This window comes from Cupressus sempervirens, chromosome 2 (assembly GCF_028749045.1).
Source record: "Cupressus sempervirens isolate cs-2001-9-10 chromosome 2, ASM2874904v1, whole genome shotgun sequence".
NCBI lineage: Eukaryota > Viridiplantae > Streptophyta > Pinopsida > Cupressales > Cupressaceae > Cupressus > Cupressus sempervirens.
The window spans coordinates 692,943,222-693,015,310 of record NC_143119.1 but is presented as its reverse complement, the minus strand read 5'-3'; the positions used below and the strand labels follow the sequence as shown (position 1 = coordinate 693,015,310).

The 72,089-nt window shown below is 34.8% G+C and overlaps 1 protein-coding gene across 4 annotated transcripts; it reads right to left on the bottom strand.

Moving 5' to 3' along the window:
• Positions 1–46,018: 46,018 nt before the first annotated feature.
• POD1 (POLLEN DEFECTIVE IN GUIDANCE-like protein) lies at positions 46,019–70,739 on the bottom strand. 4 transcript variants are annotated; one of them, XM_089815058.1, is made up of 10 exons: positions 69,712–70,739; positions 57,809–57,912; positions 50,190–50,278; positions 49,858–49,931; positions 49,569–49,719; positions 49,277–49,444; positions 47,341–47,438; positions 47,006–47,128; positions 46,704–46,769; positions 46,019–46,492 (listed from the first exon to the last, which is right to left on the bottom strand). In XM_089815058.1, exons 1-10 carry the CDS (start codon positions 70,618–70,620, stop codon positions 46,286–46,288), a joined length of 1,989 nt encoding a protein of 662 aa, XP_089671184.1. In that variant the 5' UTR covers positions 70,621–70,739; the 3' UTR covers positions 46,019–46,285. The 4 variants fall into 4 exon arrangements, with proteins under 4 accessions (XP_089671184.1, XP_089671185.1, XP_089671186.1 ...); XM_089815059.1 differs by having other exon boundaries at positions 49,853–49,896; XM_089815060.1 differs by lacking the exon at positions 57,809–57,912 and having other exon boundaries at positions 50,190–50,274.
• Between the last annotated feature and the right edge of the window lie 1,350 nt (positions 70,740–72,089).

Below are 72,089 nucleotides of genomic sequence, written 5' to 3'. Positions count from 1 at the left end.
TGCTCACCAAAATCATCAAGGCCCTCAGTTGTGATATGGACATCTCCAACTCGTACGCTCGAGTCACCTGTAGAGTGTCGTGAGTCTGGTGTTGAATGCTGTGAGCTATGCACAGGTGTATCATCTGTCACTAGTGTGGCGGCCTGTGTCTGTGGAACTGTGTCAGGGATCTGATGCTGTCTAACAACATCCATCACCGCGTGTACTGGAATCCTCTGTGTATCAAAAATATAGCTAATAAAGTGCAACATATCCTCCAAAAAATACAGTGACATATCCATATGTGCCTGCTTTCCTGAAAGACCACGAATATCGCCTGGCAGTGGTAGCCCAGCAGCTCTATATGCATCATCAGAGGAGGCACTTGAAGTGCTACTAGATGCCTATGAAGATGGTTGACCAAGTGGATGAGGACGTCGACTATGAAGATAATGACCAATAGAATCTAATGTGATACTAGCTGCCACAGATGCAATGTGCCCAATAGTGTCAATTGCCTCCCTTTGGGAAGCAATGACAACTCTATCTGCAATAGGCGCATGTGTAGGAATCACAGGAAGCATCCTCGGTCCAACAAACTATCTAAGATCTGCAGGTGGCAGATGATCTACACTGTGGTACTGGTCACGATCTGCCACCCGACCACGCCCCTATTCGTAATAATCAAGAATATCCAAGTAGTTGACATTGAGCCCTATACGGAACTCAGTGTACAACTGCTGTGCAAAATAAAGGGGTATTTGGTCATTATTAGGATAACAACCATATGAAGCTAAAAATCGTGGATAGATCATGCTAGCAATAATAGGGTCTCTGCATCGTGTGACTCTGTAGCCTCTCACCCTACCCTGTGTCCCCTCATAAGCTAGAAATAAGTCTCTTTGGATGACGTCTTTGGGGGCTACCCTCTTGACGTCATCAAATGATGCATCTCCTGAAACCTCAGCCCTAAGCTCCCTAGATATGGAAGCTAATATGGCAAGAGTAAATGAATGGTGACCTCTAAACCTAACTGTCAAATCCTGTAAACTCCTACATATCGTAGTACATATGTCTCTATAAATACCATCATCAGAGCTCAATATAGAGTGTTGCAGTCTAGCAACCTCATGCTCTGAAAATGCAAATAATGCATCAATATCGATGCATGGAGGTGGTGCAGTAGGACCTCCAGCAAGAGCTGCAGGTGCAGCCTAACCTGGAACATGAGCCGCACCAGGAGCTGGAACATGAGCTGCACGACGAGCCCTATGTCGAGGTACACAAGGAGCCCCACCAGAAGCTGTAGCACAAGCCCCACCACAAGCTGCACGAGGAGCCATATCGAGATCTACATCAAGTGCTACAACAGGAACCGCATTAACCTGTGTCGTAGTAGGAGCCGCAGTAGGAACTACATCAGGTGTCGCACCAGAAGCCGCATCAAGCATATCGTGTGAAGCCATATCTGTAAAAATGTATGAAGAGCTAAACTATCTGTTGTACATACTTTTTTATTTTTAACATTAAAAATTATACACATGTAATTAAACATACATCACACATCATGGACCTAGATAATCTGTAACACATCCAGACCTAGATTAATTTGCATATAAGTATAAGATAACTTTAAAGTTGAGAGTTTGGTTATGGTTAGAGTTAATTTGTTATTCTAATATTTTATTATATTTTGGAGGGTATTATTAGAGAATTCAATTAAAGGGTACCTAATAAATTATTTATATTACTTTTAAATGATAATGTTTCGAGGTTTGAAATTCTTGATTGATATTATTAGTAGAGTGAGTCACTGGACTCATAGGTGGCTCTCATCTGCTGGGAGGGTTACCCTGCTCAAGACTGTGATTCAGGCTCTTCCTATTTACAGGTGTTTAGTGCAAACACCTCCCATGGGAGTTTTGAAAGATTTTGATGCTTTGTCACGACAATTCCTTTGGTCGGGCAATCTCCAATCCTCTAAATGGAGCTTAGTCAACTGGGACACGATTTGTTTGCCTAAGTTTACTCGGGGGTCTAGGCCTTAAATGTATGGCTCAGTGTCAAAGCTCTTGCTGCAAAGTTATACTAGAGATGGTGCAAGAATCAAGATTAGGATTGGGCCAAGATTCTGACCCATAAGTATTTCTTAGGAGTGGAGGTCCAGGATATTCCTAGGCTTGAGCTTAATGGTAAGGGGTCCTTTATTTGGGACACCCTTAAAAGGGGTGCTCCTCTTATCAAGGATGGCTTTTTTTGGATCTGTAATGAGGGGTCAAGTGTGTTATTCTGGCAGGACTCTTGGGATGGCCACCTTCCTATTCTCTCCAGTTTTCCCCACCTTTTGCCTCTGTTTCAGGTTTTTTCTTCTGCAGGTTGGACCACAATAGCTCACTTCAAGACTGTTCAGAGGTGTGGATTGATGGAGGTGGCTAGTTGGAAGGATCCACAAATTTGGCCCACAGGGGGCTCCTCAGAGATTCAGGCTGAACTGGCGCATCTTCTCTCTGCTAGGCTTTACAGCTCTTCTAAAGACAAAGACATCCTGGCTTGGGGTCCTTGCCCAAAAGGTAAGTTTAGTGTGGCCCAGGGATATGCTCGGCTGGATAGCCAATGTAATGTAGTTCAGGTGGTTCCCTAGTGGAGGAAGGTCTGGAATAAATTTTCTTGGCCGAAACGTAATTTTTTTCTATGGTTGGTTGCGCAAAATAAGTGTCTTACTTGGGATAATCTCCAGCGAAGAGGGTTTCAGGGACCCTCTTTCTGTCCCCTATGTATGTTGGATGGGGAAGATGTTTCTCATGTTTTCTTCTTATGTCCTCTCTCTAGAAAGATTTGGCATAAGTGGTGGGAGGCGTGGTGCCATAGTCGTATTCATGCTGAATCTCTTATTAAATTTTGGGACAGCCTTGGCAGACCCCCTACGAAAACTTAATTCCTTCAGGTGGCCTGGGCTATTGGACCTTCTTTCATTCTGTGGAATCTTTGGTTGGAGCGTAACTGTCAGATCTTCTATAATTCCAACTGGGGAGCCACTAAACTATGGCAGTTGATCCTAACCAGGCTTCAAGAGACTATCTCTGCTAAATGTGATATGTCAGAGCCGGTAGATCCTGGTGATTCTCGTATTATCAAGAATTTAGGATTAGTGGATAAAGGATTTGGAACTAGTAGCAGTAAGAGATCTCAGCCATGAAAGAGGAAGGTTTGTAGAGTGGGGAGATGGATTCTTCCTCCTGATGCAGTCCTAAAGATTGACACTGATGGCTCCTCCCGTGAGAATCCTGGACTGGCTGGAGTGGGGGGGATTGGGAGAGATGCAGATGACAATGTTATTTTCATATTCTCTATTCAGAACGGAGTTCAATCCAATAACATGATGGAGGCTTTGGCCATTAAGGTGGCTATGGAGCGAGCTTGTTCTCTCGGTTGGAGGAGAATGGTGTGTGAGTCTGACTCTCAGATTGTTGTGATATGATAAATAACCGGAGAGTGGATGAATCTAGCTGGAAAATTGCCTCTATTGTTAGAGAGATTCTCCACTTGAGTAGCTTTGTGGATGGGATCTCTTTCTGTCATATTCCTAGGGAATGGAATGGAGTGGCTGATGTCTTGGCAAAATGGGCATCAGAGAAAGGTGCTAGTTGGGATATTTCTATTAGGGATGATCTTCCTGCTGATCTTGCTGGGACTTTCGAGCAATTAGTGGAAAAGGACAGAATGTAATTGGTTTTGGGTTGGTGTTTTGGTTGGTTGGGTCTGAGGCCTTCTGTAATTTGGTTTTATTTGAATAAATTTTTACCCCTTTTTTTTTTTTTTTTAAATAATGTTTCGAGGTTTAGGTTTCAAGTTGGGTTACATATATATCATTTAAAACAAGGGTCATACTTCATGTATGTGCATGTATCTCAAATGTAATTTTTAACAATTTAGGATTAGGGTCAACTTGTTTTAATTTTATGTAAGTTAGGCTTCAATTAGGTTTTCAAATAGGGTTTTAGTGTAATTAGGCTCAATTTTAGGGTAAGATTTAAGACCTTATGACACTGTCAGGGTTTACACGAACTTACATAATTTCTAGCATTAAATTTAAGGGTTAATATTAAAGTCCATGGTTAAGAATTTAGGATAAGGGAACTTAGCATATGAAGTTTATGATTTGGTTCAAGATTATGATTTAGGGTATTTATTATCATTTATAATATTGGGTTTAGAAATTAAATTTTAAGGTCAAGGTTAGGGTTTGGATAATGGTTAGGGTTAGGGTTTGGTTTGGTTAGGGTTAGGGTTTGGATGTACATGTATGTTATATTCATACAGGTAGAAATGCAAATTAATCTACATTCTTAGAAATGTATAATTTAGGATCTCCCCTTAAGACATGTCATTGAATTATATAGTTAATTATATACTTCTAATTGTTAAGACATTAAAAATAATAACATATGTACATTTAAACATGAATATTGAAAACATATGTATGTACATCTATATCTACCACATGAACATATTTACATGTACATTTATGAAATAAAATATACATTTTAATCTACATTCTTATGTATAATTTAGGATCTCCCCTTAAGACATGTGTTATTAAATATAGTTAATTACACTTAGTTATAAGATAAATTAAGATCAATAGTTAACATATACAAAAATTATACATATAAAAATGTGAATTTATTAAAAATATGTACATACATTTACTTTTAACCATGAACAAATATACATGTACATCTATGTTCAAAATAAAAAATTATACATTTTAATCTATATTTTTACATGTACAATTCAGGATCTAGACCCTTAAGATATGTCATTTAATTAAACTTCTAAGATTAAGACATTAAAGTGAATTTGACATATTTACATTTAACATTAACACACACACACACACATATATATATACAAATATTTTTTAAAATTTGACTTCTAAAATTTTGTAATGTTTTTCTAATTTTTTTAAAAATATTTTTTCTAATGTTTTTCTAAATTTATTTTCAAAATATTTGAAAACTATAAATTTTCTAATATTTTTTTAAATTTTTTTTCTAAAATTTATATTATTATAAATTTTCTAACGTTTTTCTTATTTTTTTCTAAATTTTTTTTTAAAAATTTAGATTAAATTATAAATTTTCTAATGTTTTTGTAATGCTTTTTCTAAGTTTATTTTCTAAATTTTATATTAAATTCTAAATTTTCTAATGTTTTTGCAATTTTTTTTAAAAAATTGTTTTCTAAATTTTATATTAAATTATAAATTTTCTAATATTTTTTCTAATTTTTTTAAAATTTATTTTTTAATAAATTTTAAAAAATTTATATTAAATTATAAATTCTCTAATATTTTTGTAATTTTTTTTCTAAATTTTGTAATGTTTTTGCAATATTTTTTTCTAAATTTTCTAATTTTTTTTAATGTTTTTTCTAAATTTTCAATTTTTTTTTAATATTTTTAAAAATTTTTCTAATTTTTAACTATTTGTTTCCTAAATTTTATATTAAATTATAAATTTTCTAATATTTTTGTAATATTTTTTTATAAATTTTTTGTAAATTTTATATTAAATTATAAATTCTCTAATGTTTTCGTAATTTTTTTTTAAATTTGTTTTCTAATGTTTTTCCTAAATTTTATATTACATATTTTTTACTATTTTTTCTAATGTTTTCTAATGTTTTCTACATAATATTTTTCTGTTTTCTAAATTAATATAAATAAACAATAAAAAATATTAAATTAACATTTAGATATGTTTTATAAACTATCAAAAACATAAATAACATTCAAATATATTTTCTAAACTATTAAAAACTATATAACATTCAAATATGTTTTAAAAACACAAAAAGAATGCATTGAAAACATTAAAATTTATTTTGATAATATAAAAAAAATACTTTAAAAATGTTGAAAACATTAAATTAATATTATTTTGACATACCCGATAATGAAAATGAGAACGAAAATGAGAAGATGATGTCGACGAAAGTTGCTCAAGTCACACGTTCGCCCGAATGCTCAATGAACAGTGCTCGCCGTAAAAATGAATTTGGAAAAGTGAAGAAGACGTTTTAAGCCACCAGAAATTTTGTCAATATATGTTCGCGCGAACATGTGCTGCGTACTTGTTCGCACGAACATGGCACGATATGTTCGTGCAAACACTTGACGGAAACATGTTCGTGCGAACATGTCTAGGGTGTTCGCGCGAACGTACAAGAAATGGAGATGCAAAAATTTGTCATTTTTTTGAAGTTTCTTCCTCCCACAAAAGTGGTATCTAGTATTGTGGGTTCACCCACTTGTGCAGTGAAAAATATTAACACATGCATATCTGACTTTGTTGAATCATTTTATCTCGTCTAGAGGCTCTTAGAGTGATGTACATTTTTCAAAATTAAATAAATATTAACATTAATATGAATATTATTGCAGGTAATATTTGTGCATGTTATGCCATTTTTGAGTAAGTAGGTTCTGTAAATGAGCAATGTTAGTATGCTAATAGAAACCAAATTTAAATAAAACTTCTACAAACTAAACAAAATTCATAAACTTCAAGATAGACTAAGATGAACTCTCAATTGAGAATATGAGCCATTAATGGACTCTCTCAATGAGAAGCTCTCTTTTTGAGTGGCTTTGTCTAAATAGATAGGATGTATGCTCAAACTTATGCTTCAAAAAGGGCTTCAAATGGAGTTGGAATTTGGGTGTGAGTGTATGGTTTTGATGTAAAATGGCTTCTCAAAATGGCATTATGACTTTACTTCATGGATTGTGTTATTTTGCAAAGGGGAAGGATCCAATTTATAGGCAAGAGGCTTGAGGGATTGAGGGCTAAGATGCAAGGATGGGAAAAAGCTCATGGAGGGCTCAGATTGCATAGAGGAGAGCACATGGATTGTGCTTCTTTACAGCCAATCACGGAGTGACACATGTCACAAGGTGAGAGGATGGAGGAAAGGGGAAGGATGAGTCAACAAAGGAGGCTCAAGGGATAAAATCTTCATAAAGACCCTCATAATGGCTTGTAAGAGCAATAAAAGGGCTTTGGAAGAGTCATTTAGGGCCTAGTGGGCTTCATAAAGTTCTATGGTTGGGATATTTTGAGGGAGATGAGAGGAATTTCGACTTGGGCTTGATTAGGAAGGTTTTAAGCTTTCTTAGGCTTGTGCAAATGATTAGAGGATGGATTAGGATGGTTTAGGATTAGCTTAGGGATAGGCAAGTGGATGGCATTTAATGAGGGTGGGTGAAGGAGGAGATATTTGTTAAGTTTGGCTTGGGTTAGTAAGTTTTAACCCATGTTTAGGGAATGTGACAAGGTTAGGAGGGGATTAGGATTAGGTTTAAAGACATCTTCTAGAAGAGTCTAGACTTTGGATGAGGATAAAGACTTTCTAGAATAGTCTAGAATTTCCTAGGATGAGGATGAAGACTTTCTAGAAGAGTCTAGAACTTCTTAGGATGAGGATAAATTAGATTTTTAGGAAATAAATAAATTTTTATTTATTTCAAGGGTTTGGGTTGAGGAGATATTTATTAAAACTTTTTTAATAAACATGAGGATTAATATTTAATCTTAATTAAATATTTTGAGTTGGGATTAGGGGTAGGAAATGATGGGATTAGCCTTTAATCAAAATTAAAGAAGGATTAGAAGATTTTGGAAGAGGTTAGTGGTCTTAAGGAAATTGGCCAAGTTTTGGGCAAAAAATAAATTTTTTATTTATTTTGGGTTTTTGGGTCAATTTATTAATTAAATAATTAATAAATAAGGAAATAATGTTTAAATAAGATTTAAACATTTTTGGGAGGGATTCCTTAATTAAATATTTCTAATTAAGATAAAGGGATTTAATGGCATAAAAATAAATTAATTAATTAAATAATTAATTAATTAATTAATGATGATGTCATCAAGAATTTTTCAGAAAATAAAAATACTTTATTTTCTAAAGGTTTTTAGGTGTCTATAGGTTCAGCTTGCAATGTGGAGAATGAGAGATTGGTAGAACAAAAAAAGGCTAATCCTGTAGGCATTATTGTTATCTTCTGCAATGATGTAATATCATTTATAGGGGAAAGGACCTTGAATGCATTTCAATGGTTGTGATAGCAGTTATTGATTTGATACCCACACTTATTGATTTAATATCCACACTTATTGACTTGATGTCCATTTTTTTTGCACATTACACCAATGGTTGTGAGCTTAAAGTTGTTAGTACAATGATGACTACCCATAATTGAATGAAATGTACCCTTAGTTATAATAGCAACCAATGATGTGATGCCAAATCGTACAAGTATGGGTACCCTTCTTGCATAACCATTGATCGCACTTTTTATTTAGGTTATTTTTGACAACTTGGCAAAAAGCATGTTCATCTGGCATCATAACGGATGATGTGGACTTGAAACCTTAGTTATAGGTGGAAGACTTGCCAATTTGGGAGTGATTTGAAATTTCTATATAAGATTTTGATAAGCATGAGGGTGTTCAAGTATTGGGGTCTCTCACATAATTTCCTAATTTTGCAGATCAGTTGGGGAAACTTCCTATGATTGTCATTAGAAAAGACAAATTGCATACAAAAGATTTTGGTGGGAATAGTACCACTCAAAAGATTGTGGATTAATTTATATTAGATATGATGGAGAAATGTGTGATGAATTAACTTTGTAGTTATTAAGTGTGAAGATGTCTTCAGTACAAGTGAAAAGGTGAATCCAAGCTAAAGCTTACTTGACCAATTTGGTAGCAAGATCAACATTTTGAAGTGCTATATACTTTTTTAACTTAACAAAGCTTACTTCTTGTTTCAATATATAGTATCATCTTTTCCCCAACCATATATGGTTATTGTAAGCAATGATTGTTCCTCCTTGCATTTGGACTTTTTTTAGAGGTTGAATTTCACTAGTGCTGGCAAAAGATTCTATTAGTTGGTTTGACTAAATAGGTTTATTCTATAATTAATTATTGACTAAATATGGTTTTGTCTTAATTCTATTTAATATAACAACAAATATGACCAATCTCTTCAATAACAAAGCTATAATGAGAAAATAATTTATAGAATACAAACAATTTATAACTTTAGGTCCTACATTAATTATATAAAAATAATTTTAAATGTATAAAAAAATGAATTGAAATAGTTTTACAATTTTTTACTATGTAAAATGGTTAGGCCCTTAAGCTTTTTACTTTCAAACTTTGTAAAAAATACTTAATACAATATGATTCAATTAGGACCATTAATGATGCTAAAACTTACACGAGTTCATAAACTATGAATCATAATAATGAAAAAAAGAATTATGTCATTATGAATATGCACTATATTAGAATTGTATTTTTTTAAGTATTTAAAACATACACAAATTGATATCAGTATAGAAATAAAATAATTAATGATTATCTGTTGAAACTGACATTGGCATGATGTGATGGTTAAGTTGTGCTATCATCAAATCTCATTGAAAATGAGATCCTCCATTTGATAAGTATTTCTATTTACTTTATTTACGTAAAAACCTTTAAAAAATAAAAACTTGATAAAATTATCGCCTACTCTATAAAATGGAAAAGCTCATTTCTACTTAATTAATAATAAGCAAACTCAAGAAATTTCAAATGAAAAAAGTTAAAAATAAATACGGCTAATATTTGTTTAAAGTTATTCAAACAATTGTGATAATCTTTCAATTATGAAAATTACACTAAAGATATCTCAGTAAATAGCACTTTGAAAATTGAAAACGAGAAATTTAAAAGATGTAATGTCTGTCTATTCTCATCACATGCAGTACAAAGCCCTCAAGTTGTGTGAAGCCACAAGTTGTGTTCATTTTACCACATGGAACAAGTAATGGAAATTTGTTGTTTTAGATTTATATAGATAGAGGGCTTGTAGTGGGCATTGGATAAACACAAAACTAAATCGTATATTTTATCAAGATAGACACATTATTAAATTTAAATTTCTTTTTTATATTTGATGAATAAGTTTTTTTGAAATCCACTATCTTTCTAATGGTTATTATATTCATGCTAGATTTCAATCTATTTGTAAGTAGAAAGCTGAAGGAGAGGCAATTGAGGGGGATATTTGTTTGCTCATGATCAATGATATACTTTAAATTGGGAAGCTAGTAATGCTCTATTCTTATCATTGTTATTAATTAATTTTAATTGTTGGTTAAAATAAGTAAACTTCATATTGAGAGTTATTGATGGTAATACAAGCATTAGCATCTCCAAAAAGAATCTCCATAGATTGGAGAAACCCAAAGCCTGGAGCATAGCCAAAATGAAGGGTCATTTAATTCAATCATAAGCTTTAGTAAAATCAATTTCAAAAATTGAAAAAGAGATGCCCCACTTTATTTCAAAATCAATTTGATCATAAGCTTTGGTAAAATAAATTTCAAATTCAAATTCAATTTGATTGCCCACTATGTTTCTTTTGGTTTGGTGTGTGGAATTTCCTTGTCTAAATCTTCTTTCCAGCTTGTCAATGGTCACTTTGTTGATGACTGATTTCTCACTCTCGTGGAGGATGAGGAGAATAGCACTAATGCCTTGCTATGCTTAGATAACTTTTGTCAATCTTTTGGTTTGGATATTCAATGACACAAGACGCTTTGTTATAAGCAATTTTTTCTTTCAGCTATGCCTTGGCTTGCTCAATTTGAGTGGAAATGGGTCACTCACAGGGAGATTTTCTTCTTTCTGGGCATCCCCTTTTCCTTTCAACCTTCTTTGGTGAATTTATGGAATGTTGTGCTCAAGAAAATTGAGAAAAACCTTGACTACTGGATTACCAAACCCCTCTGTCCTACAGAGAAATTCCAGATTTTCTCAAAGGTGTTGGTTGCTACTCATGTGTATTACTCCTCTTGTTGGGCTCCCTCCAAAGCCTCCTACCTCAAGATGGAAGGCTTGCTTCGTGGCTTTCTTTGGGCTTCTGGTTCTAATCATCATGACTTTCACTAGGTTGCCTAGGATTTTTCTTGTCTTCCTAAAGAGTCTAGAGGTCTTGGCCTTCTTTCCACACAAAAGCAAGGGCTTGCGCTTTGTGCTAAGTGTAGACACTCAAAAAGGTTCGCGTCTATGGTTTGATCAAAATGAAACTCCATTTGACATATAGTGAACTCTTTGAAAGCAATAGTATTTACGTCATTCCAATTGGTCCTCAACTCATCTCTTTTTTCTTCTTTCATTCATGTCTTCATTCATCACCATTATCATTTGTTCTAATACATCAAATCATCTTCATCTTGCATTCCTACATTTCAGCATCATCCTACACTGTCTATCAAACTTCTAGGGCTTTCCACCTAGTCCTGCCTTAGTCTGACCCTTTTTTGACTAATTTTCTCCAAATTTGACAATTTTTGACTGATTTCACTCATGTTTTGACCTCTTTCCACCATTTGGGGCATGCATACAAAGTTTCAGGTCATTCTAAGTCCAGTCAGGCTATTTTTGGCCCCCAGAGCCTTCTAGGGCACAGTCTACACTTTCAGGGCACACTTGGGCTTCCCAAGTTCACCATGGGTGTACTTGGTACTTTCATGGCACACTTGGGCTTGCCAAGTGCATACTAGGTGCACTTGGGGTAGTAGGATGCCCAGAATTGCTCCCTGAGACCCTATGTTGCACTCTGGAGGCCATAACTTTTGTGTTTCAACTCCAATTTATGAACCATCAGTTGCGTTGGATTCATACCTTTTTTGTGAACAAATTGAGCTATAAGTTTTGTTATTTTGTCACTATCTTGAGTGGTAATCCTTGAAAATACTCTCGAGCCCCTGAATCGACATCACTTTCCATACTAATTCATCCTATTTTCTCATTCCACTAACTCTGATCTTTTAGCCAACCTCATTGTATCTCAATAGTGTCTTTCCTCATTCATATCATCTTTCACATGAATTTCACATCATTTTGGAACCATTTCAACATCATCAGAAATCATATCAAATCAACTCACAACCACTTCAAATCAACTTGAAACCATTTCAAACCAACTCGAAAAAATTTCAAATCAACTCGAAACCATTTCAAATCAACTCAAAATCATATCAAATCAACTTGGAATCACCCAAAATCAGTCCTAATCAACTCGAAACATATCAAAAATCCAAAATCCATCATCATTTGTCCATTCCTAGGTATTTGTGTGGCTTTCAATACCTTGGAAACCTATCAATCTATCAAATCTTATCAATCTAACCTTAGTAGTGTCATGGCTCTCAATGCTAGGTCAAACTATCATTCATATCATCGATCTTTGACATTGTCGACACTCTCAATGTCAGATCATGACATCATCAAACCACTTTAATAATATTGATTGTGTCCGTCGATATTATTATGATCAACCTTATCAATCAATCTTGATCCTGTAGCATTTATGATATCGGTTAAATGTTACATATCTTTAATTCATCATGTGTCCTAGCATGTTATCAATTTCAATCAATCGATCAATTTGACCATGGCTTTGGTCTATCCATCATCATCCTAGTCAATTTCCATTATCATCACACTTCATCAAAGCACGCTGTCCCACTTATTTAATAAATTTGGCCAATCATTTACTAATTTTCCCTATAGGATTAAATAACCCATAATTTAATCCTATCATTCTTACTAGTTATTCTTCTTAACTAACCTTCTCAATTAATTGATATTTTATTAATTAATTGATTCATCATTCACAAACCATGGAAATTCTTAATTTCCTAAGTAATATTTTCCTCCATTAATTCCATTTTCACTAATTTCTATTTTGTGGAATAAAGGATTTTTTATTCAAATATTCCATAGAATATTGACATCATCATGACACATGGGTGTGACACCTCATGGATTCTCCTTTGAGACTTGTCTAAGATATTTCATAATCCTATATTCTTATTCCCTTACGCACATCCATATTTGGCTTTCTTTGCCATAGATTCTTCGCTTTAAGTGGGCTTGAGGTGTCATATGATGTGTCATAGATTCTCAACCATATTTAGCCTTGTTTGACTTCCAAGCGTCATACAATCCCACATTTGGAATCTTGTGTCATATGCATCATGGATTCTCAAATGAATCTCGTGCCAAGTCGCATATCTATGGGTGATAAATCCAATGCTCTCACCTTGAGTGTTGATTATAAAATGAGCACTCTTTCTCTCATCTCCAGTCCCTAGTTTTCTCTCTTTTTTTTCACTCCATCTCTCATGCTAAAAATCACAACTTCAAGTATTCTCATAGCACCATCATTATTATAGACTTTTGCTTCATAATTGTGTACACTATAGACAATTTTGGAGCTACATCATATGGAGAAGAAAGAAGGACATGGGAGCTACAAATGAAAGAGGGAGTTTTAGATTTGTTTTCTTGTTTTGTTATTTGGCTTTCATGGTATACTAGAGGGTGTTGATATATGATTATTGATTTTTTGATTTGATCATAGTATGTTAGACATTAGCCCATTTTCTAGGTCCTACATTTGGTGAACCCAACGTGAAGAGGGTAGATTTCAAAATTTCAATTTATGGGTATTATTTAGGGTACAATTTCCTCACAACTTGCCATTGACCTCCCAGCTCTACCCAAAAACTACCAAGTGTGCCCTATTGAGCCCCAACTACACCATGGACATAGTTAGCACTGTCTGAGTGCACTTGGGGGCATTCTGAACCATTTTGGTCTTCTGGGGTGCAGTCTACTCTGTCAAAGCGCACTTGGTTCATAGAAAGCACCTATTTCAATCAGAATGTGCACTTAAGGTTTCCTTTTGCTTCTAGGACATAGGTTAGATGATTTTTTGTTACTGATGATCTATTTTTAGCATGTGGCAATCATTGGATGAAGACTAAGCATTGAGAAACAACTAATGTTTGTTTGTAGGACGTTGAAGACCATTGTGTGTTTGTCAAAACCATGTGTGTGGATTTCCTAGATTAGATAACACTTCATTTGGTGCTTAAAATAAACTTTTTATTTTCTTCTTGGCATATCTCTGGTGTTTAAATCCCTAGGAGTTGCATGGATGTATCCTCTTCCTTCACCATTCATGGATCTTGGGTGTAAGAGAAATCCTTGTAACTTCTATAAGAAGCCTGCCTTGGACCAAGATACTCGATATTGGGTATGCCAGGGGACAACTTTAGAGTGGTAACAGGCCAAAAGGTAGGTCAATGTTCCAGTCACTATATAAAACTTAACTACATTGAAAACTATGTCGGTGGTATTGCTGAGTGATAGCTCTCCTCCAGTAGCCTTGTGGTGTGTCAAACCCTAGTTCTCGAGGCTGTGAAACCTTCTAAGGAAGTTTATCATTCACTTGCTAAATGGAATGCCCTTAATAAAAACCATGTTTTAGTGGCCAAAATCCTTTCTATCCACTGGATCAAGGGGTCACCCATGCCTGTGAAGACATCCTACATTCTCACGATCCTTAGTAGAGGCAACAGTCCCTTAGGAAGTCATGCCCCTTGGGAAGCGGATCTTGGTAGCCTTGAGAAATGAGTTCATTGTAAGTGGAAGCCTGTGGTACCAAGATCCTAGGTTGTCTTCTCTGGATAAGTGTAGCTAAACTTTGGTTCAAGTAGGAATTCAATGAATACAGTCTTAAAGCCTAAGTTGTGGTGTGCTTGTTCACTTTTAACATCAGCTATTCTTGTCTTAATGTGTTTTGCATGAGTGTAAAACATTAATCAAGATAACAACCAACTCTCAAATTTAACCTTGAACCTTGTCAAAACATTACATATTGTCAAACCATTACAACTTTTGTCAAATCTTTGCAAACTTTTCTCAAATACATTCAAGAGTTGGAAAACATGGCCATTTGTGATCCTAAACGTGCTTGGTATAACATAGGTTTCATCCTTGCATAGAACCACTTGCATTCGCCATAGTTTAGGCCTCATAATTGCATCATATAGGCTTCATTTTTAATCTTTTAGTCCTCACTTAGTATCCCTCATATTTCACATTACATTCATTAGGGTTTAGTTTGCATCCTTCATTCTTTGCATTTCAACTCCTAAACTTGCATCTTGCATCTCCCACCTTGCATCTTTGCATACCCAAGCTTCATCTTGCATAATTTAACCATCATTATGAGTGTCCTAAACATCATTTTGAACCTCCATTATGGTCTTAACATTGTCCTCTACTTTTTAGCTCACTATGACATCAATCTGGAAACCCCAGCACCTAAAAATTGCCTTAGTTTCAGCCTAGCTTCCCAACTGCGCTCTGAAACTACCAACTATGCTTAAATTAGCCCCAAATACACCATAGGAATATTTGGTACTATTTTGGCACACTTGATAGTCTGAGAACCTAGTTTGGGCTTCCAGATAGCATTTTGAGACTTCAATAGTGTCCTTAGGTACTTAGATAGGCCCCCCTATCTTAGCATGCCCTAATCTGCATTCTACACCCCATAATCTTCTTTGTCTTCACTCAAGACATCATTCCATACATTATAACCTTCATTATACATCTCCTAACCCATCATAACATCAACCCCAGCATCTTAGCTTCTTGTCATAGCAACTTGACAACCACCTTGCTCAAAATCAGCAACCCTTCAACCCAGCTTCCCAACTGCGCCATAAAACTACCAACTACTCCCAAACTAGCCCCAACTACACCATATTTATAGTTAGTACTATTAGAGTGCACTTGGTGCTTTCAAGGTGCAGTTGGGCACCTGTATGACCATTTTAGGCCTTGAAACTGCATTTTAGGACCCCAAAACTGCATTTAGGAGCCTCTATAGGTCCTCATTCTGCACATGACCCAAAACCGCATCTTGCACCCAAAATCTCATTTTTCATCTTAGGAAATTTTTTAATTTCATATCCAACCAGCATAACCAGCATTTTGAGCCCTCTAAACATCTTTTTGAACCCCAAAACCTTTGAACTTAGTCAAAAAAATTGAACAAAGTATGAGTCCTAGAGTATCTCCTAGTGTTGATGGATGATGGATCTTGACTAGTCTTTTTATCTTTTATTATCATTTTCTTTGGTCAAACTCTATCTATGTCTTGATAGATTTGACCTTGTCATATTTTATCAATTTGATCTTTTTTCTTTAATCACTTTTTGGTCAAGATCCAAAGTCCATTATCACAAGGTTAAACTCCTAGACAAACTACTTTCTAAAGATTTCACCTAAGTTCAAAACGTTGCATATACCTTTGTCATTAGCATAATCATATTCCTAGGGTCCCTAAACATAATTTTGACTTACCCTAGTGGCATATTCCCCCTCATCTTGCATTGTTCAAAACCTTAGCCTCATTTCGATTATCAAACCCAATCAACTTGTCTATCAAAAGAATTGTCTTCTTGATCACTTATCCTCATTTTGCATATCCTAGACATCATTATCAACCCTATAACAGCATATCTTGCATAGCCCACCTTGCATACATCAACCCCTACCATCAATACCAAGTCCAAAATCCAACCCTAACCTTCATTTTTCATACCATAGGGTCACTTTCATCTCCTTTAGTTAACCTCCAAAACGTCACTTTTCATTTGCATTTGCATAGTTTCCCTAGGACATTTTTGTCTTGCATATCAAAACCATACTTCATTTAGCATTCTCCTAGCCTGCATAACATCCTTACACACTGAAAATCCAAAAAAACACTCATATCTACATCCTTAGGTATCATGGCAACACTCACTAGGACACAATCAACTCAAAGACTTGAAGAATTTTATCAACCTTTGTTTTCTGAGGCACCAACACAACCAAATCCTCATCCAAGACAAAAGAAGAGCAATAAAACCCAACAAACATTTGACAAAGACCAAATTGAGGCATCACAGCCTTTACTTGTAGACACCTTAAACATGTATTCGCAAGATCACCATACCCAAGAGATGATGCAACAAACCTTAAACAACACACCTACCATGAGGTTTCCTTCAAACACTTCTTGTACATGTGGGATGGTTCAATGGAGTCCCAACTTTGAACCTATATTTGTTCCAATACCACCTGGAGGTGGAAGTGTACCAACCACACCTGAGGATGAACAAACACACTCCTTCAAATTTAGCAAACCCAACGCAAGTAGCTTCAACTATGATATGTCAAACACACAAAAAGGTATTGTACACCTAAGTGATGACTCTAACACTGACTATGGCATCACTGATGAAGAAATGGCTAGGGCATATCAAGACAAAAATTTCTGCAAGAACTTAAAACTTTTGGCAGCCCAAGAAATTGTCAAATTCAACCCAAATGTGGAGGGACCTAGGTCCAAATATCAAACCAATGCAACAATTGAAAACATACAACCCATGATCAATTTGGACTTGGATAAGGGAAAACAACCTTTGGAGTTTTCAAACATGATAATGGCACCTATAAGGTCCCATCAAGAATCAACCATCAAAATCCTCCAATGTACTTTTGAACACATCAACATTAATCCCTTGTTTGTTGAACCACAACCAATGAAGGGAAATAAGACTCTTCATAAGTATCCTAAGAGGACATTATGACTTGATCTCAATCACATGGTCCAACAACAAGATGTGCCTAAAGGGACTTGTGCTCTAAGGATGCCAAACATACCTCCTTTGGAGATGAATCAAAAAAGCACACCTTTGCTCCTAACTCTACCAAGTGCCATGACATCTAATGTTATGGAGCCTCCCACAAGTACACCATGTGAAACATTAACTAAAACAATCCCTATTGATATTACACCTATTCCCAAAACAAATGCACCTCATTGTCAAATCAACATGATGTCCCAAGGAGAAACCACACACAAAAGTGCCAAAGCAACAATACCAACATGGTGGTCAATTCGCAAGGACATAACCAACTACCCCAACAACATCAACCTACAATAGTCCAAGGACCTAATGTTTCCAACACACATTCAACCTATCAACATAAATATCAACCACAACAACAACAACCTCAAGTGGTGCAAGGATCCAACATCCCTAACACACAATCTAATGTAAACCCACTTGACTTCTATGCAATGTATCAACAACAAATCCAACAACAACAAGCCATGTTTTCTAAATAGCAAGAGCAACTCAAACAATAGTTGGAATACCAAAGATGCCTTGAGCAAAAAATTGCATACTAGCAACATATGTTACAACAACAGCATATGCCACAACAACCTCAGCAAATACCTCTACAACAAAAATCACATACATGGCCTCACATGCAACCAATAGAGGTATACCAACAACAACCACAACAAATGGCACAACAACAACACATGGTACATCAATCGCAGTCAATACCACAACAAGTGCCACATCAAATACCCCAACATGTGTCACAACAAGGACCCTTTTGTCTTTGAGGTACTAACATACCTCCACCACCTAGTGACATATCACTAGACTCATCAGACACAAAAATGTCAGAATCGAGTAGACATAGCTCTAGCCACAGCAAATAGTCTACTCATAAGCACAAAAGACTTGAAGGGAAAGCTATCATGCAAAACCCTAATGAAGTGCTATTTCAGCAATTCAAACCACTTTCCAAACAAGTCAAGGCATTGGGAGTCCAAAAGAAATAGGCTCTATATATAGAAAGGGACCTACGTCCTAATCCATTTGACAAAAGTCTGTATATGCCTCCATTCCCAAAACACTTTGAGGCTCCAAATTTTGAAAAATACCAAGGAAAAGGCAACCCTATTGATCATATCCGAGAATTATGTGCCTCTTCTACTAAACTCAGTGATGAGCCCACTTACCTCATGAGATTGTTCCCTCGTTCTCTAGGTGGGCCCATACTTGAATGGTATGCCAAACTTCCTGGTACTATCAAATCTTGATTAGAGCTAGTAGACAAGTTCATCTCCCACTTTTCCTTTAACATTATGAATGAGGTGACGCTTTTTGATTTGTGTTCAACTAAACAAAAGATGGGAGAACCATTCATCACATTCTTACTATGTTGGAGAAGCTTACTCAGTCAATGCTCACTAGACATTCCTAAAGAGCAACAAGTCAACTTATGCATTGAAAACTTAGTCCTGGACTTAATGTATGAACTCAAAATCAAGAGTCCAAGCACCATTTCTAAACTAATGAAGAAAGGGGCTAGTATCAAAGATGCTCTTATCCATAAGGGAATCCTAAAGATAAACAAGGAAAACACAAACAACAATTTGTCTAATGACAAGGCAAAATTTTTCTCCAAAAACAAGAATGTGACAAATGATGGCATTGTGGATGCCCACACGATTAGCACAACACAACCTTAACTGACTTTGAAAGGTGCAAACCCTATGAATTCACAAAATCCCAATCAAACATCAACCCCACAATAGAAGACTGAGACTTCCATACAAGACAAACCCAGAAGACACCCTAGAACAAAGGATAGGAAATTCACACCATTGAGGATACCTTTTGAGATTGCAGTACAATAGTTACTCAATAATAACTTCCTATAGTTACCCTTGATCAAAGATGAATTTTTAACTAAATCAGATTAGTTGGATGACAAAAAATTATGTGATTACCACCACACCAAAGGACATAAGACCTCATCATGTTTCCAACTAAAGCATGCAATAAAATATCTCATTGATGATGGTATAATCATAGCTGATCCATCACTACTAGCATCTAATTTGAATCACACTATTTTTAAAGATCCTTTGGGTAATCACAACAAAGAGAAACCCTCCAGTTCAAACTCAAACTCACAAGGTGATGTGAATTACATGTGCACTAGATATGACTACACTATCAACTATTTCAATTAGACAGATTCATGCATATCCACATTTACCTTAAAGGTTGAAGACCCTCATTGCACTGTCAGTACACGTTGTACCAAGATCACTCTGCCCAGAGCCCCCTCTAGACCTACTGCATCTACTAGACCTGCACCCCCTAATAGACCTATTGCTCCTACTTCATTTGATTATAGCCTTGTTGAATAGCTTGGCAAGACCCCTACGCAAATATCCATCTTGTACCTACTATGTGCATCTCCCCAACATCAAAAGATCTTGGATCAAGTCCTTAAAGAGTCAGTAGTCCTAGATAACATCAATGTTGCCTAGTTCCAAGCCATGGTTGGGAACCTCTTTGCCTCACAACATATCACCTTTTCCCCTTGGGATATTCTTAAAGATAGACCAAACCACAATGATCCCCTTCACCTTGAGGTCTTTGTCCATAATGTTAAAGTTAGACTTGTCTTGATAGATGGGGGAGCAGGGCTGAATATCTATACACTTAAAGTAGTCAAAGGTTTGGATTATTCTGAAGATGATGTGGATTCCTCTCAAACAATCATAATAAAATCCTATGATGATGGTGAACGCTTCTCCAAGGGTATTATCATATTACCCATAAGGATTGGTCCAGCTATTGAAGACACATTATTCCATGTCCTAAATATTGAAATGAATTGTAACATGATACTAGGAGGTCGTTGGCTTCATGCTAATATGAAAGCAATACCCTCTACATATCATCAATGTCTAAAGTTTTCCTACAATAATGTGGAGGTTACCATCCTTGGTGATCCAGACCCTTTCCAATTTTGTGCTAACCTAAGAGATGCTAATACATATCAAGTCCCAGCAAACAATGAAGCACAACCCAAAAATTCCTCTAAATATGTGGACGCAAATATACTTCTCAGTAAGGCCAAGGAAAAGATGAAGATTGAAGACAATGGGTGTGGAGAATACTTTATGTCTCAAGTATCCCACATTAGGGAGTCACCACTTTCTCCCCAATCTTATGGTAAATCACATCTATCACAAGGCCAACACTTTGAGATTAGTATAAAAAATGTCACTTCTATCAAGGAGAATACATCTATCTGTATTGAGAAACCAAAAGAAAAATAAGAACCCACTTTGATCTTCTAGCAAGTATGGACTTGGGTTTAGTATCAAGCAAAAACAAGGCTATGATGGCTATAGTGGTCTTGGATATCAGAAACAAGGAATAATTGAACCTATCACTACAAAAGGACAACCTCCTAGTTTGGGGCTTGGATTCAAACCATTGCGAATAGGTCCTCCTAATACTACGGCACCTACATGTAAGACTATGGATGTTTTGAATAAAGAAAAGGTATCTAAGGATATCCAACTTGAAACCAATAGTCCTCGAGCTTTTAAGCATGACCCAATTATTACACTGAATTAGATACCCATATATCTACCTTCACCCAAAGTCCATTCAACACTGATGATGACATCCCCTCAAGCTATCCTGAACTATTGGATTGGGACCAACATGGACCACCAATTTTTTATCAATTGGAGAATGATGATGCTCTTGAAATAGACTTCAAAATCTACAAAGGCATTAAAATTAGTGATCATAAAGAAGCAATTTCTCCTAAAGTGAATACATTGGCATATTTTGGGGAGCCAACTCCACCTTCTAGTTGCAAAGAAAAAAGAGAAAAAATGACAAAAGTAGGTCTCTTGGTGAAAACCTAAAGGCGCCATTAGACTATGAAAAATCAAAAGCTAAGCAACTCCCAAGGATACAAAATGGAAAAGATGATGCCATGAATATCAGTTTTCCAGTGTTCAACATACCACAAAGTCTTTTTGAGCACTCCCGATCAGCCTTTATGTGGGAAATTATTGGTCTCAATCCTCCCAATCCTTCCTTATATCTAGTTGTTTATCCTCAAATCCAGCTACCTAACTTGTCCAATAACCAAAATACAACCTCTATCCAACAAGCTTTTGAGCACATCATCATTAGTGACATCCCACACAACATATCCATTGACCCATTTATCCTTAGATGCCTTGATTCGCAAGAGGCAGACACTATCTTACATACGGTACACAATGGTATATCTCAAGGTCTTTCTAGTGGCTTGATCTTAGCTACAGACTTGGAAGGACTCTTACATAGCTATATGGTCAGTTTTGGGTCCAAAGTACATTAGCTTGTGACTCTAGAGCGTGAACTACAACCCATGTCCATCAATAGCATGCATCTTCGCAAGTACTACACTTGATTCTATCTAAAAATCCTGAAAAAAATCAAAAAAAATGGCAAAAATTCATTAAAAAATATCAAAAAAAAATAGCAAAAAGTCATGAAAAAAAGTGAAAAAAACTCATGAAAAAATGGATGCCTTGATGAAAACTTGGCAAACAGCCATCTTGGCACGAAAATTTGAGTCAAGAGAAAAATTTGGTCCAAAAGTGAAAACCTGGCAAACAGGCACTTTGGGCAAGTACCATGGTGAAAACTTGGCAAACAGGCACCATCTGTAATCAATTGTTGTTCCTTCATCTATCAAGATTTCATCTAGTTTTTTCTCCTTTTGTCATTCCTTAATCATATCTATCATCTTGCAAGACATCCTTGGCTCCTTGACCATGGCTCATGAACTAGTTAATATCCATTGTTATCTTACCTAAAGCATCACCAGTTTGTACATACTTTGTCATTGGCCTTTGTACATAGTTTGTGTCTTGTCTTAGGGCATATTACCTACATGGTGCATGAGTTTGAATTTGAACTAGGGGCATATCCCTAAGCACTATTTATCCATTGGACCTATCGCATAACAGATTGGAGCTAACACTTGTACATGCTTTTATGATCCTAAAAAAATCCTAAAAATTCAAATTCAATCCTAAAAAAATCCTAAACATTCAAATACGATCCTAAAAAAATCCTAAATATTCGAATATGATCCTGACAAAAACACTAAAAATCATAAAATGTCCTGAAAAAATCACTTAAAATCACAAAATGTCCTAAAGTAAACCCTGAAATTTGTAAAATTTCCTGAAGAAACCAGTCACACCAAAAAAATTAAATATCCTTAAAAACCCTAAAAATCACAAAACCCATCAAAAATTTATAATAAACTTTGTACATAATCATCCCTTTTTTGTAAACACTCACACTTTTGCAGAGTAAAATTCAAAGCACTACACTTCCATGACAATCACACTATCTGAGCAATGTGAACCAACAATCAATCCAACATGTCACTATGAACCTATCAACTGAATCCACTATCACAACCATCACATGATCAACCTATCAAAAACTATCTAACGACCTAAAACACTAAAAAGCAAGTAATAATGGACAAGAATAGTTGTTGGCTCATGTTGTTTAGTGAGTGATTTATTTTTTGCTTTATTTTTCTTTGATCATGTTCCTATGCTACTCAATGATATAAACTGATCTATGAGAGTGGTCAAGATGGTTTATGGTCATCTTTTAGATTTTGTCTGTTAAAATGTACCTTTGAGAGTCTAGGGCATGTCTATATGCCACAGGTAGGACAAGGTCATTTTCTATCTACATCATGCTTGTTTATGCAAAAGGTTTGCATTTTGTGCTCTAGCCCTTTATGCCATGATGTGTTGCATTCCATTTGCCATATCAAAATAAAGCTCAATTTGACATATAGTGCACTTTACAAAAGCAAAAGCCTTCCCATCATACTAACAATTCCTCATCTCATCTCCTCCATCTTCTGTGTCTTCTTCATCCACTACCTTGCATCTCATTATCGACAAATTGACCTACCATATGCATATCTTAGTCAATTTCTCAAGGGGGCACCCATATATATCATTCTTACTGGGGCATGTTGTTATGGCCTTCTCATCAATGTTCTTTGACACAACACTCTAAATCACATTGTATCAAAGAGAGGCAAAATGTAGACACTCAAAAATGGTTTGCGTCTACGGTTTGATCAAAATGAAGCTCCATTTGACATATAGTGAACTCTTTGAAAGAAATAGTCTTCACCTCATTCCAATTGGTCCTCATCTCATCTCTTTGGTATTGTTAGATTCATGTCTTCATTCATCACCATTATCATTTTTTCTGATACACCAAATCATCTTCATCTTGCATTCCTACATTTCAGCATCATCCTAACCTGTCTGTCAAACTTCTAGGGCTTTCCACCTAGTCCTGCCTTAGTCTAACCCTTTTTTGACAAATTTTGACCAAATGTGACCATGTTTTACTAATTTCACTCATGTTCTGACCTCTCTCCACCATTTGGGGCATGCATACAAAGTTTCAGGTCATTCTGAGTCTAGTCGGGCTATTTTTGGCCCCCGAAGCCTTCTAGGGCACACTTGGGCTTCCCAAGTGCACCATGGGCACTCTTGGTACTGTCATGGTGCACTTGAGCTTACCAAGTGCACACTAGGTGCACTTGGGGCTATAGGATGCCCAAAACTGCTCCCAGAGACCCTATGTTGCACTCTGGAGGCCATAACTTTTGCATTTCAACTCCAATTCACAAACCATCAGTTGCGTTGGATTCATATCTTTGTTGTGAAAAAATTGAGCTATAATTTTTGTTATTTTTTCACTATCTTCAGTGGTAACCCTTGAAAATACTCTCGGGCCCCTGAATCGACATCACTTTCCATACTAATTCATCTCATTTTCTCATTCCACTAACTTTGAGCTTTTGGCCAACCTAATTGTATCTCAACAGTGGCTTTCATCATTCATATCCTCTTTCACATCATTTTAGAACCATTTCAACATCATCAGAAATCATATCAAATCAACTTGCAACCACTTCAAATCAACTTGAAACCATTTCAAATCAACTCAAAACCATTTCAAATCAACTTGAAACCATTTCAAATCATATCAAATCAAATCAAAATCACCCAAAATCAGTCCTAATCAACTCAAAACATATCCAAAATCCAAAATCCATCATCATTTGTCCATTTCTAGGTATCGGTGAGGCTTTCAGTACCTTGGAAACCTATCAATCTATCAAATCTTATCGATCTAACCTTAGTACTATCATGACTCTTAGTGCTAGGTCAAACTATCATTCATGTCATCTGATCTTTGAGATTGTCGATGTTGGATACAATTGTTCAATTATGTGTTGTCTTTGATGTCACACAAATGTCATATCAATCATCAGACAGAGTCTACTGAGCTTAGTTGGTCAGCAAGGCAAAGGACAGAGTCTACCAAGCTTAGTTGGTCAGCAAGGCAAAGGACAGAGTCTACCAAGCTCAGTTGCTTAGCAAGGTAAAGGACAGAGTCTACTGAGCTCAGAAGGTTAGTAAAAAAAATTTGTAGTGTCTATCGAGTAGACAGTTGTTACCGACCTCTCAAGAAATTTAGTTGTTACCGAGCTCACTCGGTCATCAAAGGGAAATATGGAAGAAACAATTCTTATCAAGCTCTCACGGACAGTGAGGGAATTTAGTTCTTACCTAGTAAACTTGGTAGCCAAAGGATTTTATAGATGTTGTAATGTTAACCGAGTCAAGATGATTAACTTAGGAAATTTTTGGAAGTAGTATTTACCAAGCAGGGTCGACTAGTGAAGGATTTCATTGATTTAAGAAATAACGTTTATTTGTCTAAAGTAATATTTTTAGCCGACTGATGTATGGTTTATTGGTAAATGTAACATGTGAATGAGCCGACTTGATAATCTGAATGGTATAAATAAGAGATCAAGTTGCAAATTCTAAGTGTGGTAGTGTAATTGATGTGATATGAGGACTGATTATTGTGGATGCAAATTTGAAGGCTAATCAAAGATCATTGAGGAGAAGCAAAGCCATATTTGATCAAGAAGGATCTAATGATGCAAAACGGAGACCTGTAATCAAAAAATCCAGTTGCATCTTGTTCGGGTCAATTCATTATTTCTTTCTAACAATTGTAGCAGTGATTTCAAATCTCTTAACAGATTTGGCTTAACAGCCATTTTGTAAATCCTCTAACAAGGTGACAGTTTAGTTGAATTGTTCAAAAGACCTCTAGCAAGGCCACTCCTAACAAGGTGATTAAATCCTCTAACAGGGTCACACCTAACAGTGTGTATTGTAACCTTTAACAGGGTTGGCTCCTAATAGGGCTTAGTTCAGAAGAGTGAAAAATTGGTAGCTAGTTACTTGGTGGTTTTTCCCATATTGGGTTTCCACTTTAAATCTGGTGTCTCTTGTGTTCATTTTATTTAACCTTTGCGTGCATATTAATAATTATGAATGCTAGATTATCAGTGATCAGTTAATCTACCGAGTTACAGCATTTTTTATGGTGTTTACCGAGTATCAGCAATAACTAGTTGTTTAAGACATCTAAGGGATCTGTGGATTTTTTTTTTGTGGTAACTGATTCACCCCCCCTCTCAATTACTCCATCTATAATTCTAACAATTGGTATCAAAGCTTTTGGTGCTTGTAGGAAAAGATTTCAAGGATCTAAGCCAAAGGTCAGGATGTCTTATAAGAGGGAAGTTCCAAGACTTAACAGAGACAACTTCTCAGCATGGCAAGGGTTGATGAGACTTCATCTAGCTTCTATCAGAGTACAGGACTGAAGTACCTTGATGAAAAATATGTAGAACATGCTGGTACATTATCTATCAATGATATTGCTAAAAAGAAGACCCACAACAACATGATGATAGATATAGCATCTGCTCTAAGTTATGAAGAATTTTATGACATCAAGGATTGCAAAACCACCTTTGAAATGTGGAACAAGCTAAAAGAAATCTATGGAGGAGATGATAATGTGAGAAGAGCCAAAGCAAAAATTTTGAGACAAAAATATGATCAAATGAGGATGAGAGAGGATGAAAACATTGCAAAGTATGTTGAAAGAGTTAAAACATGTGTTAGGGAAATCAAAGCATCTAGAGGAGATATCAAAGAGGAGACAGTTATAAGTAAAGTTCTTAGAACTCTACTTCCCATTTATGCAATCAGAGTCTCTGCAATTCAAAAAGGAAGATGTGAAGCAAATCATAAGATAAATTTAGAGGTCATAGTTGGAAGATTGACTGCATTTGAGCTAGACAACTATGATAATTATGTTCCCGCTACCAAGAACATTGAATCAGCATTTGAAGCCAAGCTTTCACTCAAAGAAAAATGCAAAAAGTTAAAGGATCCTCAATCAGACAGTGATGAAGAATCAGAACAGAGTTTAGATAGTGATCTTGAGGTGGTTGAAGCTCTACTAGCAAAGAAATATTCAAGAGGCAAAGGAAAATACAAAGGTAAGGTTCCTCTAATCTATTTTTCTTGTGAAGAAATTGGACATATCGCTGCTAGGTGCCCAAATAAGAAAAACAAGGATGAAAGGAAAGGTCACAAGTGCAATGGCAAGAAAAACTTCAAATCATTCAAGGATAAAGGTAAGAAAACATGTTTCATGGCAAAATATTCTAATAATTTTGATGATGAAGAAGAAGATAAAATTATTTACATTGATGTAAAGGATGAATTTGATAATGATGAAGAAATGGCACTCATTTTCCATGTGAGCAAAAATGACACATGGATTATAGATACTGGTTGTTCTCATCACATGGCTAGTGATAAAACTAAGTTTGAACACTTTGAAGACTATGATGGTGGCAGTGTAAGATTTGGTAACAATGAACCTTGTTGTATAAGAGGAAAAGAAAGAATCTCACTGACCAAGGAACTTGTATGTGATAATGCATATTGGGTAGAAGGACTAAAGCATAATCTGTTGAGTGTGGCATAGATACTCAATAAAGGATTCAAAGTGGAATTTATGCATGGAAAAGAAAGAATGTTGGATGGAAAAGGTAAGCTGATTGGACTCAAACAAAAGGTAACTTGTTTTATCTTGAACTTGGTGAATGTTCATGTTTTATTGCTCAAGTTGAAGAAAGTTGGTTATGGCATAGGAGGTTATGTCATGTAAACTTTGACAACTTGGTAAATATAAGTAAATTCAAGAAAGTAAAAGGCATTCCTAACATCAAGAAACCTAAGGTTGGTCTATGCAAAAATTGTCAAATTGGCAAAATGGGAAAAACTAGTTTTAAAAGCAAGAACTATCAATCTGAAAAAAATTTAGAAATTGTGCATACTAATTTATGTGGACCTATTGGCATTGAAAGTTATACTAGTGAAAAATTCTTCATTCTTTTTGTTGATGATTATTCAAAAATGATGACTTTCATGTACCTAAGAGAGAAATCAAAAGCATTTGAAAAGTTCAAATGGTATTTGGCCAAAGTGGAAAAGGAAACAGCCAAAAGATTGAAATGTTTAAGGTCTGACAGAGGTGGTGAATTCATTTCACATGAGTTCAATAACTTTTGTATTGAAAGGGGAATCAAAACACAAGTTTCAGCACCTAGAACTCCTGAACAAAATGGAATAGCAAAAAGAAGGAATAGATCTATCATGGATTGTGCAAGAACTTTAATGATTGAGAAAAGTATTTCTATCAAATACTGGAAGGAAGCTATCAACACTGCAATTCATACATTGAACCGAGTACAGCTGAAGAAGGACTCATTCAAGACCCCCCATGAGTTATGGTATGGCTACAAACCCAATGTAAGTTACCTAAAAGTATTTGGAAGCAAATGTTACATTTTAAAAGAATCTGGAAAAGGTAAATTTGATGTAAAGGGTGATGAAGGAATATTTTTGGGATATTCTTGCAAAAGTAAAGCATATAGATGTTTGAATCTGTCTACTCACAAAGTCATAGAAAGTGCACATGTGAAAGTTGATGAGTTTGCAGAAAGATCTGAAGAAGAAAGAAAAAGGGAACCTAAAGACTACAGGAGATTTGTTTACATTGAACCTGATACAATGCCAAGTATACCTATTAATCAGGAATCCTCAACTCTAGAGTCTTCAGTAACCGAGTCACAGGAAGTTCAAACTAAGCTAATGTCTACCGACTTGCAAGAACCCAAGTTGTAAATAGATGCTACCAAATCAACATCTACCGAGCCTAAGTAACCAGATCCAGAAGCAAAAGTTGAGACACAGAAGGATAACAATGCAAGTCATTCAAAAGGCAAGGAGCCTATGTTAGCCAAGTATGTTAGGAAGCATCATGCACCAGATCAGATCATTGGAGATAAATCAGAAGGAACAATGACAAAAAGTAAGTTGAAAGAGACTTGTTTACTTGCTGATTTTGAACCTAGAAATGTCAAAGATGCATTAGAAAATGAAACTTGGATTGAAGTCTTGAATGAAGAAATAGAAAAAATAGAGAAAAAAAAAACATGGAATCTTGTACTTAGACCTAAAGACAAAAATGTAATTGGAACTAAGTGGGTATTCCGAAACAAGTTAAATGAAGATGGTAAAGTATCAAGGAACAAAGCTAGACTGGTATGCAAAGGACACTCTCAAGAAGAAGGTGTAGACTATGGTGAGACTTTTTCTCCTGTCGCAAGATTGGAAGGTGTCAGAACCTTACTTGCATATGTTGCATACAAAGGATTCAAAGTTTATCAGATGGATGTCAAGTCAGCATTTCTCAATGGCATATTGGATGAAGAGGTTTACATTGAACAACCTGAAGGTTTTGTTGATCCAAACAAGAAGGACATGGTCTGCAAACTGCATAAAGCATTATATGGTCTGAAACAAGCCCCTAGAGCATGGTATGAAACATTGTGTAACTATCTTATTCAGATTGATTTTCAAAGAACTAATGATAATAGTAGTTTGGACATAAAAGAAGGACTAGATAATAAGATTGTTTTAGCAGAGATATTTGTAGATGATACTCTGTTCACAGGAAATGATTATCTTTGCAAAGAATTTTCAGAACAAATGAATAAGGAATTTGAAATGTCAATGTTTGGTAAAATCAAATTCTTTGTTGGTCTTCAAATTCAACAGAATAAGAATGGCATCTACATTACTCAATCTAAATACATCAATGAGATACTAAAAAAGTTTGGTATGGAAGACTACAAACCAGTTGGGACTCCTATGTGTACTGGATTGAAACTTACCAAAGATGATGAATCAAAGGACGTGTATTAGACATTGTATAGATCAATGATTGGAAAGTTGTAGTATGTAGTGCATACAAGACTAGACATTGCCCTTGCAGTAGGAATTGTAGCAAGATTATCAGCAAAACCAAAAGAAAATCACATGATGGAAATTAAAAGGATCATGAGATACTTAAAAGGAACTGAAGATTATGGATTATGGTATAAACTTGCAGGAAATCTGGATTTAAAAGTGTTCACTGATGCAGATTGGGCAAGGAATGTTGATGACAGAAAGAGCACAAGTGGAGGAGCTTTCTTTCTTGGAAAGAGTTTGGTTTCTTGGACAAGTAAAAAGCAAAACTGTACATCCCAGTCCACAGTAGAGGCTGAATATGTTGCAGCAGCAGTAAACTGCTCAAACATTGTGTGGTTCAAACAATTATTGGAAGGTATGAAGCAAGAAATCAAAGAACCTGATGTTATGTTTTGTAAGAACACAGTGCAATAAACATATCCAAGAATCCAGTGATGCATTCAAAGACCAAGCATATTGCTATAAAGTATCACTTTGTTAGAGAATTGGTACAAGAAAAAGAAATCAAATTGGAATATGTCCATACAAAGGAACAAATTGCTAACATATTTACAAAGCCTTTACCTAAGGATGCATTCTTGTATCTAAGAGGTAAGTTAGGGGTCACTCCCCTATCTGAAGCTCACTAAAATATAGTTTTAGTGATGCATCAACAAAAATAGAATTGAAGATCTATCAGTTGATGCAGCAAAGTAATGAAGACATTGCATATGAATCAGTACATCAGGTACAATGCTATTCAGTTGATTTATGTTGTCTTTGGCATGTGCTATCAAAGTGGGAGAGTATATTGTCATATCTTTCTGAAATTTGCAAAATAATAAGAGTTTGTGTAAGAAGGAGAGATAGTTTGTGAAAGAGGAGAGATTATTATGTAAGAGGGAGTTTGTTGTGTTTGAAGAAGAAAGTGAAGTATTTTGTCAGTAAAGACTTGTTTTCAAATTTCATTCTGCTATGACATGTTGTGTTGCCATCAATGCCAAAGAGGGAGATTTTTGGATACAATTGTTCAATTATGTGTTGTCTTTGATGTCACACAAATGTCATATCAATCATCAGACAGAGTCTACCAAGCTCAGTTGGTTAGCAAGGCAAAGGACAGATTCTACCGAGTTCAGTTGGTTAGCAAGGAAAAAGATAGAGTCTACTGAGCTCAGTTGGTCAGAAAGGCAAAGGACAGAGTAGTTGGTCAGCAAGGTAAAGGATAGAGTCTACCGAGCTCAGAAGGTTAGTAAAGAAAATTTGTAGGTCTACTGAGTAGACAGTTGTTACCGAGTTTTCAAGAAATTTAGTTGTTACCAAGCTCACTCGGTCATCAAAGGGAAATATGGAAGAAATAGTTCTTACCGAGCTCTCACGGATAGTGAAGGAATTTAGTTCTTACCGAGTAAACTTGATAGCCAAAGGATTTTGTAGATGTTGCAATGTTAACCGAGTCAAGACGGTTAACTTAGGAAATTTTTGGAAGCAGTATTTATCGAGCAGGGTCGACCAGTGAAGGATTTCATTGATTTAAGAAATAACGTTTATTTGTCTAAAGTAATATTTGTAGCTAACTGAAGTATGGTTTATTGGTAAATGTAACATGTGAATGAGCTGACTTGATAATCTGAATGGTATAAATAAGAGGTCAATTTGCAAATTCTAAGTGTGGCAGTGTAATTGATGTGATATGAGGACTGATTATTGTGGATGCGAATTTGAAGGATGATCAAAGATCATTGAGGGGTAGCAAAGCCATATTTGATCAAGAAGGATCTAATGATGCAGAACAAAGACCTGTAATCAGAAAATCCAGTTGCATCTTGTTCAAGTCAATTCATTGTTGTTTTCTAACAATTGTAGCAGTGATTTCAAATCTCTTAACAGAGTTGGTTTAACAGCCATTTTGTAAATCCTCTAACAAGGTGACAGTTTAGTTGAATTGTTCTAAAGACCTCTAGCAAGGCCACTCCTAACAAGGTGATTAAATCCTCTAACAGGGTCACACCTAATAGTGTGTATTGTAAACTTTAATAGGGTTGGCTCCTAATAGGGCTTACTTCAGAAGAGTGAAAAATGGGTAGCTAGTTACTTGGTGGTTTTTCTCATATTGGGTTTCCACGTTAAATCTGGTGTCTCTCTTGTGTTCATTTTATTTAGGCTTTGCATGCATATTAATAATTATGAATGCTAGATGATTAGTGATCAGTTAATCTACTGAGTTATAGCATTTTTTATGGTGTTTACCTAGTATCATCAATAACTAGTTGTTTAAGACATCAAAGGGATCTATGGATTTGTTTTTGTGGTAACATATTCACCCCTCCCCCCTCAGTTACTCCATCTATAATTCCAATAGTCGAGGCTCTCAGTGTCAGATCACAACATCATCAAACCACTTTAATAATATTGATTGTGTCCGTTGATATTATTATGATCAACCTTATCAATCAATCTTGATCCTATAGCATTTATGATATTGGTTAAATGTTACGTATCTTTAATTCATGTCATGTGTCCTTGGCATGTTATCAATTTCAATCAATTGATCATTTTGACCATGGCTTTGGTCTATCCATTATCATCCTAGTCAATTTCCATTATCATCACACTTCATCAAAGCACACTGCTGCACTTATTTAATCAATTTGGCTAATCATTTACTAATTTTCCCTATAGGATTATACAACCCATAATTTAATCCTATCATTCTTACTAGTTATTCTTCTTAACTAACCTTCTCAATTAATTGATATTTTATTAATTAATTGGTTCATTATTCACAAACCATGGAAATTCTTAACTTCCTAAGTAATATTTTCCTCCATTAATTCCATTTTCACTAATTTCTATTTTGTGGAATAAAGAATTTTTTATTCAAATATTTCATAGAATATTGACATCATCATGGCACATGGGTGTGACACCTTGTGGATTCTCCTTTGACACTTGGCTAAGATATGTCATAATCCTATATTCTTATTCCCTTATGCACATCCATATTTGGCTTTCTTTGTCATAGATTCTTCGCTTTAAGTGGGCTTGAGGTGTCATATGATGCATCATAGATTCTCAACCATATTTAGCCTTGTTAGACTTCCAAGCATCATACAACCCCACATTTGGCATCTCGTGTCATAGGCATCATGGATTCTCAAAGGAATCTCGTGCCAAGTCGCATATCTATTGGTGATAAATCCAATGCTCTCACCTTGACTGTCGATTATAAAATGAGCACTCTTTCTCTCATTTCTGGTCCCTAGTTTTCTCATATTTTTTTCACTCCATCTCTCATGCTAAAAATCACAACTTCAAGTATTCTCATAGCACCATCATTATCATAGACTTTTAATTCATAATTGTGTGCACTATAGGCAATTTTGGAGCTGCATCATATGGAGAAGAAAGGAGGACATGGGAGCTACAAATGAAAGAGGGAGTTTTAGATTTGCTTTCTTGTTTTGTCATTTGGCTTTCATGGTAGAGTAGAGGGTGTTGATATATGATTATTGAGTTTGTGATTTTCTCATATAATGTTAGACATTAGCTCATTTTCTAGGTCCTACACTAAGTGGATTATTTATGCTATCACCTATGATGAAGCTTGGAAAGTGTTGGTTCGACACAGTATCTCTTCTGGATTTCTTGTTAACAAGCCTGCATGGAAGGGGATTAGTCTTCAAACCCTTCTCATTATGCAGGAACCTATTCATGTTCAGGGCTCTTTTTTTATCAAGAGCATTTGGAAAGCTTGGGAAGCTATGAAGCCTTGGCTTCGCTAGGATGGTGATGGGTTTCTTGAAGGGCTTTCTTTGAATTAGCAAAACCTGTTCCTCTGGCCAAGAATCAAGGTGTTAGTGCTCTATAGCTTTTCAAATATGGAATCAAGACTCCTAAGAGCCTTTTCTCCAAGGTCTCTATGAGTCTCAGATCTTGGGAGGATATGCAAGTCCAGTTATGTCTTGCTCATCCAAATCATCATACTTTTAATTTGTTTCTCTCTGCCATTCCTAATCATTTTCTTCACAAGTTGGGAATCCAATCTGTGTGACCTTGGTGGAAAGACTAGAAGTGGTATAGCTTAGGGTATCAATGGCTTTCTCTCCATCTCCCTATGGTTGATACTCTCAACCAACGATGGCATCTTCAATATTCTCCTCGTCATTGGCAGGTTTGATTTGATACTATTTGGGATGCTATCATTGAGCCTAAGATTGCCCATTTTACCTTGTGCCTATTATTTTAAGGGCTTCCCCTTGGGTCACGGCTCAAATATCTTGGTGTTCTCGATCCTTGATGTCCTTTTTGTGGGCATCTTGAGTCATTTTTGCATATTTTTTGGTTCTATAAGCATGTTCAAAAGTATTGGCAATGGATAAATGATTTTTTTAAGCCTTTTAGGCCAAAACCCTTTTCTTGGCACATGATTGTGTTGGGTGATTCCCTGAGGATTCCTCATCAATTTACCTAGATCTGGCATACTTTCAGGATGGAGATTTTGGTTACTTTGTGGAAAGATAGGAATGATGTTCTTTTCACTCACAACTTTCTTGATATCAATGTTGCTATGTACACTAAAGCATGCATTTGTAATAATGTCATGTTGCAGATCCAAGTCCAAGCCAACAAGGTGGCACTAGAAGTAGCCCACCTTCACGAATTGCTCAATCATTGGGGTAACGCACCTCACATAGTCCCTAGAGTTCCTCCTAACTCTTTGGCTGACAACACTCTGCCTTGGGGCCATCATCAAGGTCACACTTCTTCTGCTTGTCGCTTGCGTATGTCATGCTCACAGGCTCCCCATCACCGCTCTCCTAGTGTTGGCAATGGTGGTCGAAGGAATCACTCGACTTCTTTACCTTGCCGCGGTTCTAGCTAGTCTCGATTCTTATGGCTCACCCTCCTATTGCTCCTGTTGTCTCTGGTGGCTCCAAGTGGTCTTTCCCACACCTGGATCTGGAAATTTGTCCATCACGGGCAGACAAAAAGACAAAGAGAAAGTTGTTGATGAAGACGTTGCTGATGGTTGGACTGTTCCTAGCCCACCTACCAATCCCAAGGATTCCTAGAGTTATAATGATCATGATGATCTCCCCCCTCCGACTAGCACTGTTCTTGCAACCTGAGGGAGTTGCTTATATGTTTTTTTGATGAATAATTGTTGTTTGCGGCTTGAGGGAGCTGCTTATATATTTTTTTGTGAATTTGTAACATGTATATTAATTTATTAATAGAAAGTGTTTATTCATTAAAAAAATGTAAAACATTTTTAAAAACATTTTAAATTCTTTTATACTCCATCATTAAATGGAATATGAGTTCAACTAAAGTTGTATTAAACTATTATAATATAAAAATAGATCAGAATATCACTATACTTAAAATAGTTTAACTATAATATTGTTCTGGCAGTTGTATTCAAAAGAGGTGCAATAGTTACATTAGTAGCAAGATATAATATAAATTGATTTTAAGATATTAAAAGTTTAAGTAAGAATTAGTACAAGTTAATATTTAGATTATTTTAAAATGATTAGTTTGGTATAGTATCAATCAATTTGATTTACAATTTAATAAAAAATAGAACATAACTTAAATTGTTTTAATAGGTACTATTATTCATATTATTGTTTATTATATTTCATTTTAGTTACATTATTAGTTTTTAGTGTTTAATATGTTTTTTACCAAAGTAAATGATCTAGATATAACCTAATTCAACTCAATCCTTATTTTGAATATAATCTAAAGACATTTTATATTATGTATTAATATTTGAATATTATATTATTAGGTATAAGATTTTAACTCTAAAACAAAGTTTAGTTCTATAGCATATTATATGTTATTAATATAATCATTTTATATTCTTCAACATTAATCTTATATTATTAAAATTATATAAATTCATAACATAATAAAAAAAATTATAGTATATTAAATATGTCATTTATATTATTATTTTGTATTCTTTAACATTAATCTTATATTAATAAAACTGTATAAATTCATAACATAATAAAAAATATTTGAAAATTTATTTTTTTTCATAGCTTTGTTTAGAACTTAAATATCTATAGAATAGTTTGAAAATTTCTTAATTAAATTTTAAAATATTCTCAATTTCAATTTATTCTATAGATTATTTTACCCATTCTAGTGTTCTTGTAAAGTTTTTTTAGTTCTATATCGAAACTTACAAAGTAAGGTTTCATAAGCTTACCTAAGTAGCTCACTAACTAAACTTATTATGCAAATGCCCCACTAATAATGATGAGTGCCTCTAAAGAAGTTTCCTAGCCTTGGACCCTATTCTTCAATGTTAAGACTTTTTCTCACCTAGAAAGGAACGTTAGTCTTTTTACTTGAGTTGTTTTGTTTTTTGTTTTTTGTTTTATTTCTTTTTGAACAATGTTTAGTGCTCTTATTGTTGGTTGTTGCTCTAAATTGTATGCTTTCAAACCTTTAGACCTATTGTGATCACTTATTGGACGTTAATAAATTAATCTTATCGACACAGCCCCTTTGTCCAACTTATCACTAATAGACCACTCGAGCTTATTATTTGACTAAATAGGTTTATGCTATAATTAATTATTGACTAAATATGTTTTTGTCTTAATTCTATTTGATATAACAACAAATATCACCAATCTCTTCAATAACAAAGCTATAATGAGAAAATAATTTATAGAATACAAACAAATTATAACTTTAGGTCCTGCATTAATTATATATAAATAATTTTAAATGCATAAAAAATGAATTGAAATAATTTTACAATTTTTAACTATGTAAAATGGTTAGGCCCTTAAGCTTTTTACTTTCAAACTTTGTAAAAAATACTTAATACAATATGATTCAATTAGGACCATTAACGATGCTAAGACTTACATGAGTTCATAAACTATGAATCATAATAATGAAAAAAATGAATTGTCATTATGAATATGCACTATATTAAAATTGTATTTTTTTAAAGTATTTAAAGCATACACAAATTGATATCACTATACAAATAAAATAATTAATGATTATCTGTTGAAACTAACATTGGCATGATGTGATGGTCAAGTTGTGTTATTTCTGTCATCAAATCTCATTGAAAATGAGATCCTCCATTTGATAAGTATTTCTATTTACTTTATTTACATAAAAACCCTTAAAAAATGAAAACTTGATAAAGTTATCCCCTACTCTATAAAATGGAAAAGCTCATTTCTACTTAATTAATAATAAGAAAACTCAAGAAATTTCAAATGAAAAAAGTTAAAAATAAATACGGCTAATATTTGTTTAAAGTTATTAAAATAATTGTGATAATCTTTCAATTATGACAATTGCACTAAAGATATCTTAGTAAATAGCACTTTGAAAATTGAAAAAGAGATATTTAAAAGATGTAATGTCTGTCTATTCTCATCACATGCACTACAAAGCCCTCGAGTTGTGTGAAGCCACAGGTTGTGTTCATTATACCACATGGAACAAGTAATGGAGATTTGTTGTTTTAGATTTCTATAGATAGAGGGCTCGTAGTGGACATCGGATAAACACAAAACTAAATCAGATATCTTACCAAGGGAGACACATTATTTAAATTTAAATTTCTATTTTATATTTGATGATTAAGTGTGTTGGGTAGCCACTATCTTTCTAATGGTTATTATACTCATAGTAGATTTCAATCTATTTGTAAGTAGAAAGTTGAAGGAGAGGCAATTGAGGGGGATATTTGTTTGCTCATGGCCAATGATATACTTTAAATCGGAAAGCTAGTAATGCTTTGTTTTTATCATTGTTATTAATTAATTTTGATTATTGGTTAAAATATGTAAACTTCATATTGAGAGTTATTGATGGTAATACAAGCATTAGCATCTCCAAAATGCATCTCCACAGACTGGAGAAACCCAAAGCTTGGAGCATATAGCCAAAATGAAGGGACATTCAATTCAATCATAAGCTTTGGAAAAATCAATTTCAAAAATTGAAAAAGAGATACCCCACTCTGTTTCAAAATCAATTTGATCATAATTTTTGGCAAAATAAATTTCAAATTCAAATTAAATTTGATTGCTCACCATGTTTCTTTGCGTTTGGTGTGTGGCATTTCCTTGCCTGAATCTTCCCAGCTCGTCAATGGTCACTTTATTGATGACTCATTTCTCACTCTCTTGGAGGACGAGGAGAATATCACTAATGCCTTGCAATGCTTGGATACCTTTTGTCAAGCTTTTGGTTAAGCTATTCAACGGCACAAGATGCTCTATTATAGGCAATCCTTTCTTTCAGCTCTGCCTTGGCTTGCTCAATTTGAGTGGAAATGGGTCACTCATGGGGAGATTTTCTGCTCTCTAGGCATCCCCTTTTCCTTTCAAGCTTCTCTAGTAGATTTATGGAATGTTGAGCTCATAAAAATTGAGAAAAAGCTTGACTACTGGATTACCAAACCCCTCTCTCCTACGAGGAAATTCTAGATTTTCTCGAAAGCACTGGGTGCTACTCATGTGTATTACTCCTCTTGTTGGGCTCCCTTCAAAGCCTCCTACCTCAAGCTGGAATGCTTGCTTCGTGGCTTTCTTTGGGCTTCTGGTTCTGATCATCATGACTTTCACCAAGTTGCCTAGGATTTTTGTTGTCTTCCTAAAGAGTCTGGAGGTCTTGGCCTTCTTTCCACACAGAAGCAAGGGCTTGTGCTTTGTGCTAAGTGGATTATCCATGCTCTCATCGGTGATGAAGCTTGGAAAGTGTTGGTTCAACACTATATCTCTTCTGGATTTCCTATTAACAAGCCTGCGTGGAAGCGGATTGGTCTTCAGACCCTTCTCATTGTGCAGGAACCTATTCATATCCAAGGCTCTTCTGTTATCAAGAGCATTTGGAAAGCTTGGGAAGCTATGAAGCCTTGGCTTCGCTAAGATGGTGATGGGTTTCGTGATGGGCTTTCTTTAAATCAGCAGAACCTTTGGTGGTCCTCGTTGTTTTCCATTCAGGGTGTTCCTCTGGCCAAGACTCAAGGTGCCAGTGCTCTGCAGTTTTTCAAACGCGACATCAAGACTCCTAAGGACTTTTTTTCCAAGGTCTCTATGAGTCTTAGATCTTGGGAGGATATGCAAGTCCAGTTATGTCTTGCTCATCCAGATCGTCATACTTTTGATTTGTTGCTCTTTGCCATTCCTGATCATTTTCTTCACAAGTTGGGAATCCAATCTGTGCGACCTTGGTGGAAAGACTAGAAGTGGTATAGCTTAGGGTATCAATGGCTTTCTTCCCATGTCCCTATGGTCGATACTCTCAACCAGCGATGGCATCTCCAATATTCTCCTCATCATCGGTGGGTTTGAATTGATACTATTTGGGATGCTATCACTAAGCCTAAGATTGCCCATTTTGCCTTGTGCCTAATGTTTTAAGGGCTTCCCCTTGGGTCGTGGCTCAAACATCTTTGTGTTCCTAATCCTCAGTATCCTTTTTGTGGGTATCTTGAGTCATTTTTGCATATTTTATGGTTCTGTAGGCATCCTCAGAAGTATTGGCAATGGATAAATAAATTTTTTAAGCCTTTTAGGCTACAACCCTTTTCTTGGCACATGATTATGTTGGGTGATTCCTTGAGGATTCCTCATCAATTTACCCAAATCTGGCATACTTTTAGGATGGAGATTTTGTTTGCTTTGTGGAAAGATAGGAATGATGTTCTTTTTACTCACATCTTTCTTGATATCAACGTTGCTATGTACACTAAACCATGCATTTGTAATAATGTCATGTTGCAAATCTAGGTCTAGGCCAACAAGGTCACGCTAGAGATAGCCCACCTTTAGGAATTGCTCAATCATTAGGGTAACACACCTTGCACAGTCCCCAGAGTTCCTCCTGACTCTTTGGCCGACCACACTCTACCTTGGGGCCATCATCAGGGTCTCAGTTCTTCTACCCATCGCTCGCATATGTCGTGCTCGCAAGCTACCCGTCACCACTCTCCTAGTGGTGGCAATGGTGGTTGGCGGCACCGCTCGGCTTCTCCGCCTTGCCGTGGTTCTGGCTAGTCTAGATTCCTGTGGCTCCCCCTCCTGTTGCTCATGTTGTCTCTAGTGGCTCCAAGTGGTCTTTCCCCCACCTCGATCTGGCAATTACTCTTTCGCAAGCAAAGGAGAGAGGCAAAGAGAAAGTTGTTGATGAAGATGTTGCTGATGGCTAGATTGTTCCTAGCCCACCTACCAATCCTAAGATTCTTGGAGTTACAATGATCGTGATGATCTCCCCCCTCCGATTGGCACTACTCTTGTGGCCTAAGGGAGCTGCTTATATTTTTTTTTGACGAATAATTGTTGTTTGCAGCCTGAGGGAGCTACTTATATGTTTTTTTTTGTGAATTTGTAACAAGTATATTAATTTATTAATAGAAAGGGTTTATTCATCAAAAAAAAAAATTAAAACATTTTAAATTTTTTTATACTCTATCATTAAATGGAATGTGAGTTTCAACTAAAGTTGTATTAAAATATTATAATATAAAAATAGATTTGAATATCACTATATTTAAAATAGTTTAACTATAATATCATTTTAGCATTTGTATTCAAAAGAGGTGCAATAGTTACATTAGTAGTAAGATATAATATAAATTAATTTTAAGATATTAAAAATTTAAATAAGAATTAGTACAAGTTAATTTTTAAATTATTTGAAAAATATTAGTTTGGTATAGTATCAATCAATTTGATTTACAATTTAATAAAAATCAGAATAAAAGTTATGATTGTATTTCTAGGTTATGGTTACTATTTTGTGTATTAAAATAATATAGCATGATTTGCGATAGAATTTTATGAGTAAAAAATATGATTTAATTAATTGTAAAAAAATAACTTAAATTGTTTTAATAATTACTATTATTCATATTACTATTTATTATATTTCATTTTAATTACATTATTAGTTTTAGTGTTTAATATGTTTTTTACCAAAGTAAATGATTTAGATATAACTTAATTCGACTCTCTTATTTTGAATATAATCTAAAGACATTTTATATTATGTATTAATATTTAAATATTATATTATTAGTCATAAGATTTTAACTCTAAAACAAAGTTTAGTTCTATAGTATATTATATGTTATTTATATAATTATTTTATATTCTTCAACATTAATCTTATATTATTAAAATTATATAAATTCATAACATAATAAAAAAAATTATAGTATGTTAAATATGTCATTTTTATTATTATTTTATATTCTTTAACATTAATCTTATATTATTAAAATTGTATAAATTCATAACATAAAAAAAAATATTTGAAAATATTTTTATTTTTTCCATAGCTTTGTTTAGAACTTAAATATCTATAGAATAGTTTGAAAATATCTTAATTAAATTTGTAAATATTCTCAATTTCAATTTGTTCTATAGATTATTTTACCCATTTTAGTGTTCTTGTAAAGTTTTTTTTTTAGTTCTATATCGAAACTTACAAAGTAAGATTTCACAAGCTTACCTAAGTAGCCCACTAACTAAACTTATTATGCAAATGCCCTGCTAATAATGATGAGTGCCTCAAAGTTTCCCAACCTTGGACACTATTCTTCAATGTTAGACTTTTTCTCACCTAAAAAGGAACCTTAATCTTTCTACTTGAGTTTTTTGTTTTCTTTTTTATTTCTTTTTGAACAATGTTTAGTGCTCTTGTTGTTGGTTGTTGCTCTAAATTGTATGCTTTCAAACCTTTAGTCTTTCTACTTGAGTTTTTTGTTTTCTTTTTTATTTCTTTTTGAACAATGTTTAGTGTTCTTGTTGTTGGTTGTTGCTCTAAATTGTATGCTTTCAAACCTTTAGACCTGTTGTGATCACTTATTGAACATTAATAAATTTATCTTATTGACATAGCCCCTTTGTCCAACTTATCGCTAATAGACCACTCGAGCTTATTATAACAGATCACTCATTATAGCCGATCACTCGAACTTATTCTACTTTAGGTTTTCAATCACAGTCACATATGTTTACAACTGATGCTCAATGTAGAAAAAATGATCTAGCCAAAAAGCCCCATTAGGCCTCAAGATCTTATAAATATAATCTAATATAAATTTGGGTAGTTGGGTAGGAATCCACTTATTAAGTACATGCATGGTTTGAATCTGTTGAATCCTCCTTATTTGAAGCCTAAAAAACAAGAAAATCAATACATAAAAACAGTAAGAGAGAATGTAAAAAGCAAAAGATGCGACGATAAATAAAAAGAATTGACAAAGGAAAAGGAGCAAGCCAAGCGAGTCACTAAAAACACGAAGCTAATGCCAAGTTTATATATATATAAGAACCTGTAAATAAATATATACAAATATATATATATATATATATATATATATATATATATATATATACCAAAAATTATACTAAATATTTAGTGTATATATATATATATAGAAAAGCTTGAAAATCAATAAGAACCTCAAAAAAAGACTCAACTAATAAAAATATAATACAACCCAAAAAAGTTAATATTTATAAATTAATACATACATACAAAAATACATGCTAGAAAATAAATAAGAGCCTCTAAAAACAAACAAACATATATATATATATATATATATATATATATATATAAACAAACAAACAAACAACTATATAGATATACAAATATGCAAATATATATATACAAACAAACAGCTATAAAAATATACAAATATGCAGATATATATACAAATATATATGTGAACCTATATATATATATACACACCAAAAATAAATATTATATATATCCAATTTTATATATATATAAGCTTGAAAATCAATAAAAACCTCAAAAAGAAGACTCAACTAAATAAATTATAAATTAATACATTCATACAAAAATACATGCTAGAAAATAAATAAGAGCCTCTAATAAAACCGACTACAAAAAAGTAAGGCAACCAGAAAATAAAAGCTATAAAAGCTAGAAAATAAATAAAACCTCTAAATAGACCCATCCAAATAAAAATATAAAACAACCAAAAAGGTAAAAACTACACACTAATACAAACACACAAAAAAAAAACATGCTAGGAAATAAATATGAACCTCTAAAGACCCGTCTATAAAGTAAAATGGCCAAGACGTGAATATATGCAAGCAAGTGCACCATATATATATATATATATATATATAAACCTATAAGTCCAAAAAATGAAAATAAAATATATAAAAAATGAACCTAAAAAAAAAATTTAAAATAACAATACTAAATGCAATAATAATAATAATACTAATAACAAAGATATTAAAAATAATAATAAATAGCAATAATAAAATTAAATAAACCACTAAATAGAACAATAAATAAGAAATAAAATCCTAAGATACCCAAGAGCAAACCAAACAAAATATAAAAATGAATACAAACACTAGGGGAAAGAAATATAAATATCAACAAAAATAAATGAAATAAAAAAAATACAAGAAAAAAATAAATAAATAAAGTCTAATGAACAATTAAAAAGACCTAAGACTCACAGGAGCAGTCCAGAAAAATATAAATATAAGAAACACAAACATGAGTGGAAGAGAAGCACAAACCACAAAGCACGCGAGCAACTAGAAAGGAGCAAGGCGAACATGACAAGGACCGAAGAGACACCACCTTAATGGAAAGAGCACAAACCACCCAAGCAGAGGAGAGGGGGGGGCAAGGGGGGGGGGGGGAGGGGGAAGAGAGCCAAGGGGACAAACCAACGAAGAGGAGGAGCAGAAGCAAGGGGAAGAAAGGGACGGAGGAAGATTAGCCTCCAAGATAGTCTTGGGAAGCAAGCATAGGCTGCCAAGCGAGGTTCAGGGTCCAACCATCATCACGGTCGAGGTTGATGGGGTGATTGCTGTGATTTCAATGGCTTCCTTGAGCTTCTTTTTTAAAAAGTTGTCCTCTTTGGCAAGGATTTGCATGTTTTCCAAGCAAATGTGATGCTTGGTTGAAAACAAATGCTCAGCTAAGGCCGACTTGTAGACCCTATCATGTCTAATGTCAACAACGTGCTCTTTGATACAAATGTGGAAAGAGCGGCCTGTTTCTCCAATATAAGGTGTGCCATAGCAACAGGGTATTTTGTAAACTCCTGAGCTAGAGAGAATATCTCTAAAGTCCTTAATAGGAGGGACCTTGTTCTTAAGCTTGTGCAATGTCAACTTGTTGAGAAATTGTGGGCTGTAATATATATAATACTCTGCCACGAGATGATCAAATGGGGGCCTAAAACTAGTCATTTGCAGAAAATTTTCAACTTGCCCATAAGCTCAAATTTCCCTGGAGACGAGATTACTAAAGACGGCTCAAAATGTGAATAGAAAAGTCATTTGAGGAGCTCTTACGCACTTTGTCCTCAGATTACATGGCCTCATCTACAGCGCTTTATTCACCGGCAACATTTTGAATCTACAGCATCTAAACGTAATTGCAATGGCGGTAGAACAAAATAAATCCGACTGCACAAAATGTTTTGGAAAATGTCACAAATTTTTCACCCTTTCTGTGGCACTATTTTCTCTTTTGTCAACATCGGACATTGAAATCGACACTTAATTTCACCAAACAAGATATTTCAAATTTTAAAAAGTTCGATACAAGATTATTAAATGAGATACATGTCAACTCCATGAGTTTAGATGATAGCTATTATTAAAATTAGGGCCCGTTTGGTTGCTGGAATAGCACGGGAATTGGCATTGAAAATTAGAATACGATTTATATTCTCTGTTTGGAATGCAGAATAGGATTACGAATTCCCAAAATAGCTCTAAATGAGCTTTTGTCTAATCCCAAAAATACTTGTAATTGGATTTGCCCTTCCCATTCTCAATCTCATTTAATCATATTTGACAATCTGTCGCGTCCATGTTAGGTGAGTGATATTTTTGGGGTTAGGTTGAACTCCTGCTCATTTTGTCGTTTGTTGTTTGTGAAGAAATCGAAGGAATCGAAGGAATCGAAGTTGGCTCAGCTCCATGTCAGAGATTACAGTGATATATTATCTCATGGCACTAGCCTTGAGCAACCGATAGGGAATTGACTTGGACACTCGATTGTATCTCATGGCATTGTAGGTTTTAAAACCAGCGGCAACTCAAAACACTGAATCTCATGGCTCTATGCACTGTTAGCTGTTAGTGGTCAGGGTTTTTAAATTGACGGAAAGCATTAAGTAGAAGTCCATATAATATAAAAATATACACTGCGGATTACGATAATTGCTTCATTAAGTCTGTTAGCATAAAAAAGATGTGTTTTATACTCGTCTGTGCAAATGATGTCTTCTTTTTGTAAGAATTTGTTGGACACTCGTTTGATTCTGTTGGTGTGTTGATATTATGTATGCCCTACCGCCGCCACGGGGTGCAGAGGTTGTGGCACTTCAATTGTCGTTCCAGAATCACCAAACAGAATCACCAGAGAGGGGAGCTGCGCGGGCTTGTGGCAAGAGCCATTGGGAACGGACAAGAGATTCATATGTAGAGTTATAATTTAATCCTATTCCAATTCAAGTTTATACAACCAAACAAGAAATTAATCAAATTCGATTACAATTTTCCATTCCCATTCTTCATTTCCCATTCTTATTCACATTTTCTATTCTAAATCCCAATTCCTATGCCTGCAACCAAACGGGCCCTTAATGAATAGAGTAATGTACGTTATTTAAAGGTCGAGATAAAACATCAAACCCGATTGCCAACCCCTACATCTAATTCTAAACTAAATTTTAAAGCAAATCCTGATGATAATTCTAATTCTTGACATCCTAACCATAACCCTAAACTTAATCCTATCTAAATATTAACCCTAACCTAATTTTAACTTTAATCTTCACCTTAACACTAACACTAATTGTAACTTTAACCCCAACCCTAATTAGCCTATAAGCATAACCCTTCAATAAAAGGACATTTAAATCATCAAGATTAGATCTATAAGATATTTCATGACTTAATTGCTTCCTTATTTTGTACAATAGCTAATGTACAATGAAGGATCCTAGAGGACTTATCGGATGTAGCTCATTTGTCAATTTTTCGTTTGCTATAGATAGATGTAGAATTGATATCACTATTCTTTGAATTGTACTCTTAACACATTATTTAGAATGTATATCTTGTAATTGGTGTAACCATTGCCCCTCCTTTTTGGTGCAAGTGCTAATCATATTGATTTCTCAAATACTAGAAAAACATGAATAGGAATAGATTCTCACAGCCCACCTAGAAAATAAATAGGAATATAGCAGTACTGCCCATACTATTTGTGAGTGTGCGCTCCGCATAACATGCAATGATGGCTCTAGTTATTATTTATTCAAAATTCCATCATTGGCAGTTGTCACATAGTAATGCCAACCAGAATAAAAACTATTGATAGAAAATAAAAACTAATCAGCATGTAAGTGTCTTTGTTTTCGAAGACACCTACGAATGTACCATCTAGCATGACTCTGCAGCCCAAGACCAACTACAACTTTCAAGCTTGCCAACATTAAATATGTAACTGTAAATAGCAGAGCAATCCAAAACCATCTCCACCAAACTGGGCCAAAGGGAAGACGTGAAGCATAAATTGGTGTCAAGGCTCTAATAACCTACAAAATAAAATTTTAACCACAATTCAGAAGTGTTCCAAGAGAGAAAAAGTACAACTACTCTTCCAAAACAACATACATAATATTCCTCTTTAAATTATTTTTCTTCAACCAGCCCATTCTTAAAACAGGGTACCATAATAATTCACTCTTTATAAATGAATTTTTCAGGAAGAAACAAGTCTTATAAAGCCATATTGATATAACATACCACACATGCTGGTGCAAGAGGAACAAAAGTCAATGTCTTGTGAACTTCATTTGATTGGTTTAAGGTCTGCACCCAATATTTGGAAGAGAATATTAATTCAGTGAGATGAAGAATAAAGAAACAGAACTCAAAATGGCAGAAAGACAACTAGATGATGAATAAATCTATTATGATCGTTCCATTTTCTTTTTCCTCATAGTGTCCTTTCATAGATTCATTATTTAGTATGGCAACTGTTTCCATACCAATGACACGTAAATCTACATAATTTGACATGTCCTGAGGTGTCCTAACGTAAATACCTGTTTACAGAGAGCTTCCAGAAATTCTGAATATGCATCCGGTTTTATCTCATTAAACTTTACAAGAAATGCATGCTTGATAACATCCACGAGAACTTCACAGCTCCATATCATGCATGAGTTCTGTATCCATGAGAATGCAATTAGCAATTTAAATCATTGCAGAAAACAAAACTATAAGATAGTTGTGATATGTAAACTTGAGAGCTCATTTATTTTCTTTCATTCCAATACTGTAAATTTTAAAACATTAAAATAATTAAGCTCTTCGTTTGTAACTCAAGATTCAATTCCAACAACAGAATACACCATCAATGGTTGTTCAGCAATCCTACCATCACGAAACTCCAAAACCAAGAACTTTCTGCTTCCAAAATATTTTGAGCCAATACAAATATGATAAAAGCCATAATATGGAATCTCTCCACAGTATCTGCACAAGAAAAAAATACGAGGACAAAAAAAAAATGATCTCTGTATATTTTGGTCATAAGAATTCTCGCACATGAATCACACAATAAATATAAAACAAGTGCCAGCTGAATAGCTGTGTAGCCATTATTCCTCACAGTTCACATAAATGTAGCCAAAAAGAGGCACACCAATCTGCCCCTAACATTCAGTATTATTCGTTATTTGAACATATTTGCCCTAAACAATCGGTTCTCTTTTGTATGAAAATATTTTTACCCAACTATAACAGCCTACTAATTTCAGGTAACTCACTTCTGCTAGTAAGGACTAAAATGTACCAAATAAAAAACTGATTAACAGAATCATCTATTTTCAATCTTCTGAAAATAATATGTTTTTAACTTTTTAATCTGGATATCCTGTTGGTTTTATATCATTTATCTTTTTAGTGTTTATGGTCAACCAGCTCTTTGAGGTACAGAATGCATCCACCAGGCCATCATCTAATCAATCTAAGAAAAAATATTATCATTTCCCAAACTATATTACAGAATTTCTCATTCCCACAAAAATGATCCTCCCAGTTTCCATTGGCATGGACCAACTTATATTCCAGTAAAACACTGACAGAACTTATTACCATAGTCTTGAGCTTACAACACTTGGACAAACATGGTAATGTTACCATACTTTTCAAGGAGTGCAACCATAACAGATCATGGTGGCAGTTCACAAAATTCACCAAAAACTCGGAAAACTAGTGTGTACTCAGAAGTCAAAATGCCAGGTGAGTTACTCACCCAAGAACTGCCAATTTGAAAAACATTCAGCAATTTTTTCCAATAAAGCCCATGAGTAAGTGCGAAAAAGTAGAACTTTCGTATTAAAAGCTTGTCCAAATTCATATAAATTGTTTTTTCTTGCTTGCCATTGAAAAGTGATATTTTCTCTGGTGGTAAAGGTTTCAAAGGCCTTAAAACCTTGGAAGGGTTGCTGCCCCTTTGACCCCATTGGGAGCATTGCCCCCAAACCCCCACAAGAGGTGCTGCCCCTTAAACTACTGGCGGCATTGCCCCAGATTACCAATGAGTGGCACTGCCCCTCAAAATCATTGGATCTCGATTCCAAAATCCCAAAGAGTTATTGGAAAATATCAAATAAAAAACTTAATTACAATGAGGGCCCAGGGGTGACAAGGAATTGGTATATAACTCTGGAGTGTGCCCACTTAGATGTTATCATCGCTTAACTTGCCAAAAAGACCTTTAGCTGAGACAACTTCTATGTATGACTGGGCTAGTGGAAGAGGCACTATAACTCAATTCGAGTTGAACTAGTTTTTTGGTCTATGGTATGAATTAAATTCTAATTTGATTTATATATGATTGAAATTAGTAATATGTTCAAAAAAATTTAGTGGGTGTTTTTGAAGAAATTTTTTAACTATAAAATGTCACAGCTGTTGTCTAACTTTTAAGTTGGTATTTCTTTGAGTTGTGGACCTGAAGGAATATTTTAATCCATCTTCTAAACATCATGCTCTCAAGTGATACAGATAGATCTTGGTTTCTACTGTCCATCCTTAAGTCTCAAACACAGGAATGTCTAACAGGACTTGTTGCCAAACACAGCATGTGCATTCCATTTCACTGGCAAACTATTTGGAATCAAAAAGTAGCAAAACCAAAACATGTAAAACGTTCAAACTGACTCTTCATTGTTTATAAACCTGATTCATATTCTCAAATGCATTAATAAATATTGCATATCATTCATGTATGTATGAGCATTATACAGGGTAAAAAATTAAAATATAGAGAGTGGAATTTCTCAAAAGTAATGTGTAAGACAACTCACCATAACAGGCCATCTTCTGCAAATTCTCTGTGCTCACCTTCTTGAAAACATTGCTCTTAATCTCGGCAAAGTTATTGGATACAAGTAATGCCATCAAGGCATTGTTATGGGCTATTATTGCAGCTGATAGAGTGATTGCCTGAGCTAAAATAATGAAAGAATGCGCAAGTAAAAGCAGTTAAGGGCATTACTACAATGCAATTGAAAATGAAAATGTACACCCAACTGGAAAGTGAAATGAGATTATTTAAGAGCATACATTAAAATGCAAAATTGCTCTTGAAAAGGATATTGAAGGCAACAACAGCAATAGCTAGGTCCAAAATAAAGCGCACAGTTTCCAAGGCCATATGCTCCTTTGAACTACTTGCAACTCCTACTGCTGAATTGAAAAGTACTTGAAGTACATCCCCTCCAAATGATTGGCACAGTTTGTCAAATATCTGTTTTCAATGGCACATTGTTTATTTAGCACACCACAAACCAAGAAGGCTATAAATAATTAAGACTTATAATTAATTGAGTTTCAATCCTTAGAAAAACATTGCACGTGCTGCATAAAGCTTATAATCTTACCCCACCTCTAAGACATTGTACACCACATAAAGCTTTATTGTGCCCTGTCCTCGGATAAAATGATAAATTAAGCTAATATCTGTGATATTGCAAAAAGAAAAGGCAGGTCTTAAATGAAACATAGATATTACAAGAATTATCATTAAGCTACAGCTAAAACACAACCCACTAAGAAAGCTGCAAAATATTAAAGTAAAGAAACAGCTTTTAATCTTTGCTACATTGATGGCTGATAGAAATTAAATATTCTTTCCTCATCCTGATGCTGTACCACTGAGTGTCATCTGAAACATTGATGGAAACAGACTAAATCCCAAAAGAAGTGAAGTCATCTTACCTGTAACTTGTAAAAGTGCAACTCCCCAAATCAACACCACAAAGCACCCAAAGTCTGAAAGGTCATCAGCCAGTGGTATCTGGAACTGCCTGCCCATTTCATTGTCAGTTATTTGGTAATGTTATAAATTATTAACCATTGCAAGCATGTTTGATATCCATTATTAATTGGGAAACTTGCTTTGCTTATTTTAAAATTCACTTATCCATTTTGAAAATACAAAAGGGTTTTCTTCCTTCGTAGAAAGGGATCAAAGAAGTGTATCATCCATAAAATCCTTTTTCAACAGCTTGTTGTTAGTCATATGTGTATTTCTTGTTAATTCTGTAACTTATAATCCTACTGATCTGATAACAAATCAGTCTGATCTGTTCTTACATGACATAGATTGATCCAAAATCTTTACATTATCCACTTAGGGATATCAGCGTCTATCCTTAGAATTAGTTTGGATTTAACTAAACTCATTTTGTGTTAAGTTATATTTAAACTTATTGTTTCTTGGAAAAGTCACCGACCTCTAGGAAGAGTTGAAGAATGTTTTGGAAGGGACATGTCCCTTGTAAGGACATGTCCCTAGGTCTCTCTATTTATAATGGGTATGGTTGAAGTCTAAGAGCACACAAGAACACAAAATAGTCTGCTCCTTAGTCAATACTGCCCATATACGACTTGCAGAACAAAAGACAATTTTCAGAATTATATTTCTAATTTAATTCAAGAAAAGACCTTGAAGTTATTCACAGCAAGCTACAAGGAGAGGAAGACGGTCGAATCTAATCTCTGATTCAGTCATAGAATTTGCAAAAACTTTACATGGTATCAAAGCTCTGGTAGTCAAACCTAGGCTCTGCAAAATTCAATAATCAGACTTTATATATATCTAACATCTATCTTCTATCTTCAATGGCATACACAATCAAACCCAAGGACAGGTTTGATGGGAAAGAACACTTTGATGCCTGGAAATTCAGAATCATGATGATTCTTGAAGAAAATGATGTAAAACAATTTGTTGATAGAGCATCCAAACAACCTAGTATTGAACCTCATAAAATTATATAGAGTAAAGGAAATAGAAAAGTCATTCAGATCACATTAGATGGAGTAAAGAATGATATTGTACCTATGCTAACAAAACATCAGACGACATTTGATATGATGAATGCATTACTAAATGCATATGAGGTCAACAATGCAACTAGAGTTCTCGCACTGAAAAGGCAACTAAATCACATACAAATAAAGAAAGAAGAATCAATGAATTCTTACTTCCTAAGGGTTGCCTGCATTAGAGATGAATTGACAAGTATAGGAACCATTATTAGTGACACGGAACTAACGTTGATGGCTATAGATGGATTACCAAATTCGTGGGAAACCTTTGCACAAAGAATAAGTGCTAGAGATAAACTTCTTGACTTCAACAAACTTATATGGAGTAAAGGAAATAGAAAAGCCATTCAAATCATATTAAATGGAGTAAAGAATGATATTGTACCTATGCTAACAAAACATCAGAAGGCATTTGATATGATGAATGCATTACTAAATGCATATGAGGTCAACAATGCAACTAGAGTTCTCGCACTGAAAAGGCAACTAAATCACATACAAATAAAGAAAAGAGAATCAATGAATTATTACTTCCTAAGGGTTGTCAGCATTAGAGATGAACTGACAAGTATAGGAACCATTATTAGTGACATGGAACTAACGTTGATGGCTATAGATGGATTACCAAATTCGTGGGAAACCTTTGCACAAGGAATAAGTGCCAGAGAAAAACTTCCTGACTTCAACAAACTTAAGGGAGATTGTCTTCAAGAAGAATCCAAAAAATTAAAGAAAGGAGGGAAATTGAAAACAGAAGATGAAGAACTTCATGTTCTTAATACAAACTCCTTTAAGGGCAAGAAGAAGCATTTCAAGTAGAAAAATAGAAATCAAACGAATGGCAAACCCAAGAAAGATCTATCCAAAATAAAGTGTTTCAGATGTGAAAAGTTTGTACACTACAGATCTAATTGTCTTGAGAATTCTAAACAACAAGCGAACTGTACAAATGTTACTAGGGAAGAAGATAACTATGATCTTGAGAATCGTGTATTGTATTCATCACAATCAAATGAAATCTCAAGTAAAGCATGGGTAATTGATAGTAGATCTTCTAGACATATAACAAGTTACAAAGAAGCACTAGACTCTATATCTGAAAAGGTTAATGGCAAAGTCACCATTGGTGATAATTCAGCACATTCCGTCGAAGGAATTGGAAATTGCACCTTGAAACTAAAATCAGGAAATTCTCTTCTTCTCAAAGGTTTAGTCTACGTACTAGGAATAAAAAGAAATCTAATCTCAGTTACAGCACTTGAAGATGATAGGCATATTGTTGCATTTGTGGACAATAAAGTAATAACCTAGGCAAAGAACTCCTCAATTAAGAAAGCAACGTTGATTAGTTAGAGAAAAGGATATTTGTATGAATTAAATTCAAAATCTAGTCGACTTATTCAAGCCTTAATTCATGAAGCTGCAAACATAAATGAAATATGGCACAGAAGATTAGGACATCTAAATTTCAAAACTTTATTAACTATGGAGAAAATGGTTACTGGTTGACCTAAACTAAATAAAGACCACTAAAGCATATGCAAAGGGTGTGCACTAGGTAAGAACACCAAAAGTCCATTTCATGATAGCACTAGAAAAACAAATAATGTTTTGGAATTAATTCATTCAAATTCATGTGGACCTATGTTTGTTGCTTCTCTTGAAGGATTCTGGTACTATATTTTGTTCATAGATGACTTCTCTAAGAAAACATGGATTTACTTCTTAAAGTACAAAGAATCAGAAGAAATCCTAAAGAGATTTAAAGAATTCAAAACATTAACTAAAAACTTATCAGAACATAAAATTAAAACTCTTAGAACTGATAATGGAGGAAAATACACCTCAAATTTGTTTAAAAAGTTTTGTAAAGAAACAGAAATTAAGAGGGAGTACACCATTCCTTATAATCCAGAACAAAACGGGGTAACAGAAAGAAAGAATAGAACAATTATAGAGTCTGATAGAGCCATGATATTTGATCAAAATCTAGAAAATTATCTTTGGACAAAAGCCTCTTGTACTGCTGTCTATATTCAAAACAAAAGCCCTCACTCTTACCTCAGAGATAAAACTCCTAAAGAAGTCTTTACTAAGGTTAAACCCAATATAAGTCATCTTAGGATTTTTGGGTGCCCCGTATATATCCATGTTCCAAAAGAAAACAGAACTAAGTTAAAAACCTGGACAGAAAAATATAGGATTTTCATACCTAGAAAAAAAAATATTGAACTTAGTAAGAATGTAATTTTTGAAGAAAATCTAGCATTCAAAAGAGGCCTAAGTTCTGAAGAATCTTCTCCTTTACCTAGTTCTGAAAAAAATATTGAGTCTGAGTCTCAAAGGGAGAACATAGAATAAATTGACGATGAAATTCAAAATCTAAATCTTGAAAAAAACTCAAAATTCAAAGAAAAGACCACTTTGGGCCATTAAAACAGTCAAGGAAGCACAAGACTTTGCTGCACCTTCTTGAATAGTGAGAGGAAGCAAAAGACCTAAAAGATTTTCTAGTTATACAACAAACATGAATAATTTGTCCAAAACAGAACCAACCAATCCTTCAAATGCTATTAAACATACAACTTGGAAAGAAACTATGACAGAAGAATACCAATCTATTATGAAGAATGATGCTTGGAAAATTATTCCAAGACCTAAAAGAAAATTTGTTATTTCTTCCAGGTGGATATTAAAAATAAAACATGCTGCTAACGGTAGCATTGGGAAATATAAAGCTAGATTTGTAGCCAGAGGATTCTCTTAGAAAAAAGGGATCAATTATGAAGAAACCTTTGTTCCTGTTGCCAGATATACTTTTGTAAGAGCAATCCTAGCAATTGCAACATCAAAGGGATGGAAAGTACATCAGATGGATGTAAAAACAGCATTCCTAAATGGAAAGATTATAGAAGAAGTATATTCGGAGCAACCTGAAGGATTTGAAACTCGTAATCCTAACGTTTTTGTTTGCAGGCTCAAGAAAGCTCTCTATGAGCTTAAACAGGCTCCAAGGGCTTGGTATGAAAGAATTGATAAGTATCTCAACAGCTTAGGATTTTGCAAGAATGAAGCCGATCCAAATTTATATTATAAAAAAGATAAAGATGATATAGTAATTTTGATACTGTATGTTGATGATTTACTAATAACAGGTGATGATCATCTCATAGATCAATGCAAAAAAGATCTAATTAGCGAATTTGAAATGAAAGACTTGGGACTCCTTCATTACTTCCTAGGATTGGAAGTACAGCAGAATTCTGACAGTATCATACTTAATCCAGAAAAGTATACATCAGATATTTTGAAGAGATTTGGAATGTGGAATTGCAAATCTATGTCTTCTCCAATGGAGAATAATCTACATAAACTTAAAATATTTCTCATCTTCCAGTCTTCACTCTATCCTCCACCTTAATGATAGAAGTTCAGGTGTGTACCGGATTGCCATGCCCCCACCATAGAGAAGTAACATTTGTAAGACTGCACAATTTTCAGTGGGAAGTAACATACCAAGCCAAAGATAATAAGACATATATGACAACAATCATGCAGCAATTACCTACAGATAGTAATGAACAGTGATGATTACCTAACGGACAACAGTAATAATTTAGACGGCAGCAATATAATTTAAGTTGTGATTCTATTAGAAGGAACAATAATTGGTATAAAGGCAAAGAAACAACATCACACTATTACGTTAAACAGCAATTAAGGCACCTGAAACAGCTATGTAAAATAATTTCGGCAGTGAATGATTTTGGTTATTAAAAGGTGTGACTAAGGAAGCTTGTGACCATCCTTTAAAGACAACTTTCCAAAGATGTCTCTCTTCAAAGATACCTGAAGATAAAAGTAGAAGACCACGATGGAGAAAGGCATCAAGGAATCAATCAATAAAAGTAAATCCATACTTATAAAAAGGAAATCAGTTTCCATGTCAGCAGCAATCAAGCATATAGATTGATCCGACCAGAAACTACTGTATATTGCCAACCGTAGTGATCTTACTCATTTGTGGTATGCAGGAAAATGATAAAGAGATAATCTATCAATATTTTGTGATTGCACATATGACCTATATATACCCTCTATTATAATAATTAGTATTACTTGTTTATTTATTGAAATCTCCTACAAACTACCATGTAAGGATTATAGAGGACCACACTAAGGCCAGCCGGTGCATATTCCCCTTCTATGTAGCCCACCTCATGCTGGATGGACAAGAGTTCCTGCCGCTTGGGACCAAGAGGTTGAATTTGGATAATCTGCAATCTTGGGCTCAACCATGGTAAAATTAGGGCACCCTAACATGCTTCCTCTCCAACCCCTACCATGGTTGATTATGAGAATGGAACTATTGAATCTTTCTTAATTGCTTTAATTAAATAGATTGAGATAATTAATGATATATGTGCATTTATATGTTACCCTGATCCTTAATTGAAATATTAGTAGAATTATGTTGCATATTATTATCTAATATGATTGCAGGACCTATTCCATGGCCATCTTCCTAAAGACATATTTGCTGGTAAAGTTAAAATTCTAACTATAAGACACCTTTTATTTTAATTGAACTTGTGATTCTAGGAGAAGTTAGGGTAACCCCAAAAGGGGACATAACAAGGTTCTACATGTTGCTGATCTAGAATCAGCATGTGTAGTATTTTTGCAAATGGTTAGTCCTGCAGAATTTGTGCAAACTAGATTGATTTCCTATAACCAACAACTCCAGTGACAGCTTGCCAGCAAGGGGCTCTGTATAACGACAATTTTGATAAAGCAAGCCAGTACTAGACAAGGATGCATACTAGTCCTGGATGAACTTTGGCAAAACTTTTAATTGAAGGTAAGATGCCTATTACAATTTAATTACAGTATAAAATTTTGTTAGAACCCCTAGGTATCCATAAAATCCTTAATAATCTGTATAATTATCAGTTAACAACTTGCCACAGTAACACATACAATATTGAAATTTTCTCATTCCATTTTGTTGTCTCATTTATGTTTCAATCAACCATAAGGACTCATAAAACAAACAATCCAGCCTCTATAAAATGTTATATTATTACCACATAAGAGCTCACACAGCACCAATAATGATACATATAAAAATTCTATAGCTCAAAAAACAAAGTTAAATCTGAGAGAGTTTTGTACAGTGACAAACCACTGAATACAGCACGGTGATGGTCTCATTGCTGACTTGGTGATTTAAAACATGTCATTAAGCTTCTGTTTTTGGCGTAAGAATCTAACTTGCCGAATCAGGAATGGTAAAGGGGCAGGTACATGGGTAGGAAATGCCAGTACGGCAGAATTCTTTTGTGGGGGTGGGTACATTTTTTATGTATTCATAACTTCATACAAATACAAACACACACACATATATATACAGCTAAAAAGGAGAATTAAGTTCAAAGTTTGCCAAACAGCTGTCTAGGTCTTAAAAATATCTAAAAGATCAAACTAGAATCACTAAACATTTTGGCATTTAAAGACAGAAATCCCATGATTCCCATGCATTGCCCGGAAATGTCCCACAACTCGGCAACTTAGATAAGAACATAAGGTTGAGAATTGGAGAAAACCTAGGTTGTGAGGGCAGAAATTCTTAGTGCAGAAATAGTAAAAGAAAGCTTCCTGTAACATGCTATATCAAAGCATTTAGAACTCACCAGGCCAAAAGAAGAGAGGAAGCCAAACAATTACCATTTCCAGTTGGTTTTTCTCACATGGAGATTTCCAGTTTAAATTGTTCTATGTTATACTCAGAATGTTTTCTGTTTCATATTGTTTCTAATGTCCATGCTTCGCTAGTTTGTATAACTACAATTCTGCTCCATTCCAGCAACTTGGGAACCCTATTTCGAGCAATAAACAACAATCCATCTCTGCTAATTTCAATCTAAATATAGCATGCAGAATTTGATCTGCATATACTTGTAAACTTGAGAAATTGCAGATAAGCAAAAGGTTTTATGCATTGATCTCCAACAAAAATAACACAAACAACTAGAAATGAAATTGCTAGAAAGCAACATGTGGGGAACCTGGGACAGCATGATTTGAGCTTCTCTCAAACCCAAAGAAAAACCTGAAATGATACCGCAACATGAATGAGAACTTCTGGTTGCCCATCTTGTTCAGGGAAGAAATATATTTCTCGAGAAGTTCATCTCTCAAGAAACCACCATCAATGTATCCGATTTTCTCTCCCACAAGGACATGTTTTAGTGTCTTCTAGAATTCTTAGTAAAAATATTTGCATACACTAAAACTCACTTTTCATATTCTTCAGAAGAAAAAAAGAAAGCTCATAAACTAATATAACCCAAAAAATAAAACCTTACAGACAGAGCTCACTTCTCACAGGAATGTGTTATCAGAAATTTATTCTAAATAATGTATATAAAAGTAACTCAGACAACTGTTCTTTAAATACAAGCAAGAGCACACAAATAAAGATTGAACGTTTGTACACTGACCTGACATACAAGCATCTCCAGAAGAATCCTAATATCCTCGCTGGCATGATAGTCAATAATGAAAGAAAAGAATCAAGACATATGAAAAATCCTACATCAATGAGCTGCAACAGCCAGTTTAATTCTTGGTAAGTCAAAAGGACTTGATAGTACCAGTAACAATCAAAATAAGCTAGATTATACTAGAAATCAAAACAAAATTGGGACCCTTGATATGATCAACCAACAGCTATAAAGCCTGGCTAAAAACCTAGTGTGGGATTTAAACTGAATCTCAACACACAAATTCATATGATCTTTACTATACAGTCAAAAGCATTTTCAGTGTAGAAACCGAACCAGATATGCAGATATAATACACCCTATAAACTAGTCTTAGATAAAATGTTTACTGTAACTATTATGCAGTAAAAACAAAAATCACAATGTCAAAGAAACAAACGATAGAGAACATAAAATGCCATTTATGCTTGTCAAGTCCAGCTTTTTTATGCTAATCCATTCTGTATCTCAGATAACCATTTTCCCATTAATGGACTCATAGTCATCAAAGCTGATGATTACTTGTATTTGTTAAAAGTGAACCCTCTAATTTCTGCCCAGGGACATTTTTTAAAAGGAATTGGAATAAACCAGTATGCCACTAAGTTTCACGACAAAGGGATGGGGAAACAAAGGCCGAGGTTAGGGGACAACAGGGGGCGGCAGCGAGGGCCAGTGCTGATATGTGTGTGGGTGTATGTGTGTAGGTGTAGGTGTGTGGGTATGTGTGTATGTGTATGTGTGTGTGTGTGTGTGTGTTCAAACATAAAGGTTATAAATATAAGCAGAAGAGGGATACTTGTAAGTCCATAATTGCCAATAAAACTACAAATAAAATTGCAGATGGACTACTCGCCAGAAACTCAAGTGGCAAAAAACTCAGGAGCTTTTTTCCTCAGTGAGTAGTTACAACTTTAACTTGCAGGAAAAACTAGCCCGTGAGTTTTGTTAAAGACTCGGCTACCTAAGCATAAAGGCAAACTATGCAAAATAAGTATTATTTTATCATTTCCTGACTCGCATTTTGCTGAGAGGGGGAAAAATACTCTTTCCAAACACTTGCAAACTGATTTAAATCTATTAAAAGTGGATTTGAAGCAGATTTGAGGTGGTTTTCAAAGACAGATTATCACATAGGTTTTCTGATTTCCTTTCTATATTTTTTTAAAACATTTTACTTTTTTTGTTACAATTGGATAAATAGAAAATCATCTTTAAGTATTATAACATGATTTTGAGTCATTGGAAAAAGATTTAACACTTTTTTACAGGTTTTGTTGAATCTAGGGGGTGGATTTGGTTTCACACTGGATTACATTGAGGATGAGAAGGATGGGGAGTCATTTCCAATGCCAGCTATGCACAGGATGGAGGACAAGCGACAGCCTGAGTCACACATATCGAGCAAGTATCCCTTAGTTTTTACTAGTGCTGAGAAGAGGAAGATGTAATTGTAATGATGTATTTCAGTTTTACAAAAAGTTAAAAACTATTTACTATTTTGCTTCCAGCCATCAACATTCCTCATGGGATGCAATTTCGTACTCAATTTTGTTCTCATTTATTGACTCATTAATTGCATGTATGTATGTATGTTCAATCATCAAAGTTATAATTATTAAAAGAAGGGCGATAAATATTAATCCATTATTGTTGCTAAATTTATAAATAAAATACCTCATATATAATATTCATATTTTCTTCATTAAAAGCATCACAATATTGTGTAATTCATGTTTCCCTTCTAAATATTTAAAGACTTCATAGAGAGATTTACTTGGTATATCCATATAGAGATCTGATGAGAACTTAAACGTAATGCATATTTTGTTTCATAGGTGCATCCACAGATTTTGGCATATTAGCTTGGTTAAAACCATTGGGTACTTCCTAGCAATCACCCAAGAAGTACCCAAGCTATACCCAGAACAGTAAATGTACCCAAACCATGCCACTACAATGATCCTAGCTTTGTTAGAATAATATTTATATATACTTAATGGTCAGCAATGTAATTAGTTAGTTTAGATTTCTTTCAGTCTAGTTAGAATAGAATGTTTCTATTCTTGTTTTCAATAGTCAATTGTTTGTATCAAAAACTACTTCGCTGTAATTGCTTATAGATGATTCCTCATTTCTCAATAATAATCATGCAATTACCAATGTTACATTTGTTTCACATGGTATCAAAGTAAAAAAAGAAAATTCATTTTTTCAAAAAAAATCCAAATGAAATCTTTTCAAGCTTTTTGAAAAATGAATTTTCTGAACAGGTATTCTGTAATTCACAATTGAAAAATTGAATGGAAAGCGGTTGAAGAAAATCACATTTTCTAGCCTCAAATCACATTTTCTTCCTTCCACATTATCTAGTCTCTCGTCACGAGACCTATTTGCATAATTTTTTGTACAAAGATTGTTGCCGCCATTTTCCAACTAAATATTTTCTGCTCGTACAACAAAGACTTTCTCATGGGTCATCTTTTTTGCTTACCATCTAAGATTCTTGCATTTTTGTTCTCAGGAGTCGAGGCAACCTATTTGAGGTTTCATACCTGCATGACTAGACTTCTCATGAGTTCAAAATCCACATTTTTTAGCCTGTTTCAGCCCACTTTTTTTTGTTGGAGCTCAAGCCAGAGTTCTACAAATTTGGGTAGAGTTTGTAAAACTCTTGTGGCATTTTCACAGACCCAGGGTTTGCAAAACTTTCTAGAGTTGTATTTTTTGGTATTGCAGAATTGTTTTTTGTTCTGCTATTTTCTCTAGGTTTTCTAGCATGACCTAGGCTTTCTAGGTCTTCATACTTGTGGCTGGGACACGTTTTCCTGCATTGGGAGTTCTACAAGGAATATTTCTATTTTGAATTTTGTGCCAGCATTTTGCCTTTATTTTTTGTGCCTTGGGAAGAATGTATGGCATAATTAACAAATATAATGCTTGAAAGCATTCAAAAATTCAATGGGAAAAATTCTAACACCTGGAAGTAATCAATGCTTAGTATCTTTAAGTATGAAGACACAAATGCAGTTATTCTAGACCCATCTACGCATCCTACCACTGCCAGAAAAGATCAAGACAAATGGAATGAGTGCAACTGAGAAGCTATCATGCTCATGAAACTTTATGTCATAGATGATCAGCTCCCTTGGGTGCCATCTGGTAAAACTAATAAGGCAATCTAGGATCATTTGAAGGACTTTCATGAAAACTCTGACAAGAGCAAAGCGTTCTTTCTTAAGAACATGTTTACCATCCTCATGGATGAAAAAACCTCCTTAGTGAGCACCTAACAAAGATTAAGGACAATCATGATCAGTTGGAGGCAATTGGTCGAAAACGGGAGGAAAACATGGTATTAAAGACTCTGAAGAGTCTACCTAATTCTTATGAGTACTTTGTCGAGACATTCAACATTGCCTCAACTAGTGTTGATATAAAATTCTCTGAGCTTTGCACCAAAAATCTATAGTAAGATCGTTGGAAACAATAATTTGGTACTGATGTCAATTTGTCCTCCACAAAGCAAGTATTCTCTGCATATACTTTTGCTAAAAACAAAGGGAGGCTCAATGTTCTCAACTGAAAGGCTATCATTCTTCTCAAAATAACAAGAAAAAGAAATTCAGCATAACTATTGCCGCAAGTATGGTCACACAAGGTTGGCTATAGGTCTTGTTGGCCTTGAACAAAAGAAGCAGGGAGAGTCACAGCCTAAAGCCTTAGTTAAAAAAGAGTCAGGTTCTCAAAATGTTACTCTAAGTTCAGATACTTGTGAGGGACTATTGCCGCAAGTATGGTCACACAAGGTTGGCTATAGGTCTTGTTGGCCTTGAACAAAAGAAGCAGGGAGAGTCACAGCCTAAAGCCTTAGTTAAAAAAGAGTCAGGTTCTCAAAATGTTACTCTAAGTTCAGATACTTGTGAGGGGGGTGGGGTGAGGAGTTTGTTCATCTTATTTTAGGCAAAAGCAATTTATACTACAGCTTATCATCTAAATAGGTCACCTATACAAGTTGTTAAGAAGATTGGTCCAGAGGCAAGCTTAAGGTGGGCCATCAGAAAGTCTTTGGTTCTACAACTCATGTATGGGATTCCAAAAGCCAAGTGTGCCGAGATGGATTTCAAAAGTCAAAAACTTATGTTTATTGGTGACAAAGACAATCGCAAGACATGCAGGTTGACTGATGTGGAGACAGATAGTCTCATATTCAGTCAAAATGTTGTGGTTGATGCAAATACTCATCCGTTTCTTTCTACTACTAGTCATTAGAATCAGCCTGTAAAAGCTTTTGATGTAGATGCTTATCTTCCTCTAGGTTCCCCTGATGGAAGGGCTTCACATCATTCTAACTCTGAAAATGAGAAGTCTAGTCACGATATAGCACCACTAGATTTTCCTCAGAATTCACATCGAAATGCAATTGTTTCGGCCTCCCCAAGAGATTATATTCTCTTATAGCAGATGTTGACGATTCTATCCTCCAAACTAAGTAGTGGTCCAGGACTATAGGGGATCTTCATTATGATGAGCTTATTGAGGGCAGATCAGTTGGCAAAAAAGGTAAGCAACAAAACACAATCATTTTTTCTCTTATGGCCAACATCCATGGCATTCATGAACAATTATTTTTCCTCTTATGGCCAATATCCGTGGCATTCAAGAACCTTTGACATAATCAAAGGCTAAAGAAATTCTAAAGAGGGAAAAGAGGCAAAATACCATAGTCTTGTAAGGAATAAAACTTGGGTTCTTTCTGATCTTCCTTGTAGGAAGAAACCTATCAGCTGCAAATGGGTTTATAAGGTCAAGTATCACACAAATGGTACTTTGGATAAATACAACACTAGATTGGTAGCTTGGGGATTCACACAGCTAGAAATCATTGATTATGAGGAGACTTTTGCTCACACTGTCAAGATAAGCACAATTCGTCTTCTTCTTGATACTGCAACCCATTTTGCATGGAAACTTCATTGGATAGATGTCAAGAGTGCCTTCCTCAATAGTGAGTTGCATGAACTCAACATGATGCAGCCTGCTAGTTTCAAGGTTGCTGGCAAAGAAAATCAAGTAGGTAGGCTCATGAAAGCACTCTGTGGACTAAAACAAGCTCCTCTGGCATGGTACATCAAAATTGAACTATACTTGGTTGATCATGGTTTTCAGCCAACCCTTCTGACACTAATATACATGTCAAACACTCTCATGGCGATATTTTTTTTCATGTTGTCTATGTTGATGACTTTAACATTACTGGCGATTCAGCACAATTTGATTGCAGCTATCAGATTTGTGCCAGGCTTTTGACATGGCAAATTCAGGGTTTCTCCATTATTATTTAGGCACTGAGGCTTGGCAGATGGTGATATTTTATCTCTCAATCTAGGAATGTCAGAAGTCTACTTAATAAGTTTCAAGTCCAGGACTAGAAACCTACCTCAACACCTGTGGAGAAGGAGTTGAAGTTGTCAGCTAAATCTGATTCACCTGCAGTACATTATACCACATTAAAGAAAATCATGGCCACCCTCATCTACCTCACTGCCACTAGAAATGATCTTAGTTTTGTTGTGAGCTACATTTCTGGCTTCAATAAAGCATCAAAAGCTGAACATTGGATCGCATGAAGCATGTGTTAATATATGTGAAAGGCACTTTAGATGGTTCCAAAGTTGATTGGTTATGCAGACTCATATTTGGACAGGTGCAATGGATGACAAAAAATCCACTTTTGGGTATGTATTCAGTTTGGGTATAGGTGTTGCAAATGGACCAGCAAGAAGCAAGTTACAGTGGCTCTTTCCTCAACTGTGGCTAACTATTTAATATCGAGGAACAGCTAGGGCATTATGCGAGGCAGTTTGGTTTTGGAGGATTGCTTTCTGACATGCAAATGTCACAAGCAGGACCTTGTACCCTGATCAAGGGGAGCACTCAAACCGGCATAAAATCCAATCTTTCATTAACGTGCCAAGCATGTTCATTGTCATTACATCTGCAAGCTGGTAGAAGAAGGATCGGTTTTACTGCAATAAGTTTTGATAGACAATCAGACTGCAGATGTTCTCACTGGGTATTTAAGCCTGGATAAGTTTGTCAAATTTGGGGGGCAACTTGGTGTGGTTATTGTGCTAGTCCTTTTAAAGACATAGATTGAAGGTAAGGTTTGGAAGATGGAAAGTGTAATGTCCATAAGAAGTATGCAATGCAAATGCAGGCGGATGACTTATTACTTCAACTCTAGTTCAAGGCATCGAAAGGATGTTGATTCTCACTTTCATATACTTTGGGATGTTATTGAGGAGGTTGGGCCACAAAATGTGGTCCAAGTAGTGATAGATGCGGCACCTATGTGTAGAGCTTCAGATAGACTTGTTGAGACAGCTTTTAGACACATTTGGTGGACTCCATGTTGTGTGCATGCCATGAACAATGCACTAAAGGACATGGGGAAGATTCCCTGGATTAAGGGAGTAGTGAGTGATGCTAGAGATGTCTAGATGTTGCAATCACCACACCTCACATGCCCTTTTCAGAAGCTTCGCAAGGAAGGAGTTCCTGAAACTAGTTAAGACCCGATATGCATCCTACTTCATTCTTTTGGAGAGAATGATTGAGTTGCAGGAGCCATTGCAACTCATGGTTATGACGAATGAGTGGAATAGGTGGGATGGATCCAAGACAACGCAGGAGTTGAGGGTGAAGGAGATAGTAAAGAGTGTTGTATTTTGGAGTGATGCAAAATACATTGTCTCTTTCATCACTCCAGTTTTCCACGTCACCACATATGGGGATGCGGATGCATCTACTCTTGGAGAGGTGTACGAGTGCACTAATGCTATGCTTGGCCAGATGAGGGTAGTTGTGTAAGAGAGGGACCCGAGTTTAGCATTTTACACTAAGCACATTCAGCCTATTATTCAACGTAGATGGGATAGCCTCAACACTCCCTCAAATATGGCTGCTTATGCATTGAATCCGAAACCGTACATGCCTAGGCCTGGGAGAGTTACACCACAGAACGATGATGAGGTCATCTAATATCAATTTTGAATTTAGTACACTCTTAGGGGCTATCCAACTAGAGCTAGGCCAACATAAAAACAATGGCACAAGAGGATCCTATTTTGTGGTGAAATTGTCATGGACCCAAATCAACAACTATGACACTAGCCATCTGTCTCCTATCTCTGGTTTCATGTTCTCCTACTTTAAAACCTTAACTTTTCACTTTGAAATTCCAATTTCACTTTTACTTTAGTCTTTTAGTCATGTATTTCAATTTCAATTTTCTGATTCTCGTATGAGTCATTTGATTGTTATGATGTTATCTTAAGTATCTAGTTCTTCAACTTCTAAGAGGAACTAGTCTACTTATAGCTTCATCCACTCTCTTAAGAGGAATAGACTTACCTCTGAGAAAGCAAAGAAGCGAGCGATTGTACACTATGCCTTGTGTATTGAAGATCGCAAGACACGTGTACAAGGAGAGCCCTACAACACAATGCGATGTAGAGCCAAAGGCGCCCTCACAGGTTGATGAGGACGCAAATACTCTAGATGTGGGGTTGGTTGGTATTCCTCTCACGGTTCTCACCCTTGAAGAGGCCGCGAGTTCGAAGGATGAGTTTGTTGAGCCTAAGCCTCAGGTTGACATGGATGATTAGAGGCCTCTAGGCAGCCTCTACTGCATTTTGGCGGCTCTTGGGTCTTTAGTACTTGACATTGTGTCTTTTGATTTTGTAGTTTGTACTTTAGACTTGGATATTATATTATCATGACAATCATATTTGTCATTTGAAGTTTGAAACATTGAACATTGAACATTGTGATCATATCATGGTTGTTGCTACTTGATGTAATTAAGTTTATAATGCCACTTAATGATTGATGAGATAATGATTCTCATACTTTGATGCCATTAGAAACTTCAATCTTTGATTATTTTAGTTTAAGTTATTTCAATTTGATAGAAGTTGGAACTTAGAACTTAGATCTCGTTCATTGTTCATTTTTCAATATTCAATGCAATGTAAATAGTAAATATTAAAACTAAACTAGCAATAGCGGTCTTGATGAACTTATACTTCATATTTATGTCTTATATTGTTACATTGTTACATATATTTTCATAATTAGCATTTTAAGTATCATATGTATAGTATATACAAAATAAACCCCGTCCCCCCCTCCCATCCCTCGCCGCCATCCCCAATTGAGGCCCCTCTATCCCCCCCGTTCCAGAAACTCGTCCCCCCATCCCCCAGGCCGGTGTAACTATGACTATAACTATACTCCTTACTCCTTAGCAATCATATTTTTCAAACACTTGGGCCTACCTGTGTCATTCAGATATTCTGGAATGGTGATGGGTTTTTTGTGGGGATGAAATTGAAAGAAGTTAATCAATTAACCAAAAATAACAGAAAGGGAAATCAAACCATTTAATTTCTGGGCCTAAATGAGGTCATATGTTGTGATCATGGTGCAAAAAAGTCATAGTAAGTGTATTCAACCAGGTTGCAAAGAATAATTTGGTAATGGAAATTTGAAAAGACACCAGCAGGATGGAAGATACGCCTAAGAGCAGATTAAAGATCATTATCATCATCAGTCAGCGTTATATTTACAATAGCCAAACTGCCTGACAAGGAGAAAACCACTGCAAATGAAGTTTGTAGCAAGAAAGATGTGGCGACAGGGAATTTTGGCTAAATTCAGGTTTAACTAAAGATAGTTATGCATAGAGATGCTTTACGATGAAATTTTATACATTTCATTCCTATCTTATTGACACACACAAACATCCAGACCTATGAATGTTGAACCCTTAAGGCAACAATAAGGGACCCCAAGCTTGACTTCATTTTACGGTGTTGTAAAAGTCTAGCCATCTCTGTTGAACTGGACATGAACAAGTTATATGTCTTGATTGCATACTAGGTTATGCTATTGAGAATTTTTTGAATAGTTTAGATCTTCATAGTGTGGCGTACTGAGTTGTTTATTGTTCCTGGTTATGTTGAGGAATTTTTTAATATTATAATACTTCATAACTTCCTGTTCCTCTCTGTCACTATAAAGTGATTCTACAGCATGGTTTAGTTTTCACGGCTATCATCATTTTGATGGTTCAGTTTGACTCTAGAAAATTATATAGTTTCCCCAGCTGTTATCATGGTAAGAAGATTCACAACAGTGGTTTAGTTTTCTGGGCATCTATGCTTTGTTTTTTAAGCATGTATCTTTGTAATCAGCATCAACCAAAGGGATTCACATTTAATGCTTTGTTGCAATTTTAGTTTTTACATGAATTTTTGGTATTTGATATGTCATATTTTTTTTTTAAATATATTGGCAAGGTTTATATTAGAACTATTGTTGTAATTTAATGCATTCTGGTGGCATTTAACATTGCCAAAATTCAAAAATTGACAAGGTGGGAATTGAGAACTTGGACCCCACATATGCCTCAAATGAAGCCAATTTTAATTCAAAATTGAATTCTTGGGAACTTAATTGTATGCATAAGCTTGGGAGTCAAGTGGAAGTGCACGTGGTCTTAAATGGACAGCTAATTTTAGCATGTTGTAAGAGGAGCGTGTTGTAAGAGGTGTTGTAAGAACTCTTAATGGAGATTTCAAATTGAAATTCTGTAATGCCCCATGTCAATATCATTTAACTTGCCAACAAACTACAGAAAATTATCTTGTGCATAAGACAATACAATTTACTGATGCATAATGGACAGCACTTCCCTATTTAACACAGCAATCAGCATCCTTAAAAATAGAAGGGCAGTGATTGTTCAAATAAGATTAAACAGACATCATAGGGTAACAATGAGGAAGAATAAAATAAGAATTCAATTGAATTAAGGCAGAGATCTTAAGGAGTTAAGACTTAATTAAAAATAGCAATTAAAATAAGTCGAGAGGCGCATAGAAGAAATGCCATTCTTTGGAAAGGAAGAAAAACTGCCTAATTAGGAATAGCAATTAAAATAAGTCAAGAGGGGGATGGAAGAAATGCCATTCTTTGGAAAGGAACCAAAACTGCCTAAGGGATGCAACTCTCCAGCACGATAGAAGGGTACTTAAGATGAAGAAAGGCATGATTCTAAGCTAGGTTGTTGGTTCGGATTCAGGTACAAATTCAGGTTCAAGATTCACGTTCAAAATTTGTTAAAAAAAATTTAGGGTTGGATTCGGATTCGTTTTGGGTTCGCCAGGGGTGAATCAGGTGACTTGAATACCAAGCCATCATCAAACCGTCAGAAAGAACAATGGGTCAAATAAATGAAGGAAATAATGAAGTGACCACTATCAAGGCACATCAAGCATCCTAAGAATATAGAGAAAATCATCAAATAGAAGGAAAAACAGCATTCAAAGCAAGAGTATAATTTCCAGATCAAGCACACAATGACAACAAACATCTGATTAATTCAGGACTGTCATTACTAGCATCTTATTATCCTATAAATTGCTCTTGCGGTATGAATATTGTTTATACATTATTGTCACCAATTATCTTACACACACACATATATATGTGCATACATATATATGTATGGTTATAAGTTACAACAAGCATATATCTGTAATAAATCTGTTTGTAAACCCCCATCATGTATGGAAGGAAGGAATTATGAGGTTGCCAGCTAACCAGTATCTCTGTAATAAATCTGTTTGTAAACCCCCATCATGTATGGAAGGAAGGAATTATGAGGTTGCCATCTAACTAGGTCACCCTGAGTAACATCCATGTTACCTGTCACTAGGGCCAAGCAGGCTAGGGCCAAGTAGGCAAAGATCCGCTCTTGGCTTAGATAGGCAATCAAGAAATCCGCATTACAATCTCCTCTCCAGCTCTAAAATGATAGCTATTGACCTTAGGGGGATGAAGCATGCATACAGAAAGCAGATATACGCACCCTACTAAGTAGACCACCTCGTGTGCACATCCATATTGCCTGCCACTGGGGCAAAGAGGAGGGTGAGTCTCTTCTCTTAAAATCGGTGTGGGATCGCTTCGGGCAGACCCATCATGCTTCTTCCTGCAAACCCTAATGTGTTTGAATAATAATGTAAGTATGGTACAAATATTGTGTACTATTATCTAGCCCTAATAGTTGGAAGACTATATATATGTGTATGTGTTCGCTTGGTTATGGTTTCACAATCTAAATCCAGGACTGTATTGTTTTAAGGAAATATTTTAGTTGGTAAAGATGTAGCCCTAGAACTAACTTATTGCAATTGTGATTTTAGCGCAAATTATAGGGCAATTTTGGAAGGGGACATTACAAATTCAAATTTGAATGTGAGGCAAGTGGGACACAAATTGAGGGAAATGAAAGAAAATGGAATTTGGTGGAGGAACAAGGAAAGGTATTGAGCTTCATTAGTATTTTTTACAGGTTTGAAGGTGGAGATGCATTGAGTTTCATAGTAATTTTTTCAGGTTTCAAAGGCAAGATCGGAGAGATTGAAAGAAAGGCTTTTGGGAAGCCATTAGCTGCTGCAAATACGCCATTGTAAAGGCTATGAACATAACAAAATCAGATTGGTATAGAATAATAAGAAGCCAGTACGCTCGGCATGTTATTGTGTAATGAAAAAGTTTTGATTAAAAAATTCCCCAGTTTCGCTTACATAATTTTGATGTTGAATACATCTTATTTGTTGTAGTAGAACAGATTACTTTGAGTATTTAAAGTATTATTGAGGGGATTTAATCTCTCTTGGATCAATTTTAATATATCAATTTGTGTTTTTGAAGTTAACAATATCGAATAAATCTGAAAAACAGAACCCAAAAATTAAGGACTAAAACTATTATACGTAACTACTTACCAGTTCACATCGCCAGGGAACATGGAACATAGTATTGTAAACCCTCTGTCTTTCTTTATCATTCCCCACCGATGTTGTGCTACGCAAAGAATTGCCTCTGTTAATTTCCCTTAAAAAATATCCTAAAGGAGACATGCCAGAGTAGGAAGGATATTCAGAGGTTTCAGCCATCACACGCTCCAGATCCCCCAACTGAGGGATTGCATGAGATATTTTCTTCTCAGGCTGTAGCTCCTTCAACACACCGCTCCCACTCTCCTTAACACCTTCCACAATCTCATCACCATTTCCCTCCGCCACGTCGGCGTTAACATTAACATTCCGTTGCCTCAATTCCGCAGGGGAAATATGTTCCAAAAACCCTACTTTGCAATTACTCACAGCGGTAGATACTTGCTCCAAAAGTCCTGATTCGTTCTTATTTGAAACATCTTCAACAACTGAGTATGCGATCGAAAACGACCGTTCAGGCCCATTCATATCCTCCGTTTCCACCGAATCAACTCGCTTATTATGCAAAATTCCATTTGGTCCGTTCGCTTGCCCTAACAGAGCATTGGGTTTGTCAGGTTCATTACCATCAGCATCGTGTGGGTATCTTAAAATTGTTCCATCAGCCGTTTCAAAGGCATCTGAAACGCCCAATTGTTGATCTTCACCCATAGAGAGATCTGCCAGGCACCCAATGTCAACAGTGGCACATTTCCTCCGACTGGAGGAATCTGCCAAATGAAGGTCGTAATTACCATAAATCTGGCCATTGTCTACTGTTGCATGGGCTAAATTGGCAGATTTTTTCTTGTGTCTGCGTCTCCGGCTGTGCGATTTAACGGCAAGTCCGTCCTCGTTGAGAGCGGGAACGTCTACGTAACGCAAGAGATCAAAGGAGAGCTTCCTGCGGGAGGCCATGGATTCACACCAGATATAATATGCCTGTGGTTTTAATATATCACGATGGAATGAAATCCTGGCGAGGGAGATGCCATTACTTCATGCCTGGGATTGGAATAACTGATTTTCAGTTCCTTGCTCCTCTCTTCCAAATCGAATTCCATATTTATGTAGATGGGTATAAATCGAGGGCAGGTGGCAAATCCTCGAGGATGCTTGCACCTCAACCCTTCCAATTGCATTCGTTTCCTTCCGAAACCGCTTTCCCCGGCTGAGTCTAAGGAACTCGGAAATTAGTGAAATGAAATGAAATTTGTTAAAATTCAAATATAACTAAGTGTTTATCTTCTTTCGTAATCATCTATTATTAATAAATACTATTAATAAATACTAGCACTCGCATGCTTTTGTACATGCAACTAGATGCAACGAGTGCTCCGATAAGAGATGAGATTTAAGAGAAAAATGTAGAATGAACATTAAATAATGTAAATATAATTTTATTTCTAGATAAAAAAATTTAAAAAGTTGAAGATTAAAACATAGATATAAAATTTAGGAAATTTGAATATTGCTTAAAAAACGTGTTCAATAATTTTAAAATTTTACAATTAAATTCAATTTATCAAATATGAAAAAAAAATCATTTAAAAAAAAAAATCATCAAAAAATTTACTACAAAAAATTAATAAGAAAAATACAAAAAAAATAATAATAATAGTGACATCTCTAACAAATATTCTATTTACTAAATAAATTATAGAAACTGAAAAACAATATTTAAAGAAAAAACTAAACTAATATAAAAATAATAATTTAAAGTAATTTAAAAATAAAACCTAAATCAATTTAAAAAGTCAAAAGTTTACTAAATAGAGATCACAACATAATCTAATGTGGAGATCACAAGTAATTATTTTTAAATAAATAAGAAAATAAAAAAAATAGTTAAAAGTGGATATTTAAAATATAATCTTATGTGAACAAATTAGATTATTAATAATTTTTAATTTAAATAACATAATATTTACTAAAATCTTTTAAATAGATTAATAAATATTATTTATTTAAATTAAATTTATCAAATATGAAAAAAATCATTTTAAAAAATCTATTATGAAAAATTAATAAGAAAAATACAAAAAAAAAAAATTCTAACAAATATTCTATTGACTAAATAAACTATAGAAACTTAAAAATAATATTTAAAGAAAAAATTAAACTAATATAAAAATAATATTTTAAAATAATTTAAAAACTAAAATCTAAATCAATTTTAAAAAACAAAAGTTAAATGAATAGATTACAACATGAGCTAATTGGAGATCACAACTAATAAATATTAAAAAAATGAGCTAATAGTGAAATGAAATGAAATTTGTTAAAATTCAAATATAGATACTACCTATACTGTAAGTGTTTAGCTTCTCCCGTAATCATCTATCATTAATAAATATTATATTGTGGTAGCTCACTCTTGGGTTGAT

Bases quoted from the DNA above. Each gene is read 5' to 3' on its own strand.
- POD1 (XM_089815058.1), bottom strand. From the start codon at position 70,620: ATGGCCTCCCGCAGGAAGCTCTCCTTTGATCTCTTGCGTTACGTAGAC. The intron at 47,439-49,276 runs GTGAGTTGTCTT...TTTCTTGTGCAG, and splicing joins GCAGAAGATGGCCTGTTATG to ATACTGTGGAGAGATTCCAT. The intron at 47,129-47,340 runs GTAGGATTGCTG...TCATGGATACAG, and splicing joins GGTTTTGGAGTTTCGTGATG to AACTCATGCATGATATGGAG.